General features: G+C 50.9%; 4 protein-coding genes across 7 annotated transcripts; 2 read left to right on the forward strand and 2 right to left on the reverse strand.

The window, feature by feature from the left end:
• Positions 1-3222: 3222 nt before the first annotated feature.
• Positions 3223-8476, reverse strand: Ubxn10 (UBX domain protein 10). Its single transcript, XM_059256219.1, has 2 exons — positions 8389-8476; positions 3223-4204 (listed from the first exon to the last, which is right to left on the reverse strand). Exon 2 carries the CDS (start codon positions 4187-4189, stop codon positions 3347-3349), a length of 843 nt encoding a protein of 280 aa, XP_059112202.1. The 5' UTR covers positions 4190-4204; positions 8389-8476; the 3' UTR covers positions 3223-3346.
• A 410-nt stretch (positions 8477-8886) lies between these two features.
• Pla2g2c (phospholipase A2 group IIC) lies at positions 8887-29187 on the forward strand. 4 transcript variants are annotated; one of them, XR_009377704.1, is made up of 6 exons: positions 8887-9106; positions 12422-12522; positions 14906-15050; positions 16662-16765; positions 27489-27622; positions 27957-29187. XR_009377704.1 is itself a non-coding variant. In XM_059255273.1 (5 exons), exons 2-5 carry the CDS (start codon positions 12483-12485, stop codon positions 20911-20913), a joined length of 342 nt encoding a protein of 113 aa, XP_059111256.1. In that variant the 5' UTR covers positions 8887-9106; positions 12422-12482; the 3' UTR covers positions 20914-21413. The 4 variants fall into 4 exon arrangements, 2 of the variants coding, with proteins under 2 accessions (XP_059111256.1, XP_059111255.1); XR_009377705.1 differs by lacking the exon at positions 27957-29187 and adding an exon at positions 20861-20986 and having other exon boundaries at positions 27252-27606; XM_059255273.1 differs by lacking the exons at positions 27489-27622; positions 27957-29187 and adding an exon at positions 20861-21413.
• Positions 29188-34927: 5740 nt separating this feature from the next.
• On the reverse strand, positions 34928-40295 carry Pla2g2f (phospholipase A2 group IIF). Its single transcript, XM_059256220.1, has 5 exons — positions 40180-40295; positions 39528-39580; positions 36864-37008; positions 35919-36028; positions 34928-35139 (listed from the first exon to the last, which is right to left on the reverse strand). The coding sequence occupies exons 1-5, from the start codon at positions 40293-40295 to the stop codon at positions 34928-34930; spliced, it is 636 nt and encodes a 211-aa protein (XP_059112203.1).
• A 20415-nt stretch (positions 40296-60710) lies between these two features.
• Pla2g2d (phospholipase A2 group IID) lies at positions 60711-65911 on the forward strand. Its single transcript, XM_059256221.1, has 4 exons — positions 60711-60778; positions 63865-64009; positions 64596-64702; positions 65518-65911. The coding sequence occupies exons 1-4, from the start codon at positions 60739-60741 to the stop codon at positions 65661-65663; spliced, it is 438 nt and encodes a 145-aa protein (XP_059112204.1). The 5' UTR covers positions 60711-60738; the 3' UTR covers positions 65664-65911.
• Positions 65912-69393: the final 3482 nt, after the last annotated feature.

The following is a 69393-nucleotide window of genomic DNA, read 5'->3' on the forward strand; positions in this document are numbered from 1 at the left end:
GCTTCCATTGCCTGGGCCTCCGGAATGGGTCTAACCCACTACGGTGTGGCTTGTGGCTTGGCTCTTTCTCATGTAGTGATTAAGTAGGGCTCTAGGCTTAACAGCCACCACACCATTGCCATGGGTGGTCGTGGATGGAGAGAACAGACAGCCCTATTTGATAAAAGACTTCCAAGCTGATGTCGAACCGGAAGCCTGTCCAGGGAGTCCACTTAGAAGACAGAGAAATGGAGCTCACCACATGAAAGGCTCATCCAAATGATACCTCAAACACCAAGAAACTGAGCGCTCTTTCATCCCAGCTTACAGAGGAAAACAAAAGTCAAGAGCAACTTCTTGGGACAAAGTGGTTTTGACATGGAAATCCTTAAGATGGCGGTAAGACATGCAAGTTTAGTTTCCCTGTGTCTGCTTGTGTGAGGCTAGGGTCTGCCCTCCTTCAGGTCACTGGGAAGGGCCCACAGTCCTGTTCCCAGGCTGTCTCTCTGACAGGACCACCCTGGTGTGGCTGTTGGCTGCATCCTAGGTACAGTCAGGCTAAGGGCTGTGTCAGAGCCACCTGGCATCTGTTAATGCAAATTTTTTAGGATTCTGGGTGATGAATCACTTACTTCTGCTGTTCTTGCTGCTGTCGAGACTAATGTACCTCTATTGAGCTTTTCTGGAAAATATGCTGGAATCACTTGCCATGGAGCTCTGTCCTCTGCAAAGTCCATGTCCATGGTAAGACACCTTCCCAGTACCCCTGGAGAGGGGGGAGATGATGTGTTTGGAAGTGGTGGGAGGAAGACGTGGTGGGGCATAGTGTGGCCCCTTCTCCAACACTGGGCCTGCCACAGATACAGCTGAACCACTGACTGACCTCAGTAGGGTTGTGTTTTCTTGTTAACAGTCTCTTGGGGGTTACTCATGCCAACCACTTAACTGTCCCAGGGAAGATCCCTCAGTTGACCGTTGACTGAACAAACGACTAAGGTCTGTGACTGCACGCCAAGTGAGGATGGCCTACCAAGGGCCACCAAGATGAATGTGACGACCAGCAGGGCCCCTTAGACCACAGAATCCCTGATGCCACAGGAGTAGTTAGAAATCAGGAGAGATGGAGGGGACTCTTCCCAAGCTACATGCTAGGTCAGAAGCTGAGGCAGTGTGACGGGGCTTCCATGGTGAGCGTGTGTGTGTGTGTGTGTGTGTGTGTGTGTGTGTGTGTGTGTGTGTGTGTGTGTGTCTGGGGGGGAGGACTGGCTATGACGGCAGGATAGGTGAATTCCCAGGCAGACACCTGACGGTGAGAGTCATGCCACTCTGCAGACTCCTGTCTGGCAGCTCAAGTCTTAGGCTAAAACATAAGATGTGTTTCTCTCCACAGTGTTTCACACAAATCAGCTTTTATTGTTCGTATCATTATCTTTTGTCCAAAAAGAGAAAAAGAGAGTTTATTATGATGGCTCAAATCTAGCTTTAATCACGTCTCCTAAAAGATCCTAAAATATTCCTATGCTTCACGCTCCCCTTTTTCCCCACCACCCCAAAATTCTAAGCCAAATGGCAGCAGCAAAACCCTGCGTCTAGGAGTCTCTCATTCCATCAAGCATGTTACATTTCTCATTGGAACATTCTAAAGCTTGGACTCTCCAAGCTGCAGGTGGGTGGGATTTTATTCTTACCATAGAGTAGGTGTGATTTTTATAGGCTCCTAGATCAGAGGCAGAATTGTGCACTTGGGGGGAAGTGAAACACCTGTACTGGGGGAGCCCAGGAGCAAGCCACCAGTCCCTTCTGCCATGGTCATGGAGTAGACAAGGTGACCAGCTTCATGGGTGCCGGTCCCTGCTGACCTCTCCCATCAAAGGAGCCACTGACCTAGGCAGGATGGGAAATCTTGCACACGTTCAGGAATATCCTAGTCTAGAGCGATCTGTGTGGTGTGGGAGGTGTAGGATGAGCCAGTCTGTTCAGAGTAACCATCGCTGTTACCAAGGGGCAGTGCACTAGAAGGAATGTCTCTAAGCGCTGGTGTTGTCCACGCACATGATGCCCCTGTTCTGAGGTGCCAACTCCAAGATGCTCCAAGAACACCTGAACCCCGTCTCGTCTGTGTACTGAGGGTGTGGGGGGCAGGTATCAGTACCCAGGGCCATGTGCTGACTGTGCTCTAAGGGGGACAAAGTGCCCAGAAGGTCTCTGTGTTCCTGACTCCAACTGGGGATTTGGCCGTAAAGGGATGCAGACGAGCTGTGGGTGTCTGGCTGAACCTGCAATACAAGAGAACTTTGGCAAATAATGTGTTTCCCCACAGGAAAACCAAGACTCTACAGTGCTTGAGACAGCTCTGGCTAAGGGGAACTCCATGCCAGTCAGCTAGCTGCGTAGTGTGGTCTCAACAGGAGCACAGAAAAGAAGTCACCTTCCTTCTCCTGGGGAGGGCCTGACATCACACTCTGGGATGTGCTGATGTTGCGCCAAAGCCCTTTCATGTTTGAAGTGGACGAGACACTGAGACTGGGGGATAAAACAATTTACCTGTGTCGAGGTAGGTCAAGGGGATGTCAGCACAAACATGTACAGACTTGTAGTTGTGTGAGTCTTAAAAACAACAGAGGACTTTGCATTTTACTTCCATTTTGGAAGAAGTCTGTAGACGGGCGCTACCAAGAAGTGCCAACCTCGTCAGTCCATTCAAAAGTAGCCTTGGCTAGCCCATGACTATAGAGGCAATTTATTCGGGCTAGCTCTAGGACATTTGAGAACTGTATGTGTGTTGGGGTCAGCAGAAGAGTTCTTCCCTTCGCTGCTGCCTCACACCCACAGGAATCCCCGGGGATCCCCACTCCTGCAGCTCAGGAGGGAGGCTGCTTCCAAACACCAGATCCACAGCCTGTTTCTTACCATACTGCAAGAAACACAATGTCAGTTCCATGACCCCTAAACCCTGGTTATTTGCTAGACTAGAATCCTCTCTGGGAAGTGGTTAATCTCTTGTCAGAAGCAAAAGGTTGGCGTCAAGAGAGACCCGGAGTTCACTGCCCGGGCAGCAGGTGCTCCAGAAGGAACCGGTTCTGGGAGGAGAAGTCCTGGCCACAGCCATTTCTGGGAACAGCCATAGAACTCCCCTGTGGCTGCAGTGGTGGAATGTGGGGCTAGAAAGGAGTTTCCCAGGGGGCTCAGCCCACGTGCAGATGTGTCCCTGCCTCCACAGATGATGCTATACAGACAAGGCCCTGGGGTCTGAGCTTCACTGGGCTCATGTGGCGCTTGAAACCAGGCTGTGTGGGAGGCTGCAGCCCGCCCAACATTCTCTTTGCTCAAAGACCTGGGGCCCCAGCCTGGTGCTGTGGGCTCAGGGTCACCCCTCCCCCTCCTCCTGGGAGATGCCCAGCACGGACTTATGGAGGATGCCACACTCCTGCAGGGACTTGGTGAGGTCAGAGAAACGTCTCCTGGGCACCTCCATCGTTTCGATGCTGCAGTGTTGGTAGGTGGCTTTGTTTTTCTGCTCAGCCACTGCGAGGACAGTCTGTAGGTTGTCACTGGGCCTGAAGTAGCGCACGAACCTTTGGCCCGAGGGTGACCTGATGGCCAGCAGCAGCCTCGGCTCTTGGTCTGTCGGCTCCTCCATGTTTGAGAACCCAGAGGAACTCTGTCTCTTGGTTCGGATGATGAACTTCTTCTCTAAGGCACAGACCTGGGCTCGGGAATCTTCTTGGCTTGACTTTACAGTGGTGCCGGCCTCCTCCTGGTAAAGGGCCTGCACACTACTCAGCTGCAGAGAACTGGCCTTCCTGGCCACCGTGTCCACGGCCTCATCTTCCAGGCTCCTTCTGTTGATGGAAGGGAGGACTGGGTACTTATTGAGAGATGAGGTGGCGCCGACGAGCACCTGAGGCAGCAGCTCGGGCATCTCATCAGGGGCTCCCGGAGATGGAGAGACAGGTGCACAGGCTCCTGCTTTCTGGCTGCTCGAGGACCCGGAAGAACGTGGTGGAGGCGAAGCGGACAGCGCACTGGGAGAACCATCACCCACGCCTTGGGGTCTGTGCAGATTCGGCCGCTTCCGGCCCTTGGCAGACTTGGGCCTGATGACGTGCATCCTGAGTGGGCTGGGCTGCCAGATGAAGCTGTCAGCTGAGGTACCGACCACGGTGCTGCGTTCAGGTGGTGCTAGGTTCACAGGGGCTTCTGTGGCCATTGCTTCTCAGGACCCCTAAGGAAGCAGGAGGAAACAGAGAAAGCCATGGGTTAAGCTCCTGAGACACTGAGACTCACTCTTCTGCCATTCACTGCCCACTGGGGTGGGGGTGGGGGGGGTAAGCATCAATGGGCCAGAGTATGGGACCATTCTCTGGGTTTCTGACATCTGAAGAGGGGGGCAGCTGTGACTCATTCATTACAGGTTCTTGGAACGGATCAGCAAACCAAAATCCTTGGAATGTAAATTATTAAAGTGAGGAGAGCAACGGGTGAAATCCGCAAGTCTGTAGATATTTTCAAGGAGTGAAAAGAAGACATGGGCAGGAGAGACAGCTCGGTGGTTAAGAGCACCGACTGCTCTTCCAGAGGTCCTGAGTTCAATTCCCAGCAACCACATGGTGGCTCACAACCACTTGTAATGAGATCTGGTGCCCTCTTCTGGCCTGCAGGGACACATGCAGGCAGAACACTCTATACATAGTAAATAAATCTAAAAAAAAAAAAAAAAGAAAAAGAAAGAAAAGAAGACATGACCCAGAATGACTGAGGCAAGGGACTAATTCTCACTCTCATGGAGAAGGGCCAGTGAGCAGAAAGACCACCCTGAGAGAACAAGCCACGTGACAAACCAGAGTCCAGGTCAGATGACTTTTTCTATAGATATGTTTGCAAGGACTGAGTTCTGTCTGCGGTGCGGGCACAAGACCAGCGTGACAGCACACTCAGTGGGGGGCGCTGTGTTCCGGTGAAGTTTGACTGGGCCCCAACGCAGGAAAGTGTCCGGGGGACAAAAGGGCCCTGGTGACTTCCTACAGCAGCCATAGTGAACCAAGCTTCCAAGTCCTGGCTGGCTCTCAGGGCGGGAAGATCTTTTAGGGAGTGGCCAGCACAGACCTCAGATGCAGAGGCTGGAATGTTAGGGGTGGTTGGCTGCCTTTGCTCAGAGAGGGAAGGGGACCCTGTTAGGACACTCAACAGCAGGTCACTTCTCTCTACTGTCTGCCCTGACATTCCCGGTGGACATGACACCCTCTGGAATTCCCAGTCTCCCTCTGCTGCAGGCCTCCCCTCGGCTCTCCCTCCCTCTCAGTCCACAGTTAGCCTTCACTTTGTTTTCTTCCTCACTTGTGCTCCACACAAGTCACGCGGAACATGGCTCCCCAGCTTGGCTGGGTGGCAGGGAGGACAGGGGCTGCCCTGATCACCTGCTAGAACTCACAGGGGACATTTGGACTCTGGACAAGGGGTTGGCTAGCTTCCCCACAAAGGCCTAGTGAGCGTCTGTTTTGACTTTTCAGTCTGGGGCGACCAGGCAGCTGTGCCTCCACAGGACAGTCCTGGGCAGGACCAGACGGACGGGTGTGGCTTTGCTTTGGCCGTAGGCCTGTCTTGTGCTTCTTTCTGTTACTCTAGAGCGAAGCTTTCCCTGTTTCTCTTCAACAGGAATGTTCAACTTTTGACGCTGCAATATGACATTATCAGGCCACATTCATTGGACATGTGGCTTCACATGCCAGCTGTAGAGCGTACCCCGATGATATTATTGGTAATGGCTGTTCTCCTACTCTCCTACTCTGTGCTAACCAGCTGGGAGACCCCAGCCCCCAAACCTACCCTCTCCACTCCTCCTATGCAGTTGCCTCAAAACTAGAAAACATTTCCTGAGTCAATCGTTTCCTCCCAATGGCACACTTTCACTTAGCTCAGACTTATTTCCCCCAAGCTCCTCCCATAACCAGTCCTCAACAGTGCTGTGCCAAGTCCTTGGGCTTAGATGTGACCCTTGCTGCTCTATGCTACTTCTCTAACAGACCACGAGGAACCAAAAACAAGCTACCTCTAAATATCCTGGCAGCCTGCTGTTCAGAATCTCAGGCAAGGTTCCCTTCCTTTTCATATTTTAATTGTCTTTTTCCATTTGCCATATGTGTATGTGTGTGTATGTTGTGTTGCATATTTGTGCACACATGTGTTTGCAAGTACACATGCACACATGGAGGCCCAGGGTTGACGCCAGTGAAAAGCATCCTCCATTGCTCTTACACCTTATTCACTGAGGAGGGATCTCTCAGTCAAACCCAAAGCTCACCCATATGGTCAGTCTTGCTAGATTGCTCTGGGGATCCTGTCTCTGCCTTCCAGGGCTGGGATTGTAAGTGAGCTGCCACACCCATCAGGCATGTACATGGGTTATGGAGATCCAAATTCTGGTCCATGGGGAGGTGCTCTAACCACTGAGCAATCCTCTCAGCCCCCTTGCACAGTTTAAACGGCTCTGTGGTTGTCCCATTCTATTCACAACCCAAACCTTCCTCCATTTCCCTTCTCCATCCTCCATGCCCAATCCGGCAGCAGGCAGTCCAGAGACTTCTGCCTGAGCAAAAAGTTTTGGCATCAGAAATACATCCCCATCTCCTTGTCCGTTTCATTTATTTTCTGATCAACTATGAAGGACATTTTCCCCTATGAGTTTCTTGCTCAGAGTGGCAGGAGGAAGCTGTAGCTGTCCAGCTGAGCCAACGAAGGTAAGCTCCTCACTTGGGCTCAGCTATTAATTTGCCACAGCTTCTACAGAATTATCGCAGGCTTGGCTTCCAACACCCACACATGCCTGGGGAAGGTTTGACTGTCAGGAAGTTTGGTAACTTAGAAACCTCTCCCTAACAACTTTGATGAGGAAAGTCATGTGTTCTCACAGGCGCTCTGCTGGGTTATTTTTAACAGTCAAACTTGAGTGTGTGCATGAAGTTGCTATACCTTTTGGTACTCTATATAATTAGCCATGTTCAGGGGGTGTCATAGTCAAGACACCCTGGCCATAAGATAACATGACTGCAAGCTATCTCAAGAGGAAAAAAAAAAAAAAACCTCAATTATGACTAATTCTCATAAGCCCACTCATGGTTATTTAGAGAGTAACACCTCCTTCAGGTAAAACCGTTCCATCCAACCTGCTTTTATAACCCACTGCCTCCTCCCCAGTGCAGAGACCATCTGTTACATGGAGGGAACACCAGCTCCCACCCCCACCCAGAACAAGGGCAGGATGCTGCGGGGAAACAGGTGTTTGGAGAACTGCATCCATGGAGCCCTTACAGTCAAACCGTGGGTCCCCAACTCTGCCTGTGCCCTCAGTCCAGGCTTCTACGACAGCATAATCCCGGCTTGGCTCATTTCGCCACCTCTAGGTCTGGCAGACACTCAACCACAAAATGATTTGACAAGATCTAGGCGTAGGCATCCATCCATCCATCAGGCTGCCAGCAGGAGAGGCAAGTGGCCTGTTTACTTAAACACAACAGCTAGGAGGCAGAGGTCTGCTAGGAGGCAGGAAACAAAACACTAGGCACCACTTCCAAGACGTTGCCAGGAGGGCAGGTGCCCATTCCTTAGGATTATCACCACACAAACAGGAAGGAAGGGGCACTGGCTAGAAAATAAACCAAGATTCCTGTTGTTTTCCAATGGTGCCCACAAGCCACCAAGGGGTCAGATCACACTACTTCACAGCCCAAATCTAAACCTACAGCCAAAGCAGCAAAATATAACCACCTACAAACCATCTGCTACCATATACCAGGACACATCCATGTGCATTGGTCTTTTAAAATTGTTTATCAGTTACTACCGCCCCCCTGCCGCCACCCCCTAGTCCCCAGCCTGGCTTACAAAATTAAACTATGTAAAGGAACCACCCCGGGGATGGAGAGAGCCAAGATTGACACCATTCCCAGTGCTACTCCAAACCAGAGATTAGGATGCGGGAAACCACAAGCCACCAAGTGAGGGAAGCTTTGCGAAGGGAACTAGGGTCGACTCCAGGATAGAAGGGCGGGTGAGAGGGTGGGGCAGAGGCTTCTATTACTTCCACGGTCCGTCAGGCCTAGAAGCAAAGTTCAAAGTGCAGAAGCGGGGTGTCAGGGAATGGCAGGAAGGGCTGGAGCATGAGGGCAGACTTGGGGAAAGAGCATGGAACTGCGGGAGGCTCCCTCCAGCTCCGGCCTCTGCACATGACCCGGATCCCCTTGTCTCTCTCTGGATCTGTGTCCAGGGACTTGACTGGCTTGTATATGCCCCTCCCAGAGGGCCCCTTGGCTGCTGCAGACTCAGGCTCCGGCCAGGTTGGCTCTGCCTTTGGGGAAGTCCTTTCAAAAGGCCTGGCTCTCAGTTTCTGGGGACCCACAGTGGGTCTCTCACCTCGCAGCTCAGCTCCATCCGCCTCCTGTGCCTGGCTGCGACCAGCTGGTAAACAGCCCCGTCTCCGTGGCAACCGCCGAGGGGTGGGGCGCCACGTGCTTCCGGTGGGATCCGGAACCTGCCTGGCCTGGGCCGGCCTGCATAAATTAAGTTGGACAAGCCAGGGCACGGAGAGCAGAGGGCCTGCAGTCCCTGGTTCAAGGATTCCAGACGCGGGTCCTTGGTGTGGCCCTGCCCCATGGAGGCCACAGGGCCCTGGGCCTGGGCCTCTGACACCTTCTCTCCTCTTCCTGACCTGGCCTGACTCTCTGGGGAGAGTGCGTTCATGGGAAAGGGAACCTTGCCCTGGGGTGGGCGTGGGGTGGGGACCAGGATCAAAGCCCTGTCTATCTCTGGCCTGAACCTGTCAGTGTCCTCATTTTAAAACGGGTGTGGGACTCATTCCTGAACCCCTTAGAGTCCGAGTGTGATTTTTTTTTCTTTTTTTTTTAGGGTATATCGTCATGGGGGAGTAAGGGACTACTCACTCCCACTCTGAGGACACTCTGGGTTTTGTGATCACCACCCCCATCTCCTTTAAGGGTCTAACTACACGGTCAGCAACTCCAGCCACTTTACCTTGTTTTCCAACAGACTTGAGATTCGGAGTCCCGCAGCCTGTCTCCTTCCCCTCCACCCTGCTCAGAAGCTATGGTCCACTACCTCAGCCATTCTGTTGGTAAGAGTCCCCCTTACCCTACTGTCCTTCCTTCCCATCCATGTGATGGAGCCTTAGCTACAATCTTGTCCACCCACACCAAGCACTAAAGATATCATGACAAGTCACCCAAATGGATGTCAGGGCACTTGTGTGGTCTCCAACATCAGTCAGACCCCCAGCCCTCCCTGGCCAGCCTTCTGTCTGCTTTCCTCAGTCTTCTGCCCTCTCCAATGGCTATTCCAAATCTTGCCTTTCCTCCAAACACTCCCCGCTTTCCACCTTCCCTCCTCCCTCTGGGGTGATATTCTCCCGCCCTCTGTCGAGAAAAACAGAAATCATCGATGGAAGCCTTCTTAGCTGTCTGCTGTCAGACCTGCAAGCCCCCTGCCTCTGCATCCTTGCTCTCTTGCGTCTGGCCTGTTGGAGTGGAAAGGGGCTGACTTCTGACTCTGTCCCCTCTTGACTGCCTCTATGGTGCTCCGCTGGTTCCCGACCGTGGCCACACCTACACGCGCCCTCCCTAAGCTCAACACCCTTGCTCTGTTGAACCCTTGGCTTGGAGATTCTTCCCCAGCCTGTCCTGTCCCTTCATTTGCCCAATTCCTCCCTGTCTTTGTTCCAATCTAATGAAGTCTTCCTTCCAAGCTGCCTTTAAAGGGAGTCCCAAGTGGACTGTGCTCCAGACCCTCCCGGTAACTTAGTGCTCAAACTGCTAGAAGTTACCAGTAGACAGTCAAGAACCACAGATTCATTACTTAACAGTATGGCCACATATTTGTTACCTGCTTTGTCCTGCATGTATAGGGGTGGGATTTTGATAGGAGTACAACTCCAAACCCTTGTCAGCACATTCAGAGTTGGGTCAGAAAGACACATTGTTCACTGATAGTTATAAATAGTACTGCTTTCGGTATAGTTTGAGGCAAGGGTAGGAGAGCAGACATGGGCTGGATGGGATTACATATGATGAGATTGGTACCAATGGCACATTTTTTAGGAGCTGGCAGGGAGGGGTTCATTTCAGCGATGGGCTGTTAGCCCATCTCAGAGAGGACGCTGCTGACCTTGGCAGAGCACTTAGCCTAGGATGAGGGCCTGGGCTAGGCTGGCCTCCTTTCTGGGAATTCTGTCTCTGGATATCCAGGAGGCATCATGGCCCCGGAGAGGTACCACTGGCAGTTTTAGAAGCTGGTGGTTTCGCATGGCGGTGTCGCTGGCTTACATCTCGTTAATGATCCTGTCAGAAGTCTCCAGGCGATGCTCTTCAGCCCTTCGGCGCCCACTCAGAAGAGATTAAAGTAGATCCTTCGCCAGCTATTTTAATATCACCTAAGAATTATGCAACCCTTTGGGAGTGGCATCGGTTTCAATCCGTGGTTCCCCCACTGTGTGCGAGCGAGGTGCGTGTGCTCTTGCTGGAGCATGGTGAGATGCTGGTTATGCCTGGGGTTCGTTTCGTGTTCAGCAGCACATGAGTCTTTGTTCTCTGGCATGGTGTGATGCAGCCCTGTGGGAAAGAGACAGCCAGCTAGTCCCTCTCTTTATCTCCTGACCCGCACCAGAGAGCATCTTCAAAGAACATCCCTCTGATGCCTGGGCTGAACATGCACACGCATCCACTAGATTCTCAGGAAAATGGCTGGAGGCCATTCTCCCGTCTGCTAATGAGAGGACCCATCTTCCTTTGTACCATGCCTCCACTCCCCAGCTGTCTCCTGGACTCTAGCCAGCTTGTCCCCCAAATGGGCCCTTGGCGTTTTCATCTCCAGTGTCCTGGTTCGCATCTGTCCTACCTTCTCCCTTTTCAAAATGAATCCAAACTGCTTGATACTTCAAGGCCAGTCTTAAAAGTCACCTGTTCTGTAAAGTCCTTTCCTGACCATGTCGTTTCCCCCCCCCCCCAATGCAGTATTTTAGTTCCTTCTGGTCTGTGATAACATGCCCAATTATAATCTGGCAACAAGGCTAACAGGCTGCATGGCTCTGCATAGCTCCTTAGAAATCAGCTTCCTGAGAGACCTTCAGCAGAGAAGTTTCTGGAGACTAAAATGGAGCTACTGATGTACTGCACTGTTTCGTAGCTTCCTGCATCTCACTGGAACATGTCCAAGTGTGTATTGACACTTCTTGTCTTGTTAGAATATATAGAACTGTCACTCACCTTGGCCCCATGTTGACCAAATGGTTTCACACCAAGAGCATCTAGATCTTGCTGGCGCCGCAGAAGACAAAGGTCATTGACTCCACAGACGGGAAGCTCGGGGTCCTGGGGCTTAGATTCGCTGACAGGAAATATTGGGAGAGCTCCAACTCTCTTTGGCATGGACTCAGAGTTCATGGCTCTCTACTGATACTGCCTCTTGTGGAATGCCAAAGTCAGCAGCTGGGCTGGGCTGCGATACAGTTGATGAAGTCAAGGCCCATGTGGGGCTCTTGGTCTGTGTCTAGTCTCTGTTTACCTGTAGTCAGCTCGGCAGCCTCTTTTGGACCTCCCTTGGATCTTCGCATTAGCTGAGTACACAGTTGGTACTTCAGCTGGATTTCATTACCAGGCACGCACCCTAGGCCCCTTTGTATCTGGAGTCTCACCACCCTGCTGCTTCAAAAGATGTGAGTCCTTTCTTTGTAGCTCCTACCTGGGCCTGGTTTCGTCAGGTTCCCATGGAGACAGAACCTAATTAGAAAAACTTGTACAGCTGTTGAAATGATGATTGGCCAGGACCAGCCTGGTCAGGGTCCAGCCTCTCGGCATCCACCAGTTGTACCAAAGAAAGCCAAGCAGCTAGGACACCAGGTGGGCTCTCACAGGGCTCTTGCGGTAGGACTGACATTTTGAAGTCTTCCTGGGAAAGTTCACCACTGCATGAAAACTTCTCTGAGGCTTTGGACCTGCCAAATTCCCTCCAAGCTCTGCTGAGCTATTGTTTCCTCGCCCAGGCTCCTCACAGTCTGATGTAGCCTGATGGCTGTCTCATGGGGCTGGTGGAGAATACTTGAACTGAAAGAAAGCTGATCGTGGAGCCACTCCATGAAGGGACAGGCACCCACACACATTCCCCCCGACTGCCCTGTGGGCTGCTGACTCCTCCAAAAATAAAAAAAACAACCAGAGTGATAGTGTTGCCAAAGAAAGACAGACACCATTAGTGTTCACCATTTCCAAACGGTTGAGCCGTTCTTACATTTTACATCTGGGTCAAAGTGCCAGGACGGGTGGCATAGTCAGACGTCACTAGGTCTGGCAAAGATCCCTTGGAGCCCTGTGCTGAGGGTATCCGAAGGCCTTGGCTGTATTGGTGGTTTGTACTTTTCCTTTCCTTCCTCCCCCAAAAGGAGCTGAACTGGCAGATGAAGGTGGAACCCCAGCACCCTGGACCTCCTGGTCTCTTTGGGAATGAAGGTCATTGCTGTATTCATTGTCTTTATCTTCTGCTGTAAGTATAAGCCATCTGAGTGAGTGCCGGGAGGCCATCTTTCTGACTGTGTCCTAGGTGGCATTGAGGGAAGATAGGGTACAAGGCCCTCAGGAGAGAACCGGGCTCCCTCCAGATTTCTCCTACCTCTGGTTCTGCTGTCTGATGGGCTGGTCACAGTGTTGGGCCCTCACAGAACATTTTGGAATCCAAGGACATGGACCACATACTGGAAAAATGATGTTTGGCTGTGGGGTCAGCACTCCTGGTCTGGGAGGCTTTCTTCCTTCCCATTCTGGTTACCTTTATTTAAAGCTATGAATACTGCCTTATAAAACGGTGGGCATGATTCCAGTCAGCTGGAGTAATTCTTCTGGTGAAGGCATCCTGATGATGTCTAGTGACTACTTAGTCAAACTGAGTCACTGCTACTGGGGCTTTGGATTGTGTACCTCTGCAAAGTGAAGTGCGCAATCTGAAGGGTTTCCTGGGGCCCGTCAGAGGTCTGTTAAATAAACAAAACAAAACAACAACAAACACCTCAGTCTTTTGCTGATAACCTGTGTTAGCTGTTGGCCCTGCTGTTTTCAGCCGCGCCGCAGTGACTCGGGTTCTGTAAGTCAGTCATATCAACTAGGTCTCCCTCTTTCTCCAAGTTGCTAATGAGCTTTGCAGTTCTCAAAATCATGCCAAATGTGTAATCTCGGTGCTTGGGAAGTGGAGGCAGGAGGATTGAGAAATCAGGTCAAGGCATCTAGCTCAGCACTGAGGTGGGAGGGCGCTTGAGAAAACCTCCCGTCACTCTGACTATTTTCTTTCTTTGAGTTCGTGCTTTTGCTGTGTTTTTTAGCACAAACCACATATATGCTTATAATTTAAAAGATCAAATGCAGGGCTAGGGACGTAGCTCAGTGGGTAGAGCACTTGCCTACTATACACAAAAACCTGTATTCAATCCCCAAAGCTGTATAAAGCCAGGCAGGATGGCACAAGCCTGTAATCAGGCGTGGAGGCAGGAGAGTTGGAAGTTCAAGGTCATCCTTGACTACATATGAGTTTGAGGCCAGATTGGGCCACATAAGTTTTCAGTTGATCACAAAACAAAACCATAAAATATATAGTAACAAAGGTACAGCCTTCTCTGGGACTAGTACTTTTCTGCACCTAGATACAACTGCTCTGCTCTGGAGACTCTAGAGGACATGCCTCTAAGCCCCCCCCAACCCCCCGCATGCACTCAAAATACTGTAAGAAAATAATACATGTGTCTTAATCACTGTTCTATTGCTGTGAAGAGACACCATACCAAGGCAACTCTTGTAAAGGGAAGCATTTAACCAGGGGCTTGTTTACAACTTCAGAGGCTTAGTCCGTTATCATCATGGCAGGGAGCATGGCAGCATGCAGACAGGCAGACACAGTGCTGGAGAAATGGTTGAGAGCTACATCCTGATCTGCAGGCAGAGAAAGAGGGGCCAGGCCTGGTGTGGGCTTTTGAAACCTCAAAGCTCATCCTCAGTGACACACTTCATCCAGCAAGGCTACCTAATCCTTCTCTAACAGTTCCACTCCCTGGTGACCATGCATTCAAACATATGAGCCTATGGGGCCATTCTTAATCAAACCACAGTGTGCTTGTGAAAAAGGTACTTGGAAGTATGCTAAACGAATGTGGCCTGATTCTTTCTCCATCTGCCTCAATCTCACTGTCCGGAGCTGAGCTATTACAAGTGGTACATTCCTAAGACGTACGCTTTGATGGCCATCCTCATGTGGTACATGCTTTCCAGTGCTCTGCTGGTGCAGACCACACGCCAGCAACCACCCTTCTGTATGCATTTCTGTGTGTGTCTGTAAGCGTTTTATAGAAGTAAAAAAGTCTACTGTTGAACTCCTGTAATTCCAGCACCTCAAAGGCAGAGAGGAGAGGATCTCCCTAGGTTCAAGGCCAGCCTGGTCTCTACAGGGACTTCCAGGCCAGCCAGGGTTATGTAGTAAGAGAAGACCCTGTCTATTAAAATTAATAAGAATTTATGGGTCTGTGTGTTTGTGCCATTTTACAGACTGGATCAAAGGTGTTTTTCTGATTTCCTAGCCCCGGGTTTTGCTTCTCCTGGGAGACTGTAAATGCCTGATGCTGCCTAGAGGGAGGGCTGACTTTGAGCTTTCCCAGTTAATGTTGGTCAGACATGGATGGTGGTGGAGCACCATTCACAGCTGGGGAGCCTGGGCCTCCTCCTGGTTATCGAGACACTTTCTGGGTGATGGAGTAACACTGATCCTGTTTTTCTACCCTGTGAAGGAGGTCCACCTTGGGCAAGGGCTCTGCGCTGCCCACTGCAAGCACTCCAGCGAGGCCTGTGGGTCCTCAGGCTGCTCTCCTTTGTTGTTTTCTCCTTGGCAGGGACAACCTCCACCCTCAGCAGCTTCTGGCAATTCCAGAGGATGGTCAAACACATCACAGGGCGCAGCGCCTTCTTCTCCTATTACGGATACGGCTGCTACTGTGGGCTTGGGGGCAGAGGAGTCCCTGTGGATGCCACAGACAGGTGATGTGCAGGTTCTGGCCTAGCCCCTTACTGCATTTGTGTTAAAGTCCAGGCTTCTGGCCGGGAGAGAGGGAGTTAGGAATCCTGAAGAAACGATCCCAAGGCAGCATGAGACTGAAAAGGGGTTGCAGAGTGAGCCTTGAGGAAGCCAGAGCTGAATCACCTTTCCCTGTTGGACCTGAGTAACTGCCCAGGGCCCCGTATGCCTAAGGTCCTGGGTATGGCTTGTGTGCTGACCACCTTGAGACAGGGTCTTAGCTCCTAGCTCATGCTAGCCTCGAACTTACTACATAGTCCAGATTGGACTTGAACTCTGGAGCCTCCTGCCTCTGCCTCCCAAGTGTTCAGATTCTAGGCATGTGCCACCATGTGCTACTGAAACCCAGAACCCCATCCCTGCTGGACAGGATACACCCCGGGCCCATCCTGATATTCTCAATCAAGGGCCCTAACCTTACACAGTACAAGCCGAGATCCGGAAGCCTTTTCCATTCACCTGGCAAAGGTACTCTTTGTTCCCATGCTCCCGTTTTTTGTTTTTTGTTTTTTTTTGGATTATGGACCCAGTAGGACTGCCCTGCCAGCTCCCAGACCTAATTCCATATTTTAGGAGAGAAGCCAAGTGGCCCAGTTCGAAAAAGTTGTCCATCTGGAGGCAGTCACACGGTACGAAGTTGGCTTCCAGGACAGCTCTAAGGATTTGGGGGTGGGTGGTGTGGGCTTCTATAAAAAGTGGACGTTACTGTAATCTGGAGGGGGCACAGTGGGGAGACTGGATAGTGTGTGTCTTTTCCCATTTGAAGGAATAAGAAGGGAAATATCCCTGGGCATGTCCTTACAGCAGGGTCTAATATATGGAACTTGAGCCCCAGGCTTAGCTGTGGAGACATGGAAGGCCACTGGTCCCTGTGAGATGCACAGTATGTGCCCAACACTGAACAGGTCATCTACACATGATCCTCAACCCTCACAGTAAATATCAGAGGAGCATCCCCACTGTAACCCACCTTAGAGCTGAGGTGGATTCACAGAGAGGATCCCAGACTAAGAGTTGCCCAGTCTTAGCTGGGCATTGGTGGCTTCACACCTTCAATCCTAGCACTCAGAAAGAAGACAGGGGCAAATAGATCTCTGTGAGTTCCAGGCCAGCCTGGTCTACAAAGGGAGTTCCAGGACAGCCAAGGCTACACAGAGAAACCCTGTCTCGAAAACCAAAAGAAAAGAAAAAAAAAATAAAAGAGTTGCTCAGCCACCATCACCCCCAGGCAAAGCGGCAGAGCCTGGCCTGGAACACAGATCCCCTCATTTCTGAATCCACCTCCTGTCTCCACCCACCTGTGCTTTGCCTGCTGGAGTCCAAAGTTAGATCCCAAACCGCACACCATTAGCCCAGGGCCACGAAGGGCCAAGAGCCCATGTACACATGGAAACGTCCAGTAAAGGACAAGTGTATCAGTAACTCACCTCCCCAGCTCCAGGTGCCTTCAGGCCCAGGGAAGCCAGGGAAGCTGGAAATCCCTTCCAGCTCGCAGCCTGCGTCCTCTCATTGACTCCCCGGGGACAGCCACACACAGGTGTAGTCCCTCCTCACCTTCCTCTCCCCACCCCCAGGTGCTGCTGGGCTCATGACTGCTGTTACCACAGTCTGAAGGAGGATGGCTGCCAGCCAATCTTGAATGGCTACCAGTTCAGCATTGTCAACGGGACTGTGGCCTGTGAGTAGCCTTCCCTGTAGGGACACGGTGTGACCTGGGCTGAGTCACTTCATTAACCCACTGATCGCTTTAGGGAAGGAGACTTTCCCAAGTGCTTTGAGACCAAGGAAGGGGGCATGTCTGAGAGTCAGAGCTTCTTGGAGAGAGTCTTTGCACAGTTTTGTCTTCTCTTTTCTGCCCGCCCTGAATCTCAGCTCTAACCGGGGAGCCAGAGCCCGCCCTACATTATGGGCCAGTAAAGAGTTGTTGGCTGTGGAGTTCATTGACTTTGCGGTTTCCCTAGGCAACGCTGGCTATTGAGAGCATTCCTTCCTACCACCACACCCACCCCCAGTTTTCAGATGTGTGTGCTATGCATGTATATTTTTGTACGTATGTTGGTGTACTTGGAGGTGGGCACACGCAGGTGGAGGTTTGAGGTTGATGTTAGGGACCGTCCTCTGTCGCTCTTGTACCTTATTCATTGAGGCAGAGTGTCTCAGGAAAACCCTCAGCTGGCTGATGTGGCTATCTTACTGTGGGGATCCTGTCTCTGCCTGCAGGGGCTGGGATCACAGGCAGGCCACCAGACCCACCCAGCATTTGGTTTCTGGATGTCTGAACTCTGGTCCTCCCAAGTGCATTAACCACTGAATTATCACTCCAGCCCCCACCCCCTTTTTGTCACGTGTTAACAAGGCTTTGTGGCTGTCATTCCATTGAACAAATATTTGCTAAGGGCGACTGCATGTTGTGCACTGTGACCACGGTGGATAGGGACAGAAAGGTGACTGGGAGTGGGACACTGTGCAGAAGGGAAGAGGGAGAGATTGGGTGGGGAAGTGCACAGAATGTATGCTCAAAAGGAGTGTGTCCTGGAGCTAAGGGTGTGGGCATGTGGAGCACAAGTCTAGCCTATGGGGCGTGAGGGCTGTGGGCATGAGCCTTTGCCCAGCCGTGTAATTCCAGCCCAGTAGGTGGTTTCTTGCTCCTCACATGCCACAGCCTGAACTCCCACCAAGCCTTAGAGCATCGTGAGCCACTTCCTCCAGGGTATATCACAGCTGTGTTTCTGGACAGCCATCTGCCTCCTCCGAGGTCAGGGAACTGCCCCCGACTCGCCTCCCAGGATGGAGGACTTAGGACTCCACACTGGGAGTCATGTGCCACAGCACTCCACCCAGAGCTGTAGCTCCCAGGATGGAGGACTTAGGACTCCACACTGGGAGTCATGTGCCACAGCACTCCACCCAGAGCTGTAGCTCCCAGGATGGAGGACTTAGGACTCCACACTGGGAGTCATGTGCCACAGCACTCTACCCAGAGCTGTAGCACAAGACACAGGAAACCCCAGAGTCAGGACTGAGTTTTCTCCCTGGCATCCACTGTGAGATTGGAAATGTGGCGGGCTGGGGGCTCAGACCCCCACAATAGAAGATTGCCTTCAGTTCAGTCTGCCTACTCTACAGCCCTGCATGGCTGGCAGAGGGACCTCACACATCAAGAGAACCTTTGCCACTGAGGCCTGGGCCAACCCTCTGCCCTTCCTTCACTCACTGGCTGACCAGAAGAGCGAGGATAGGCCTGGAAACTGTACCTTCCGGCCCAGAACTCCAGGAGATGGGAAGGTATCTTGAGACAGACTAAGGCCACAGAAGATGACATGTCCTCTGCTCGGCACTTGTTAACTCTCGGCAGGAGACAGAGGCAGGACCTGGGAGCTGGTGTCCATGGATGAGCTTCCCCACATGCAGCCATGAGCTCTGGAGGAAGAGGAGACTTCCACAATTACCTGGGGCATCAGTGTCACCCTCCAAGGAGCCCAGAACTGTATGGCCTGGGTTCTGGTGTGGAGCCTGCTGCTGCTGTGGGCCGACACACAGACACATCCACCCATGCACCCTTCATTGGCTGAGCACCCACTGTCACTGTGGTCCCAAAGCCAGACCCGGAGTGAGGCCGGCCCAGTGTCTGCTCTCCAAAGATCAATAGCTTAAGAGATCTCCAGAGCAGAAAACACATTGGAGACTATCCCAGCCAACCCCTCACTGATGCTCTGGGAAGGCTGAGGCCCACAGAGGGGAGGAGCTTGATCCAGGTGAGTGACAGGCAAAACCGGAACTCACATGCAGAACTTCCTGCCTGGCTTGAGCTGTCTGGGCTTCCGTCCTCTCACCCACCACACGAGAGCGGCAGCTACAGTGGTGTCCAGCTGGCTGGCTGCTCTGCACGCCTCACCGTGCCTCGCCAGGGTAGACCTCTGGCCGTAGGCACTTTTCTCCCCATTATTGCTTAGTACATCAAGGCTCAGAGAGGTCAAGTGGAGGTCCAAGGTCACACAGCCAGGGACTAAGGGAAAGGCCTCTACTTGAGGGGAGGTTATTCCCCAAGTGCAAGTCTCATGACCTCTAACAACTGATGAGATGCTCTGCCCTGGCTGGAGGAGCGTAGTGAATGGACCTTGATCTAACCAAATATCCCAGATCTTTTCATTTGTTCCTGGCAAGGGGCCTCAGCTTTCCAGCCCAGCCTCAGTCTCCTCATCCGCGGAAAGGGTGGAATCACTCACACTGCACAAGGTTGCTGGGTGGTGGGCAAGAGTGACCCCTCCTGTGACCCCCCTGGAGGGGCTGGCCCCACTGCAGGTGTTTAGTTAGTGTCCGCCATTTGGATGTGGGAATTTCTGGTTTGGCCCGGCTTGGCTTTTTACTTTGTTGGGGAACACCAGGACTGTGGCTGCATGTATGTCTGTGCACCATATGCATGCAGTGCCAGAAGAGGCCAGAAGAGGGCATCAGGTGCCCTGAAACTGGAGTTAAAGACAGTTGTGAGTACTGGGAATTGAACCCAGGTCCTCTGGAAGAGCAGCAGGTACTCATAACCACCAAGCCATCTCTCCAGCCCAGCCTCCCCTCATCGTTCCTTTGCAGTCTGCCCTGTATAGCCCCCTCTGGGGCTAACGTCATTACTGTGACCCTTATGGAATTAAGCCTCCTCTGTGCCCAGGCCACACTGCAGTTCAAAGAGCTGCGCTGGAAGAGTTAATGCCTCCAGCGGTTCTAAAATCCGGTCCCCAAGCCTGGTCCCAGGTTGCCTAGCAACCAGTATGAACCGGACTTTGGGGAGGGTGTGGTGGGTTAGTGGGGGGTGGGGGTAGGAGGAGGAGCTGGGTGTCCACAGCTTGAAATGCCACCCAGATACCAGTACTCAACAAAGTCTCTGAAGGAGCTCAAGGGACAGTTTTCTGGAAGGGGACAGCTGCCCTGGCATGGTTGACCAGGTGGTTGCCCCTCCTCTGAGGAGGTTTATCTGAGCATTAACAAGGGACTTGAAGATCATCAGCGCAGTGACACCCCCGTCCGCTCTCCCTGTGGGGGAGAGACTGGCTCCAGCCACTGTGCCATGTCACCTGTTGTCACCTGCGGCTGCAGGTCTCTGACTCCTCCCTCCCCCTGGAGATGGGGAGGCAGAAGTGGTAACTTCTGGAAGTTTAGTTTGCAAAGACCTTTCTCGTTACTGGAGCGTTCCTCACACCAGCTTCTGCCTGCTCCACACCCCTTTCCTCTCCCAGCGTTCATCGCACCCTGACATTTCCTGTACCTTCTTTGTCTACTTGTGCGTGGCCCCCACCTCCCAGCTAGAGTGTAAGTTCCCTGAGAGCTGTGAGGGTGTTCACTGCTTTACCGATGGCCTTGACAAAATACCCAATGTCGCCGACTTAAAGGAAGAAAGGTTTAACTGAACTCCCAGGTTCTGGGAGTCCAGCTGTTGTTGGCCACCACGTGCCTCTGAGCAGAAGTGGTGGCGGAGTACTGTGGTGTGTGGCAGAGGAGGTTCTTAACCTCATGACAGACAGCAGGAGACATACAGAGGACAACCCACAGGCCCCCAAAGACTTGCTGACAGTGACCTCTTTCCTTCAACTAGAACACCTCCCCGCCACCGCCAGCTGAAACTTCCATCACTTTCCAAAATGGTACTGTCAGCCAAGGACCCAAACTTTCAATCAGTCCATAGCACTGTGCCTTTGTCCCCAAGCTTCATGGTCATCTTATGTTGCAAAATGCATTTAACTCATATCCAAGATCCCTCAAGCTTGTTTTCTGTATTAATCAGGTTTTTCCATTGGTGTGACCGGAGAGAACAATTTAAAAGTCATCAAGGATTGATTTTTGCTCAGTTTCACAGATCTGAGTCCATTGTCCTTGGTTTTGTGGACCAGTGAAGTGGATCATGATGGTGGTGAGAACATGTAGTAGAGATTACTCATCTCAGGGCAGATAGGATGCCGTGAAGAAAGGCCAGGACCAAATGCAGCCTTCAGAATCACCCTCCAATGACCTACCTCCTCCAGCGAGGCCCCACCTCCTAAAGTTTCCACTATTTCCCCCAAATAATGCCACCTTCTGGGGACCAGTATTTAATGCACGAGTCTGTGGGGGAATACCTCACATTCAAACGTAACAAGGAGTAAGCCTGTCTTGTTACGGGGAACTCATTCTCGGGCCCATATGGAATAGTAGTCTTGGAACAATGCAATCTGGAGGTGTGCTTGCTGATGTCTTTACCCTAGTTTCTAGACAAAGGCAAGTCATGTGCTAGGAGTTTAATATCTGTTTGTTTAAGGAGTGGATGTGTGAAAAATCTCATTAAATAGGCAATTCTGGCATATTGATCTCATTTAAAAGCTGAGGAGATGGGCTTTGGGAGGGGAAGCAGCTTGCCTAAGATAAAGTGTGTTAGTTACAGACTTGGGTCTAGACCTTGGCTTCCAGGGTCCCAGGATGGGCACCTTTCTGTGGTCCACGTGAGTGCAGTTGCTAGAGACTCCAGCAAATGGTGATGGAGCTTTGACCAACGCTAGGGCTGGAGATCAACAGTGAGCAAGACACGGGCTCTGACTCCGAAGGAGCTTACAATCCAGTAAGGGAGAGCCCATGATAGTGACAGATAGAGCCACAAATAGTGACAGATGCAGTCAGGTAGGAATAAGTCCTTTCAGCTGCTCGAACAGGCTAGGGGATGCTGGGGTCCAAGGAGGAAAAGTAACTACTTTAGGCAGTTGTGGAAGGACAGCCTTGCAAAGGAGGTCCAAGACCTCAGGGCCAGCGTGGAAGGAGCGTGGAGCCTGGGCAAGGAGTAGATATTGTCTCCTGCAGTGCAGGAGGCTCGCCTGCTTCAGTAGCACATGACCTGCCCTGGAGCATGGCCAGAGGGACAGAGGACACACTGCTGTTGGAGACGGAGGAGGAAGGAGGCTCGCTCTTAGAATGCTGATTCTGGAGCCCTTGGGGAAATAGCCATCGCTTGAGCCGGGATGGCGGCAGAAGGGATGAGAAGTGTCAGGTGCTGAGTTGGCTTTGGGTGTTCAGGTGCCAGGACCTACAGGTGGATTAGATGAGTTGAAGGAGAGGGAGGCTGAATGGCAGCTCCTGGCCTCAGCAGCCATAGGTCATAGTGCCAAGCACTGAGCTGTGAAAATGGAAGTACAATGGACCATGAAGACACAGAAGCGCGTTGATAGGAATTGTGTGGAGTGTAAGGTGTGCTGTAGCTCAGGTATATTTTAAGTGTGTTCCCAAGGGGATTGTATCTGGGAAGATGGCTTATCCGGGTAGTAATGTTAATAAGTAGGGGACCAGGACTAGGGAGATGGCTCAGCTGATGAATCCCCTGCTGTACAGAGCTGAGTTCTAATCTCCAGCACCCATGTGGAATCTGGAGCGTGGCGCACACACCTATAACCCCAGTACTGGGCACAAGGGAGTAGAGACAAGCAGGCCCCTGAAGCCCAATACAGCCATCCCGGCTCATTGGGCAGTTCTAGGTTCAGTGGGAGATCCAGTCTCAAAAATAAGGTGATGGGTTGGGGAGGTGACTCAGTAGTTAAAAGATCCCATCATGCAAATGTGAGGGCCCACGTTTGGATCCTAAGAACTCACATAAATGCTGGGTGGGCATGGCAGCCTTCCTGTGACTCTAGAACTTGGAAGGCACAGATGGGGGATTCACAGAGCAAGCTGACCAGCAAAACTAAAACTAATCTATATTGCTTTCTTAGTTAGGCTTTCTATTGCTGTGAAGAGACACCATGATCACGGCAACTCTTAGAAAGGAAAAACATTTCGTTGAGGTGGCGGTTTACAATTCAGAGATTTAGTCCATTATCATCGTGGTGAGACATGGTGGCATGCAGGCAGACATGGTGCTGGAGAAGGAGCTGAGAGTCCTACATCTTGACTTGCAGGCAACAGGAAATGGTCTCACTTACTGGGTGTGACTTGAGGATATATGAGACCTCAAAGCACACCTCCACAATGACACACTTCCTTCAACAAGGCCACACCTCCTAATAGTGCCGCTTCATTTTGGGTGCCATTTTCTTTTAAACCACCACAATTGGTGAGCACTAGGTCCAGTGGTGCGCACTGAGTGAGAGACCCTGCCTCCATGAATAAGGTGGAAAATGACTGAGGAAGACTCTCACCATCAATCTTGATTCTCTGCACACATGCACACACATGCACGTGCAGCTATACATGTTCATGTGCTTACTCATATATAAATACATACATGTATGCACACCACATACACATATACACAAACAATAAATTAAAAGAATAAGGTTAAGAGGAATCAAGGAAGATACCCAGTATTGGTCTCTGGCCTCCACATGCATGCACACATACACACATACCTATGAATCAGTATGCATGTACACATACCACCCACGAACACATATAAACACCATACACATGAACACACAAGCCGTAATGGGGCCTTTAAGAGGTGGGGCCTGGAAGTTGTTAGAACACTGCGGGTGCTACTCTCAGAAGAGGTTAATGTAGTTCTCCTGGGACACTGGTTTATTCCCACTGGAGGAACTTGTTCTATAACAGCAAGACTGGCCCTTCCCCAGTCTTTCTGGCTTCCTGTTGTCCCATGTGACCCCTCCCTCTCACGTGCACACTCACCATGATGCTGTATGTCATGCTGTGATGTGCCTAAGGGAGCCCTGCCAGCACCAGCACCATGCTGTCTGGACTTGTAGCTCCCCAAATTGTGAGCGAAATAAGCCACTTTATTTGCAAATTACACAACTCTATGTATTTCAACAGAACATGGACTAATACAAGATATGTAGTGCAAACAGACTGTGTTGCAGTCTAGAGCTCAAGAGAGAGATCTGGGCTGGAGCTGGAAACCCAGGAGTCCTGAGACTGAGCAAGAGCTCTGTGAAGCTGGGTGGTGGTGGTGGTGCACGCCTTTGATCCCAGCACTCAGGAGGCAGAGCCAGGTGGATCTCTGTGAGTTTGAGGCCAGCCTGGTCTACAGAGCAAGATCCAAAAACTACACAGAGAAACCCTGTCTCAGGGGGAGGGGAGAGGGGACGAGCTCTGTGAAGATAATCTAGAATAAAGCTGGAGCCAGACAGAGGCCACATGAGGCCGTGGGTTAGCCACAAGGCAGAAGTCTATTCCTGTCACCTTGTGTCATTTGTGGAGATGACATTCTCAGGATGAGAAAGGACTTTTGGAAGCTGTCATTTCCTCTCCTCGTGCCTCAGTTTCTCTTTTGGAATACTGGAAGATGAAAGATCTGGAGTCCAGTGTTTTGAAATGGTGACTTGCAAAGGTGGCATTTTTTTTGGCTTAGGGCTACATTTTCTTCCAGATCATGGCAAACCCAATCTTAATCTTAGGGCTGCATTTTTCTTCCAGGTCATGGCAAACCCAGCCCATAACTGAGGGATGCTGCCAAAATGACCATCCTTGGTAGAAAATCACTGTCCAAGACCAGTGCTGAAGATCTAGGGACTGGGAGAGCGTGAGAAGTGGATTTACACTTCAGGGAAAGGATTTCATCCACAGTAGAAAGGATTCGAAGAGAGCTGGGGGTGTAGCTCACTTGGTAGAGTCTTGCCTAGCATGCATGAAGCCCTGGGTTCAATCCCATCACTCATAGCATTGTGGTCCATGAGTGTCATCTCAGCACTTGGAAGATGGACCCAGGAGGATTAGGAGTCCAGTGTCATCTTTGAGTGACCTCAGGAGTGATTTAAGGCCAGGCTGGGCTACATGAGTCCATGTCTCAAAAAAGGACACATAAAAGTGTTTGGGGGGGATGGCTCAGTGGTTAAGAACACTTGCTGCTCTGGTAGAGGACCTAAGGTCAGCTCCCCCGCAACCACGTGGCAGCTATAACCATCAGTAACTCTAGTTCCAGGAGATCTGATGTCTTCTTCAAACCACTGTAGACATCAGGCATGCACATGGTGCACATACATATATGTAGACAAAAACACTCATACACGGTCCGAGAAGAAGGAAGAGTCTAGAAAATTGAGCAGTGAGGAAAAAGAGGAGCAAGACATAAAGAGGAGAAGGGAGAAAGAAAGGGGGAGGGGAAGGGGGAGGAGGACAGAGGGGATAATGGGTCAGATTTCCTGGGAGGCGATCCACTGGGGCAGGGCCTGCGTTCAGACAGCCCCACCCACTGTGGCCGCGGCCGAAGCTGCTATTTTGGAGACACAGAGACTTGCTGTGGACAGAGAGGAAGAGGCGCATGCATGGGGATGAGATGGGGAAGAGCCCCAAAGGGGCTGGGACTTGATGGCTCTGGGCAGACCTTCACAGATGGAGAAGGGGGTGTGAGAGGGCCAAAGGGTACAGGCGTGAGGAAGAGTGGGGGTGGCATGAATGCCCTTGGCATCTTCCTGAGGGTGTGTGGTGATGGGCAGCTGAGGCGTGGTGGCGGTGAGGTGGCGGTGTCTGCCCTGAGAAATCGAGTCTCCAGACAGGCATGGGTGGACAGGTCCAGTGGGAATGTGGCCTTCAGAGAGGGAAGGCGGCAGAGAAAGAGCCTGCACTGGTCCAGCACTGGGCAGGCTTCGTTGTGTTTGTAGGGCCAAGGATGCTCCTGCCGGAGCAGTAGAGCCAAGGATGTCCCTGCCGGAGCAGTAGAGCCAAGGATGCCCCTGCCGGAGCAGTAGACCCAAGCACACACTCCATCTGTGACCAGCATCTCAGCAGGGGGCCTTACTGTGCTGCTCATCTTTGACCGTGGTCAGCATCATTTTGTCCAGGGAGACATTCAGATTAACCAGCTGCAGAAAACAAGCCCCGGGGACTGGCAGCCCCCTTCCTCATGCAGAGAGCAGCCCCGGGTGGAGTTCTAGAGAAACTGGCCCAGGATGCATTCATGCATGCTCATGTGTATGCACACACACAAAGCATTAGGCCTGTGACTGCTCAACAAAAGGCCCCAATACTTGCCCTTCAGCTCGAGGGTAGACCCCCCCCCAAGTCCTCTGGGGTTCATTTGCTATTCGGCAGCAGTATCCTGAGGAGTTCCCATAGACTGGCCTCTGCTCTGCAATGGGAGACTATGTGACACACCGGAGTCCCAGCCTCATGGAGCCTCACTCTGTAGGGCAGAGGAGAGCACAGCAAGTCAGTATGCAAATAAAAACAGCAAGGGGACCTGGGAGGGAGTAGCTGGGGAGAGCTTTAGACCAGGGGGCTTGGCCTGTCTGAAGAACTTGGATTCCATCAAGACCCAAATGGCCTATGGGAGCTGACCACTGGAAGAGACCAGAGAACAGCATGTGCAAAGGTCCTGGGACAGGCAGAATGTGATAGCTGTACTCACAGAGGCCCCTGTGTCTGGAGCAGACTGGGGAAGGAGGGCGGCAGTTCCATGAGGAAAGGGAGGCTGGGGTAGTCAAGCTGTGGCAGGGGGCTGGGGACTGCCACAAGGTCACCTCTTCCACAGAGCCTGGGAAACCACAGTGTGGCTTTAAACAGGAGAGGGAGTGTGATCCGGGTGACATTTCGAGACTACCTGTTTGTTTCCTCCCACTAAGGAGGAACGGGAGGTGACACAGTGTGGAGAGGGACAGGGATGTGGGTAGTGGCAGGGACGAAAGAGGGCAGAGCGTGAAGGTTTCAACACGGGGACATCCATGGGACTTACCAGCAGATGGGAAACAGGAAGTGAAAGGAGGGGAGGGCTCCCAGAGAGCTGCTGGGGTCAGATGGTGTCCTCCTAAGGGTGGAGAAGTGACAGGCTCAGTGGCCATGGCACATATGTATGTGTAGGGTAGCTTTGAACACCTGCAGTGGGAGATGTTCCAGACAGCACCTGAGATGTCAAGCCGGTGTCTGGACCGGGAGATGGGCCTGGGCCCCAGGGTTGGGGGAGGGGGATGAGTTCTGCCTGTTGCCTTGGCCCAGGTGCTCCCAGGGTGCAGTAACTCACCCCTCCCCCAACATGCAGGCCATCCTCCACATTCCATTTACCTCCTTCTAGGCATCTGGGTGCTGTGCTGTGGCAGGAAGTGTGAGTGTGACTGGGGAATGGCAGTGAACAGAGAGAAGCATTCCCACTTCTTGCCCTCTGCCCTGGACACCTGCAGCTCCTCCTATACCCCCAGCCCTTCCCCCCACTTCAGAACCCAGCTCTGGAGTGGGCAGTGAGCCCCCAGTGACTCTGCGTGTTTCCGCAGGTGGATGCTCCCTGGGTGGCAGCTGCCTCTGTGGGCAGAAGGCCTGCGAGTGTGACAAGCAGTCTGTGTACTGCTTCAGGGAGAACCTGGGCACCTATGAGAAGGCCTTCAAGCAGATCTTCCTCAGCAGGCCCCAGTGTGGCAGACACAAACTCCGGTGTTAGGGAGGCCGCCATCCCTCTGTCACGTGGTGACCCCTCTGGAAAGCTGTCTCCCACCATGTCTGACAACCCCCAGGCTCCTCAGCTCGGCATTGCTGTCTAGGGAATGTCTTCTCACTCAGCACCGGGGACTGGAAGTAAGAAATGGAGAGTTCCTGCTCTGGAACAGACCATGGGTGTCTGGCAATTCAGAGGCACATTCCAACCCAAGTAAGAGCTAGGAATCAAGAAACAAGGGTACAGGGGTGGGAGGCACCCTCCAATTCCAGCGTTTGGGAGGGGGAGGCAGGAGAGGCAGGAATTCAGGGGCAGCCTCCACTAAGTTTAAGGCTAACCTGGGTTACCTGAGACCCAAACCCTTTTCCCAGGAAGGGGGAAAAACCCAAGATCTAACCTAAACTCTCTTATACCCCCAACCTAAGTCAAGACACGAGTCTAACTGGGGAACCAAGTCCTCCACCCAGATCTGGCTGGGAACAAAGCAGGTCTCTTAGAAAATACAGCCCCAAGAGCCTCACCTGGAATCTGGTCCTTGTTTATCCAGGTCTGCCATCTGTAAACCCTCTGGCAGGACGCAGGCTGGTCTGGTGACTCATAAAACCGGGTGCCATTACAAAGATGCTGTTCATTACTGCCACAAGGATGTCACGGCAAAGATGACATGAAGAAAAGGAGAGAAGATGGGGGACAGTGGATCCAAGGCACCCTAAATCTCCACCCCCACTTAGAAGCCTCTGGTCCTGTAAGTCTTAAATCTAGTAAACAGGGAAGGTCTAATTGAGGTGGAGTCATTTTGTGGTGCCAGATTGGAATAGTGGACCTCAGACACAGCTGTGACCAGGCTCGCCTCCCTGCCATGTGCAGGTGATGAGCAGCAGGGATTTAAAGAAGCACACACAGACTCAAGTCTAAGAATTTTGAATTCTGAGGAGAATGCTGAGAGTTGTAGCAGCTTCTACCAGTGCCAGAAGTTAAAACCTGGATTGAGAACGCAGAGCACATGAGGATAGAAGCTCCGTGGAGAGCCAGGGCCCCTGAGGACTTCCTGGTTCAACCTACAGTCCCCTTTCTTCCCCCAGCCTGCCATGTCAGAAAGCAGACGTGTGTGGGATAGAGGGGCAGGAATCTTTGGCCTAGGAGTTTGGGGATGGGCTCAGACATGATACTAGTGTGGCTAGGCTAAGCCAGTAGCACGCCGCCTTCTGGGAGGTCCTGTCATATCAGAGACTGGTTCTAACCTGGGAAGATGTCTGAATGAAGGCTCAGGTGGAAGAAGGGCCAGGATGGTGTTCAGCATGCCTCCATGACTAGGTTGCTATGTGAGATCCAGGTCTCCTTTGCCTCTGGGGCCAGCTTCTGTACGGAAGTGGATGGGATAAGTTATGGATGGTGCATGAGTCCCAGTCAGTGCCCAGAATCAAAGCAGAGAGTGTTGGATTTGTAAAAGGATGCTGTTGGTGCTTGCAGGAAATACCACTCTCTTGGAGGGCAGTCATTCATCTGCACTGGGGACTGACTTTACCCCAGGCCTGTGATGAGGGTTGAGAAGTAGAAATTCTACTCCAAGGAGCTGTCAGACTGGGGAGGAAGGACACAAGGACCAGATAGCTTGAGAGGTGCTGAGATCGGTGTCCGCTTGGGGAGCAATGACTACTGTCTGGGGAGAAGGCTTCTTCAAGGATCCAGGCTCAGGGTGGGCTGACATCTTGTCCGAGACCCTAAAGAAGAGAGTTGAGATGGCCAAGTGTGGTGTGTGGACCCCACCCTCTAACCAAGTGTGGTGTGTGGACCCCACCCTCTAACCAAGTGTGGTGTGTGGACCCCACCCTCTAACCAAGTGTGGTGTGTGGACTCTGCGCCCCCCCCCCCAGTGTGGTGTGTGGACTCCTCCCCCACCATCAGACAGACTGAGGATAATGTAGGCGTCAGATTCTTCTCAAATCCCACATCCCACCTTCAAGCTGCTGGCATGGCCTTGCCAGCACACCTCGATTCTGTATTTATAAAATAATTTGGTGAAATGATTACATGCAAATAAAATACAAGAGGAAGAATCTAGACACGGCTTCCTGCTTTGTGCAGAAGTGACCGCGCCTGATCCTTGGGGTCATCTTTTCATCTTCTCACATAGCAAGTTGTCAACAGGCCACCCAGGCCACCCTCCCCTCACCCTTCCAGCGGTTCCCCTTCAGCCCCTGTCTGTAACATGCTCCCTATCTCCACTGCTAGTCCCCCTCTGTCGCCCGATGCACCTGCCAACCCTTTTTATAGTCTTTGCCCCCTCTGTTCGAGAGCAACCATCTGGTTTCCCCTGCTGTCACTGAAGTGCACGTGAAATTGGGTGGACGGAAGAGAGCGTGTGGAGAAGCTGGAGAGAGGGTGTGGCGGCTAAGAGCACTTGCTGCATGTTTTTCGTGCATGGTCTTATTGATCATCAGAGAGATCCTTTATTCACCCCCATGACTGGTGAAAATGAAGGATTGTGTCCACAGAGCACTGGGAGGCAAGCCTTGTCTTCTGATTTAAGCCTATACATACTGTGGTTGGGAAGAGGGAGCCTCATTGAGAAATTACCTCCTGTGATGTTTGCTTCTTTATCAACTATCTGGATTTGGAACTACCTAGGAGACACACCTCTGGGTGCTCCTATGAGGCTGTTTCTGGGGGTCATTTAACTGAGGAGATTAAGACCAACCCTAAATATGAGGGACACAGTTTCACAGCTAGGGACCCGGACTGAATAAAAAATGGACACTGGCATTCCTCCCTCTCCCTCCTCCCTCCTCCCTCCTCCCTCCTCCCTCCTCCCTGACTGTGGGCACAGTATAGCCAGCTACCATGGGCTCTGCCTCCCATGCCTTCTCCATCGTGATGGACCATCCCCTTGAACTGAGAGCCAAGCAACCCCTTCCTCCTTAAGTGGCTTTGCCAGGGACTTGGTCACAGCAAAATTAAATAAGACATAGCTCCTCCCCTTTCTAGGAGAGAGATGTTGAACCAGAAACTTTCTGAGGTTGTGGCTCAATGGAGTCAGGAGTCAGCTCTTGGGTGACAATACATAACTTATGGGCTTTGCTTCCTCACTTTATAAAGGAAAGGATGAAGAGTTCCCAGCTTAGGCAGCTGCCAGGCAGGAGAGATCAGGCAGCTGGAGGCACAGTGTGCATACAGTAGGCGCTTAGTTAATCTTGGCTGGCACCCTGGAATTGTAGACCCCTTCTCCAGCAGGCTGTTCTTGCACGGTGACCCTTACAGAGAGATCTGGTTTGGTTTCACTCCAGGATCCTGCCTCCTGATGCTAGGAAGCCTTGGTGTTTCTCTCCAGAACCTTGCTTGTCACAGTTGGTGGCATCAGCTGCTTGTTAGGGAGGCTGGTAGCTGGTGTTGCTTTGCCAGTCCCTGGAGAGGAAGGGCTGTGTTCAGTCAATGGCCGGGCTGAGTGAATGGTATGCGCCAGCCCAGCCCAGCTCAGCCCAGGGGCAGACGTGGCATGGGGAAGGGGCTTGTGGCTGCCTCCCCTCTCCTCCTCCAGCTCCCTCTAACTCCCCCAGCCCCCTTTGTGCAGGGATGGACTGGCTTGTTAAGCCACAGCTTTGGCTCTGCCAGGTTTCTGTCTGCGGGGGGAGGTCACGGGCAATCCACTTCCACCAATTCTTTCCTCTTCCTATTTGCCAGGCTGACTTGGGGGACCATGTGGTCAACACCCTAGCCAGGGCACCCATCTCTAGCTCTGACTCTCCCTGTCCTCCATGCCAGACTGTACTAGGGCATGCGTGTTCTTGACCTCAGTCACTCCCCCACCCCCAGACCTCTGCTGTGCACTCACCAGCCACAGAGTGCAAAGAGGTGCGACTCGGGGTCATGTGACTTGCCCAGGGCCATGTGGCCAGTGGCTGAGTTGTGCAACACTTGCTCCACAGTCTTTGCCTGAAGCCCGGGTGTTTGTGAGAGGTAGCATTGGGGGCCCTGACAAGGCAGTTGAAGAGTTGTGTCCTTTTGCTCCAGGGGGACATTGGCTGCCTGGGGTAAGATCTGTCAATAGGGTCGGGACCCCACAGCAGTTCCATAGCAGAGGAGCCCGGAGATGTGGTGAGCAGCACCGGATGTGAGCCATAGTGTCCACCAGGTGTCACCCAAGTTCTAGAAAACGGTCATTAAAAAAACAAAGGGTCCCAAAGCTGTGACTAGGGGAGGGGGAAGTGACAGGCTCTTCAGAACTCAGAAGGACTGGTCAGTGAGGGAGCAAGGACAGCGCCCTCCTCAGGCCTCAGTGTGGACCTCACAGCTCGGGAAGATGGACCAGGAGACATCTGGGCAGGATGAGTGGGCTGTGGGAACAAAGAACCCCCCTCTTCCTGCTCTTCCTCTCACCCAGCCCTACCCTATGGCCTCTGGGGTACACCTGGGGCTGCCACAGACTTGAAGTAATCTTCATCTGTCCTGGCATGCCACAGGGTACCATGCATGAAGGTCCCACATGCCTTCCTCCCCTCCTAGACCTGGGTGGGCTCTTGGGGAACAGGGCCACCCCTGGGAACACAGGAAACCGTCAATACAGTCTCTGTCTTCTTCCAAGGTCTCATAAAGAGCTGGGTCTGTGATGCAGAAAGGATGCTTCACTAAGGACTGAGGCAGGGGACAGAGCCCATATGTGGCAGCCTCACTTCCCCTGAGAACTTCTTCCCCCATGCCCTCAGGAACACTGGGCGGGTTAGTTTTTGCCCACTTTACACACACTACAGTTGGGAAGACGGGCCTCCACTGAGAAATTGCCTCCATCAGATTGGCACGTGGTCGTATCTGTGGGGCATTTTCTTGATTAATGATTGATGTGGGAGGGTCCAGTCCACTGTGGGTGATGCCATTCCCTAGGCAGAGGTAGGTTGTAAAAGAAAGCAAGCTGAGCAAGCCATGGGGAGCTGTGAGCATCTTTCTTCTGTGCTTCCTGCCTCTGGTCCTGCTTGAGTTCCTGCCCTGACTTCCTTCAGTGATCAACAGTGAAAGGCATGTTTAAGGCAAGTGAACATTTCTTTTCTCCCCATTCTCTGCTTTTGGTTATGGTGTTTATCTCAGCACTAGAAATCAAAGTGGGACAGTCACCCGTGGCTCTGGACACTGGGCACACGAGGAAACAGATACGAATTTGTGGAGGAACCTGAGTGGGAGAAAGGCGGGATGCGGATGGATGGGTTGCTCCATGGCATCTGTAGCTGCTCCACTTTCTCTATCTGAGGCATCTGACCTCAAAGCTAGTAACCAGGAGGACCTAGATCTCCTGCCTGTCTCTCACCCCACCCCCCTTCAGCTCACGAAGACAGCTGCTGTTTCCCTGGCTGTCCTATCAAGTTGTGACCTTCAGGCCAGAGGTTCCATCACAAAAGGGACACCAGAGACACACTGGAAGAGGGTAGTGTTGTCCTCAGCCAGTCCTTCTTGCTGCACACAGTGTGAACACAAAGAGGGGTGGCTGAATGTCCTTCTCAGGATTCAGAGCACAACTGTGGCTTTGGAGACTTTGGGACAGCTGCTGTTCCCTCTCTGGGCCTCAGCTCATCATCACAAAAGGGCAAGCATTCTGAGTTCACACCTGCTGCCATCATTGCGTGGAGGGTCCCTTTGCCCTTGCTCATGGCCCAAGCATTACTCTCCTGTCTTCTCAGCCTGTGCCTTTAGCTGCACAGGGCCACATCTCCCCACAAGTAGGGGGTGAGGGGAAGGATGAGATCATGCCAGCTGTGGAATGTCAAGGAACCTGTCTTCCCCAGAACTACAGACCTAGGAATGTATCCCTGTGCCCACCCTGACCCTAAGAAGGAACCAGCAGTGGCAGCCAAGACTTGGGGGGCTTTTATTAGTCTGAGGAGGGAATGTCGTATTCTATGGAGCCTGGGAAAGAGGGGAGTGGGGGCTGAGGTATAGGGGGCTGGATCCCACAGCAGTAGAGTCTCATTGGCCCAGCCTTCTCTATAGGTGTGTGCCCATGGAGGAGTGTACAAGCCTGGGGTCAAAACTCAGCAGGAAGCTCTCTGGGCACCCTTCCAGCTCTACCCTTGGCTTGGGGTGGGGTGGGGAAAGAGAAGGGAGGCTTGTTGGCTGAGCTCCCAACAGGGCAGATGAAGAAGGTCACAAGGCCGGGCCAAGTTGGATCAGTGCACACAGGTGACCATCATGTCACACCACCAGCAGCATGAGGCAAGCTTCAGGAGGGTCCCCCTTGCACACAGTGACCCCTCAGTCCCAACGCTGCCATTTCAGACACTGCCGTCTGCATAAGCATCTTCTCCTGTCTCCACTGCCACCTGCTTGGCTCTCTCTCCCCAGTGACAATGTCCCACGTGGCCACACAAGCTGAGCTTCCTGGTGAATGTTCTCAGTGTCCAGATGGGGCTGGCATCCTTGGGTCCTCAGGGTTAACATCGGATGAAGGCAGAAGACAGGTATGAGGCGGGGCTAGACACTGCCGACCCTGAGATGGAAGGTGAGGCAGGGGACAGGGGTAGACACCTGAAGAAACACAAGGCTGGGGACAGTGGAGAAGGTGACCTGCCAGCAGGAGCCTTCAAGATTCCCCAGACCCATGGGGCCACACCGTCAGCTTCACTAGCCTGCCCCCATCCCTTCTCTTGCTATGCCCATCTGCATGTCTGGCAGCCGGCCTGGCCCTCGTTACATCTTGCTCCCACCTCCCCACCACCCCTTCTTCACCAGCCCACCCCCTCTCAACCCGCGTTTTCCTCCTGTCTCCTGCGTTGACCATCCCTTCCACCTTTCAGCCTACACCTCAGTGTCTTCCCCAGAGACAGTCTGGATCGGCCTCTCCCTGTGTATGGAGCAAGAGCTCCAGGTTCCCCTAGCTTGCCACCCGGGATTTGGATGGGGCATAGTGGGATACACACCACTTCTGTGCAGGAGTCAGAGGGGCAGGAAGAACTGTGGATATGTGACCACCCTGCCAGTCCCTGTAAATGCAGCTGTTGTCTACATGGGGTCCCTGTGCCCTTGGAGCCCACCCAAAGGCACTCTGAGTAAGAGAGGTCAGGCTTTGGGCCTAGACACATCCTGTTGGCTGAGGGCCAAGTGGGCCCACCCACTCTGTGAGGGGGACTCTAGAGAGTCACAAGTCTTCCTCAAAGAAGAGATGACTCCTTAAGTCATCTTGTGGGACTCCAGGGGCCCTCAGAACCCAGGCCTCAACCTAGTGCTCTGCCTGCCTGAGTGTAGTTCCAGGCCTGTGCTGGACTCTAAGGCCCTGGGAGTTGAGCTGGGGCCACATCCATTCCTTCCGTATTCAGGAGAGACCCAAGCGAGCATGTGTTTCCTGCTAAGACCTGACCCAAGTGCTGAGTGTGAGGCTAGCAGTGATGGCCACAGACACGCTCTGGCCTTTCTGGTAGTGAGCTCACTGCGCGACTGGGAGGGAGCCACAAGACAGCTCTGGGCCTTATCTGACCCCACACATCAGATGTAGACCCCAGCCTGACTGTCCACCCTCTTTTCTCTCAGACCTCAGGCGGGCTAGGTTGAGACAGGAGTTGCTGGGAAGCCATGTCCACAGGTGACTTCCTCCGGGTACGGGTCGTAGATGCTGCAGTTGGGTGTGGGACCCTGGCAGTAGACATTGAGGTAGCCTCGGTACTTGTCTCTGTACGGCTGGTCCTTGAGGCACAAAGTCAAGTTCTTGTCACACTCGCATGTCTGCTTGTCACACTCTGTCTCGTTGAGTTCACCTGTCGTGGAAAGGACAAGAGAGGAAGGGACTCTGAGACACAGTGGCCTCTGGGACGTGACTTGGAGTCAGTAGGTCTTGTGCCTCCTTGGCCTTTAGGGTACCCTGCTCTGGGCTGGTACCCCATAGCACAGGGTAAAACTGGGGAACCTCTGAACAGTTGGGACAACTGAGGCTAAGAAAGAGGGATGGGGGAGCTGGAGAGATGGCTCAGCAGTTAAGAGCGGAGGACCCAGGTTCGGTTCTCAGCGCACACATCAGGTGGCTCACAACGCCTGTGACTTTAGTTCCAGGGAACCTGACACCCTCTTCTGACCTCTACGGGCACATGCGTACACATGGGACACATATAGACAAGCAGGCACACACACATACACATAAGCAAAAATCAACAAAATTAAGAAGGAAATAGAGGCGGCTTTACCCACCCCTACTGGCTGTGCCCTGTTTTCCAGACTCCTCCCTTAGTGGAAGAGCCAGGCAAACCCCCACTTTCCTAGGGAGTGATTGGTAAGGGCCAAGTAATGAAAGGTAGTTCTTACTCAAGTTCATGCCAAATTCAAGGTCATTCTAATTCTTCATTTTATGTTAATACTAATTTGAAACCAACAGTTAACTTTTAGTGCCAATGTGTCTCATTTGGGATATCCTTATCCCCAAAATGGTTTTCATTGCTTGCCTAAAATCCAAATTTAGTGGGGTATCCTGGGTTTGTCTTTGGGTCCCCATCCTCACCCCCAAGGTCCCATTCCTAGCCAGGGAGTCAGGGGAGGGACTCACTGCAGACAATCACAGTATCATTCTCTATCCTGTGGTCATAGTGGTCCACATAAGGGCGGCAGCCCTGGTCGAAGACCTTCTGATAGCAGCAGTCATGGGCGTGACAGCACCTGGGGGGGGGGGCAGAGATGAGGAGACAGGTGAAGGCAGCCAACGCCCCCACCCCGCAGCACCTCCACCCCACCCCCAGCCCAGCAGAGACCTCTGATCATCTGTTTCAGTCCCTCATGGCCAGCCCTTCAGACTGCAGTCCAGAGAGGGATAGTTACATGCCCAACGTCACACAGTAAAGCAGAACTGGCGCCTGGCACCCTGTATTCTTGTCCTGGATCCTACCTCTTTGTCAGGGCTCCCAGCTCCCTCCCTGCCATGGAGCCTAGAGTGGAGCTGCAAGGGGAGTCAGGTGTCCCCACAGCCCAGTCAGGGAGGGAGCATCGGAAGGAAGCCATGGCTTTAAAACCAACATGAAGTAACTTAGACTCTAGGCAGAGGCCCCGCCTCATTGGGCTGGATGGCCAGGGAGGAGACAGGGTCTAGGGTGAGTCTTCGGGCATTGGGGGGTGTGCAGGATGGGGAACAAATGGAGAGTAGTCATCCCCTCCTCTTCTAAAAGAGTGAAGCCAACTGCCAGCTCCTCGTGGGGCCAGAATTGGTGCTGGCTGCTGCCAGGAAAGTGAGAGCAGAAGCCATCCATGGCTTCCCGGATCTCTTAGTCTGAGGGAGGAAGCTCGGACTAATGGGGTGGGTGTCCATCATGTCCCTTGCCATTGTGGAGTATCAGCCACGAGACTGGCACCTCCTTGTCTGTGGGAAGGCAGGAAATGCTACTCTAATATGAACACCAGAAAGCATTTATGAAGTTAAAGATGGGGATCCTGGCCCTTCCTCCTCAGTCTGTCCATTAGCTGCCCCCATGTCTTCCCACAAGAGGCCTCCAGAACCTACCAGTCTACCTCATCCATGGGCTTGCCGCGCCCCCCCAGCCCGCAGTAGCAGCCGTAGCCCACAAAGTACAGGATGGCGTTCTTGTGTGTGATGGCTTCCACCATGAACTTGAGGTTCAGCAGGCTGCTGTGCGCAGTGGATACAACTGCAAGAGAGCTGGGCATGTAAGTCTGGGCTGGTGACTCCTCAGAGCCGGGACCCAGGGAGCGAGCCGGGAAAGGGGGGAGGAGGGAGAGGGGAGTGGAGGGAGGAAGGAGAGGGGACTGGGGGTGGGGCATACAAATCCTGAAGGCTGAAGTGTTTCCCACTCCCAGCCTTGAGCCTTACAGCCTGGAGGACAGAATATGGTTCATATTTAGCTGCAGGCTCCACGCAGCTCCTAAACCCTTACATTTGTTAACTCACTGGGTATTCACTGCAACTCCTGACGTTGTTATCACATTTTTACAGATAAGCAAATTGAGGCTGGAACCCTGAGTAACTTGCCTAGGGTCACACTGTCACATGATGCTGGAGAACCCAGAGCCAAGCAGGGAGGGGACCTCAGCCACACCCTCTGCCTCAGGTGCTTGGCTTCTGATGGAGCCACATCCTGATAAACTCATACTATAGTAAAAACACTAAAAGTCAGCGTTACATTTCAGCCACATTTGGTGGTACACATTCCACCTACTCAGGAAATAGTCTGAGGCAGGAGGATTGAACATGCAAGGCCAGCCTGGGCAACTTAAGGAGATCAGAGAGCACTCCCCAAAGAGGTCATCCTGAGTGTCTGGTTCACTAGAGAGTGCTTCACAAATGCCACATACTGTCCTGAGTTACAGGAATTTGATTCTGGGTCTTTGTACTCCTTTCCTGACCTCTGTCTGGTGTCTCTGCAACTGAAGGGGAGCCGGGGTCCCCGCCAGCGTCCTGGAGTCTGTGTCTCAGTACACACGCAGAACAAGCAATAATGCAAACGCACTTCTGTCCCAGCAAAAATCAGCTTCCTGGCCAAGGCCAGGCCCTCCAGCCGTTCATCCTTCTTCCTCTCTCAACTGCTTCCTTCTCTTGTCTCCTGCAGGGTGTGGGGCTCTCTGAGCCATCTGTGCTGAGTCAGTGCCAGGAGCCTGGGGCCTGCAGTCCCTACCAGGGTGAAGCCACTCATTCACCAGCAGGAGGGAGGTTTTTATCCCCATTTGCAGGGTGAGAAGACAAAGGCTCAGAAGGTGAAAGGCTTGCCCGGGTAGCCCAGGTTAGGAATGGCAGAGTTCAGGCAGGAGCCTTGTCTGTTCCTTAGCTGGACGCTAAGCCACATGCAACATGGAGCCTGTGTAGATATAACCTCCACTCTGGCCTGCTCCAGCTGCACCTGGAGTTAGGCATCCCCTCCCCCATTCTCCAACTTCCCCCCTCCATGGACAAGGAAATGTTCTGAGAGACAGGAAGCCCAAGATTGGAAAGCTGGAGGCTGGATGCACCCTAAAGGGCCTGGAGGTATCCAGCTGCCACTGTGAGGCCCTGGCTACCTCCTCCCCTGACAGGGAAACTCCATCTCCTCCTCTAGCTGCAGGCACTTTACCATGGGGGCAGGGTATATGCAGTACCCTGGGGGTAGGGTATATGCAGCACCCTGGGGGTAGGGTATATGCAGTACCCTGAGGGTAGGGTATATGCAGCACCAGGCTCCCAGCTGCCAACTGTCAGCTCTCACAGGGTGAAAGTAAGAAACATACATGACTATGCTTGAGATAGACACACACACACACACACACACACACACACACACACACACTTGCTTTACCTCACAAAACTATCACACGTGGCACTCAAAGAATCAGTAGCCAGAGCTAAGGCCACATCCACAGGCAGAAATAGCTCATATTCAGTCTCCTCGGACCAGTGGTTTGGGAGAGACATGAGGGGTTGTTTTCTAAATGACAGGCCATTTTGTCTGAATGCATCAGCCCTTTTGCGTGTCTGGCCAAATGAACTCTGTCTTTGGGGGTGCAAGGTAGGGTCAAGCTTGTGTCAGGAGGCCCACTCAACCATGAGAGTAACTGCTCATATCCATGAAGCCCTGGGTATCAGCCCTAGGAAAGAAGTTTACAGGCAAACATACATTTATTCTCCCTTTCCCTCTCTCTTCCTGCCTCCCTCCCTCCCTCTCTCTGTCAGCAGAGCTATACATTCTCTGATCACACACACACACACACACACACACACACACACACATCACAATGAACACAAATATACACCCAGGTGCCAGCCAGGAGCCGTATTTTACTGAAGTGTGGGGCACACAGACATGGTGTATGCTCAGACACACCTACACTCATGCACAGACACGCATCTAGCTACACACAAACTCATTAACTCCTGCCAGCACGGAAAGTCACTAATACATATGCTCAGGTCCACAATGATGGCAAACACTACCATGTTTACGAGGCTTGCTCAGCTCCCTGCACCTGCTCAGCGTAGCTCATAAAAGAAGGCCCCTGGCTTGTTTACAGGTGTCCAGAACTAAACAGCCCCAGAGGAGAGGTTGAAGCCTGACAGGGAAGTGGAGGCCTAGAGAGAGGAAGGAACAGCCTGCCAGTAGAATAACACAGAGCCCACATTTCTAGGGAAAGGCTGGGGGTGAGAGGGGGGTCAGAAAGGTCTCCTGGGAGCCATGCTCACCACTGCCGGCCAGGACTGCGATGGCAAAGAATTTCTTCATACTCAGGCTGGACCTGAAGAGAGATCAAAGCCAGCCTGAATCCCTCCTCTCCAGCTAACCGTAGCTGGGTCTCATTCAAGACACCACCCATGCTTTCTCTTGCCTTAATTGCTGTCACCCAGCCCTGTGACCAACTCCTCCCCACCTGGCCTGCATCTCCTGGGAGGAACACACCCCAGGGTGGCAGAGCCACCAGAACCAATTTCCCCCGACTCTCAGCTCCAAGACAGGAAGCCATTGTTCCACACCAGATTCAGCTCTCAGGACCATACTCCAAGGAATGCTAGGACCGGAGTCATGGGACCTCAGCTGGCACCTGGATCATAAAACCTAAAACCAAGAGACTCCAGTCACTGGATTCTAGATTCAGCTCTGCAGATGCTGAGGGTCCACAGGCAGATCTCTTAGCCTCTCTGGGCTTCAAGAACAGAATTAGATTGACTAAATGTCCCAGAAATCCTTCTAGCACCAGAATGCAGTTGGCACACCTCTGCTCAACATGCAGACACTCAGAGCGCTCCTTCCTGAAAAACTGACTCTAGTAGTTTATCCCCTTCCCGTCTCCCTGCCCTTCTCCCTGGAATGTTCTAGTCCAGGGCAGCAAGCACCTACCTGGAGGTTCTGGAAGGAGAAGAGGCCCCAAGGCCTGGACTCTTCCATCTAGCAGGGTGTTTAGCCAGCACCTTCTTCCTGAACCCTTTGGGGTTGGCCTGCGCCCCATCTGCCATGTCTTGGATTTGGGGAGGCCAGCGACATAGGGCTTGAAAGGTCCTTAATATGCCCAGAAGTCTCTGAGGAGCAGGCCCCAGCTTCACGCTGCCTCGAACACTAGCAGGGTAGTGATGGGGCAATGCCCCTGGGCAGAAGGCAGGTGACAGATGTCCTAGAAAAGACTGGCTCCACCTCTTCCCTCCCACTGCCACAGCCCTTCCCACACCAGGCTGGTAAAATCCCCACCCCGCATCAGCCTGCCCACCCCTGGGCTTGGGAGTGGGGTGCAACCACCAAGAATCAGCCCCACCCCCTGTACCTGAAGCAAGGTTGAAGTTCTCTCCATCCCCACCTGGAAGATGCCAAGGAACATGTTACCCAACAACATTTGTTGAAGAAAAGCAAGCTGCCCTTTCTTCAAGGGACCTTCCTGTAGGGACCACTCTGCTGGGGCCTTGCAGTGAGCAAGTGGTAGCACATGCCTGGAATCCTGGCTCTTGGGAGATGGAGGCAGGAGGAAGGAGCAGGAGTTCAAGTCCACCCTCAGCTACATAGCAAGTTTTAGGCTAGCCTGGGCAACATAAAACCCTGTCTGAGAGAGAGAGACAGAGACAGAGACAGAAGACAGAAGAGGAGGGGGAGGGGAGAGAGAGAAAGGACCAGAGAGTTACCTCAGTAGTTAAGAGCACTTGATGCTCTTGCAGAGGACCTGGGTTCCATTCCCAGCACTTACCTCACAGCTCACAACTGCCCATAACTCCAGTTTCATGGGGTCTGGTACCTTATTCTGCGTCTTCAGGTACCAGGCATGAGAGTGGTACAGGCACATACATGCAGGCAAAGCATTCATACACATAAAATAAAAATAAACTGAGGCTAGAGAGATGGCACTTACCGCCCTTGCAGAGGACCCAGGTTCAATTCCCGGCATCCACATGGTGGCTCACAACCATGTGTAACTCCAAGTCCTGGGGATCCAGTGCCTCTTCTGACCTTTGCATGTAGTAGACATACATGCACTCAGGTACATACATACAAAATAAAAGAAAGTAAGACATTTTAAAAATTAAAAAAATAATATTTTCAAAGAAAAAAGAAGTGCGTAAAACAAGGCAAAGGCAAGTGTGAGTGAATACCAAATCATCAAGAGGACCCAGCGGGGCACAGGCTCCAGCTAAACAGACTGGACAACTTTTCCCAAAACTGTGGGGTGATCTGGCATTACCCCAGGGAGATGTCCGAGAGGGACGACAGAGATCCCAGCTGAACCACTGTAACAAGACTGTAGCTAAAAGTGGACTCTGCAGAGACCCACAAAGAATCCTAAACATCAAAGCCCACTAGAGGAGAGAGTTGTGAGGAGCCAGCCCAGGGAAGGAGGCTCTTGCTGGTGAGGGGGCTTTGTGTGGACACATACCTGTCCACTGTCCAGATGAACAGAATCCCCCTCACACTGAAGGGGTTCCAGTCATCCATAAGCATGTTGGTGGCCACCTCCCTCAGCCTGAGACCCAGGGTGTGGGGAGGGGCTCAAGCACATGCATCTGGCAGATACACCCCCACACACACCTGAGGTGTCAAGACCAAGGCGTCTTGGGGTTCTTTTTAACCTGTCCTTGTGGGTAGAGACCACACTCAGTGCAGCCATCTAATATATCTCAGGGCTTCAAACAGCACCCCAGGCCTCAGCAACAGCTCTCTTACCTCACTCCTAAATAGTTACATCCCCCCAAAAAATGTCTTTGAAAATCACCATTGGTGCCCCGAGCGGTACCAGGGTGGTGGGGAGTCTGGGTGTTGGCATCAGTTGCCTGGTTTTAGGAAGTGGGGTGTGCGTGGCTGGCCCTGTCGTTACTGTCCACTGTGTGGGGTCAGGAAGGAAGGGAGGGTCTGAGCTCTGGGAGCTGCCTGAGCAGACTGGCTGAGACCTTGGCAGCGGGCTTCCTTCCCTGTTCTGTGCCCCCTCAGCTGTGGAGTCAAGGCCTCCTTCCAGGAATAAGGACTGTGACTGCCAGTGTCAACTGCTTGTGCTACGAGGCACACACGGGGCCCAGTTTCAAAGATTGGACCGTGACAAGGGCCTAGGGTGAATCCGGATGGCGTGTGGGGGTTGGGGTGATGGGAAAAGAGTCCTGTTGGACTCTGGTACTTCCAATTATTCCCTCATCCGTATATCTCCTCCTCCAGTGTTTCCAATCCTGTTGACAAGGGTCTGAAAGGGGTGCCCCCCCCCCGCCCCTCCCAATCCTCTTTCTGTCCCCGCCCCCCCCCCCAAGCTTCTCTTCCCCCTCTTCTGGCTGTCCCCAGCCAATGGGCCTATCTCATGTGTCATTCATTGTCCCTCATCCATTTCCTCCCCCCACTGCTGCCCAGTTTCCTGTCTGGGTGCCCAGGAAGTTCCTCACAGCCTCCAGTCACAGGCCCCCACACAAAGGAAGGCTCTAATTTGCACTTGGATGTGCATTCCCTTGTGGGTACGTGTATGTTTTGACTGGTGGATCTTGACACAGACTGGGGACCCTGGAGATCAGGGGCCCTCATTTTCTCCACGAGCTCCAGGGTGTGACAAGAGCTTGCTCTACCGTCTCAGACCAGCCCTGGCAAGGCTGCTGTTGCTCTGGATGTCTGCAGGGAGCTGGGTTCTAGTTCTCACTACACATTTGCATCCACCCCTCAGGAAGATCACTGAACTACAAAGAAAAGATACAGCCTCCAGGCTGCAGGAGTTGGGGAGCACCTGCATTTAGGCTGAAGCCAAGACCTGGGACCCCAGGAAGCTACTTTGTCCCCTAAAATTCTAGTGGAGGTGCAAGTTAGGCAGGTGTTCAAACAGGCCGGGTCCTCCCCGGGGAGGGGCGGGCTCCTCCACTCCCACCTTCTTCTTCCAAGTTCCAAGTGCTCAATAGTGAATAATAAACTGGTCCACCCAGAAATTCCACTTGCAGGAGAGCAACCCCAGATACAAACCTAAGCTATTCCCAAAGATGGATGCAAAGAGACACTGTGGAGGGGGGGTGAATTTATGACGTTTATGTTTATGGACAGTCAAGTGCGTTCGGGGCCACTCACTCTAATTTAATCACCTTTAAAAGTACTCTTTGCAAATACAGATGCATTCTGACACACTGGGCTAAAGTGCTCCAGAGGCTTTGCCATGTGAGTTTTGAGGGAACACCATTCTGGCCAGAAGGAGGATGTACAGGAGTTCCTACATGACATTATGTGAGGAAATGCTGAATTTGTCCTCTGGAGTTATATCCATTCTGATACTAAAGCTGATAACAGCACTACAAAGGAAGAGTACAGACCAGTCACCTCCTGAACACAGACGGAGTCTCTAATAATATACCAACAAAAAAGTAATCCATAGACAAGCGGGCTTCATCCAAGGAACGAAGGGTTGGTTTTTACACCAAGAGTACACCCCACGTGTATTATACCACATTAACAAATTTCAAAAGAAAAAGTCTAAGATATCTCAGATGCAATCAAGCCATCCAGGAGTCACCATGGGACAAAATTCAGCATTCATTCTTGGCAACAAAAATTTTAAAAGTCAGAAAACTGAGAACTAAGTTCAACTTGACCAATAAACCACAGCCAAAGTCACACCTGAGGCTGAAAAAAACTGAATGCCCCCTGCTGGGAAGGAAGCAAGGATGTCCACCCACTGGGTCTGTTCAGCATTGCACTGGGGTTTGGGGAGGAGGGGCAGCAGTGGGGACATTTAGTACAGTCAGGTAAAGAGGGCAAGGGAGGGAGAGGCAAACAAAGAAATCAAGCACACTAAAGCTGCAAAGGATGCATCCGTCCCTGATGACACGTGTGCCTGATCCCAGCACTCAGGAGGCAGAAGAGGCAGATCCCCGAGAGTGTGAGGTCAGCCTGCGCTACAAGGAGAGACACTGCCTCGAAGAATAAACAGATAACCACCAATAACAACAACGAAAGAGTGCTTCTGTTAGCATCAGTGGAATTAGTCCACCTGAGGATTCCTGCCTGACCATTGCCACCACCAGTTATGTGCTGACGGTCCTGCCCTGTCACAGTAGTGCCTTCACTTGGCTGAAGTTGACATCTGATGACAGGAAGGAGCAGGTTTGTAAACTGGCTAAGAAGGGCCCCGACTCCCTCACCAATCACTGTGACCTTGAAGGACTCACAAGACATAGCACCGTATGCATTGTGGTAAAGTCAGAGAGACCTGGGCCCAGCCAGGCATGACAAGTGGTGTCTGCCTGTAGACCCAACACTCAGGAGGCAAAGACAGGAAGATCAAAAGTTCAAGGGCAGCCAGAGCTACGGAGTGAGACTGGGTCTCAAAAACAAAAGAAAAATGCATGCCTGGGTGGGAAGAACTCCTACCATTAGGATGAGAGCATGAAGTTCAGAATAGTCCTGAATGATAAAGAGATGAACCCATCCATCCACCTAGTACCACTTGAGTCCTCCCCCATCCCAGGGAAGATGAATCACCTACAGCTTTGCCTCAGCTGTACAAACTCTTCTCTGTGCTCAAGCAATGCAATCACTGTTTAACATTTTAAAAGAAGAGGTGGCTTACACTGTGATCTCAGCGCTTAGGAGGGGGAAGCAGGAGGAAGGTTGAGTGTTCAGGGCCAGCCTGACCGGTGGTGAGTTCCCAAACAGAGAACACTCAACCAGGGAATGTAAGACCCGGTCACAAAACAAACATACAGGAAAACCCTGAAGAATCTACACATGTTAAATTCATACACTGAGTTTAGCCAGTTCGCAGAATAGAACATGGAAATTCAAAAATAACAAGTTGTTACGTCTACATGCTGGAAATGAATGTTTAGAAACTGACAACCTAAAAATATTTATAAAAATACCAAAATTATCAAATATCTATGGATGAAACTGATAAAGAAATGGAAAATGTGCACACTGAAAACTAAAATAATGTCCAGCAGGCTCAAAGAAGACCAAAATAAACCCAAAATAAGCCATGGGCTAGTCCACAGCGATGAGTCAGGAGTCTCGGTGTCTCTGAGAAGCCACTCCCTCCTGGGCTCCATGCAATCAATGTAAGTGTACTCGCAACCAAAAGCAGACTTTTCATACAGGGTTCAGCAAGCTCCTCCTAAAATTCATACAGAAATTGCCAGGGCTGCGGATATTCCTGTCAACTATAAAAAGGAAAATAAAGGAAAGAAAGAGTAAAAATAGAAGAAGAATTTTAAACCTTACGGCTCACCGTATACCAAATTTAAACAGATTTTAAGTAGGGGGTTGGGGTATGTAATTCAGTTGCTAGAGCACTTGCTGAGTAGGCACGAAGGCCTGGGTTTCATTCTCAGCACCACATAAACCTGGTATAGCGGTATATACCCAGAATCCCAGCACTGTGGAGGTGTAAGATCAGAAGTTCAAGGTCATCCTCAGCTACATCCTGAATTTCAGGCAAGCTTGGGCTATATGAGACCCTGTCTCAAAAAAGAAAATAAAAATAAACAGAATGGATCATACTTCAACCAGGGTGCTAATACAATATGTAGAGAAAAAGCACTCTTTTTAACAAGTCTAGAGGAGCGAGCTGGATAGCTACCATCAAAAGAATGAGGCCCAGCCTCTTCCTCATGCCACCCACAAAACTTAGCTCCCAATGGGGGCTGGAGAGATGGCTCAGCAGTAAAGAGCGCCTGAGGCTCTTGTGAAGGAACCTAAGTTTGATTCCCAGCACCTGAGTCTACTAAGTTAGTTAACTGGGGCTGAGGGGAGGGAGTTTGTGGCAGAGTCAAGCAGGGAGTGACTGCTATTGGTAGCGTTTCATTTAGGGATGTCCAAAATTAAATCATGGTCCTGATTACATAAATGTGAATTTTAAGAAATTGAAACTGGGCTTGGTAGCAGGCACCTAACATCCCAAACACTTAGGAAGTAGAGGTAGGAAGATCTAGGGTTTGAAGCCCTGGCTACATGAGGCCCTGCTTAAAAAAAAAAAAAAAAGAAAAAGAAAAAGAAAGAAAGAAAAAAAGAGAAAAAGAAAACTGAGTTAAGGGCTGGAGACATAGTTCAGCTGGTAGAATGTTTGCCTAGTATGCATGAAACCCTGAGTTCAGTTCACCACACCAACTGAGGATGATGGCAGGCATCTGCAATCTTGATACTTGGGAGCTTGTAGTATAACTCCAGTGTAACTCCAGGGCATCCAACGCCCTCTTCTGGCCTCTGAGGGCACTGCACTCATGTGTACATACCCACACATTCACGTAATGAAAAATTAAAATAAATCTTTTTTTTAAAAGGTTAACTCAAAACCAGAAACCTAAATGTAAAGTATAAAACCTTAGGAGACAGCCAGGTATAGTGGTGTGTGGTTGTGATCTCCGCACTGGGGAACCAAAGACAGGAGGCCAGCCAGTGAGTGGAGGCTAGCCTGGGCTGCATAGCAAGACCCTGCCTCACACAAGCAAACAAAATCAGCAAAATCTCGTAGTGTGGGGATAAATCTCTGTGGTATTGGAATAGGCAACAGTTTCCTAAATATTGTTGCAAGAACACAGGAGACATAAAAACAAAAAACAAAAAATTGAATCTCATCCGCATTTGAAACGCTCTGCTGCAAACTACGCCGATAAGAAAGTGAAAAGTGGGGGAACATCGTGTGAGGACTCTCACACGCCAGCAGTGACAAGAAAGCGAAAGGGTACCCCACAGAGTGGGAGAACATCGTGTGAAGACTCTCACACGCCAGCAGTGAAGCGATAACAACCCAGTTTCCAAATGACAAAACTCAAACAGTTCTCCAGGTAAGATAAACCGATGACCAATAAGCATATGGAAAGGTACTTAACATCATTAGTCACCAGAGAAATACAAATTGAGGCCACCCAGAGGAAACACCTCACACCCACTAAGCCAACTGTGATGAATAAGAGAGGTGAGAAGACTGTTTCACCCGGGAGCCCTGCATGGCTTTGGAAATAGTCTGACCTTTCCTCAAAGCCTTAGGTGTGGAGTTTTCCATATAAATGAAGCGGAAGCTCCGTTCCGGGCGTCTACACCCAAAAGAAACAAAAACAGGTGTCCACGGGAGCTGTGTACACTGTTCACAGTCACAGTGTGCAGGATAACCAAGAGTGAGGGAGAAATGCCCATCCATGGACCAGTGGCTGTATGAAATGTGGACTAGCTACTCTGGGACATATTACCCAATCACTGAGAGCACTACAGAGGCTGTAGTCCACAGCTTGGCCAGTAGATGCTTTCCACACAAGCATGAAGACCCGAGTCAGATCCAGACACTCACAGAAAAGCCGGGCACAGCGGTGTGTGCCTGTAACTCCAGCACTGAGCAGTAGCCTATGACAGGAAGGCCCGTGGGTCTTACCGGTCAGTGAGTGTAGCTAAGCTCTGGGTTCACTGAGAGACCTTCTTTTGAGAAATTAAGTGGAAAGGGAGTGAGGAGGACACAATGCTGACCTCTAACACACACACACACACACACACACACACACACACACACACCTATATACATACACACAAATGTATATACGTACATACAAGCACACATACATGGACACACCAAACAAAAGAAGGAATCCAGTGTCAGTAAATGCCACAGTACGGGTGAAACGAATGTCAGGTAGGAGAAGCAGCCACTGAAGGCAATATGATTCATTCACATCCAGATCTGAAGCAGGCAACAGAGATAGAAACTAGGGCTGAGGGGAGGGAGTGTGTGACAGAGCAGAGCAGGGAGTGACTGCTGTTGGTGGAGTTTCATTTGGGGGTGTCTAAAATTAGATCATGTCATGGTTACATAAATATGATTATTAAAAAAATTGAAGCTGGCCAGCATGCATCTCCAACCCCAAACACTTGGGAAATAGAAGTAGGAAGATCAAGGGTTTGAGGCCAGCCTGGGCTACATGAGACGCTGCTCAGAAAACAAAAAGAAAATTGAATTAAGGACTGGAGATGTAGCTCAGTTGGTAGAGTGCCTAGCATCCATGAAGCCCCGAGTTCAGTTCCCATAAACCAAGGATGGTGATGGCCTGCATCTTCAATATTGAGAAGTTCAAGGCCATCCTCTCCTACATCTTGAGTTTGGGGCCAGTCTGGGCCATGTGAGAGCTTATCTCAAAAACAAAATTAATAAGTTATATACATGAAAGAACATTATATATACTCAACAAGCTGCCTCTGAAGATGGATCGTTTTGTTTGGCCTCAAGGAAGGAAATCTCAACACATCTCACAATGTGAAAGAACCATAAGGATTAATCTCATAATGAAATACTTGAGCTGTCAATCATAGAGACAAACACTGTGGAGTCTTGCTTCCGGAAGTGTTCAAATTCACAGAAGCCGATGAGGAGAGCGGTGCTTTCCAGGGGCCGGGAGGGGAGTGCGAACTCTCGCTGCTTACTGGGAGCAGAGTTTCAGTTTTGCAAGATGGAATTTCTGTGGGCGGATGGCGGGGACAGTTGAGCAACACCGTGAGTGTACTGATGGCCAGGATACCGCACAGTTGAAATGGTTGTGATAGGAGATTTGATGATGTATGCATTTTATGTATGTTAAAGAAATAAATGCTTTCGGAAATTTTGTTGTCGGCCAACATGTAAGATTTAGCTTAGGGAATTTCTAAAGGCAAATGGGCTGGGCATGGTGAAGTCCTCCTGTATTCTCACTACTTGGGAGTTGGAGGCTTAAAGAACAAGAACTCAAGGCCAGCCTGGGCTACATGATACCCTGTCTCAGAAAAAACAAAAACATAGACTAACAAAAGTAAAAACCAGGGGATGGAGAGATGGGTCAGTGATTAAAAAGCACTTTTTGTTCTTTGCAGAGGACCCGGGTTCAATCCCCAGCACCCACATGGCAGCTCACAACTTCTGTAACTCCAGTCCCAGGGCATCCAGTGCCCTCACATGGCCACATGGGCACTATGCACACATGCTACACACACATGTGGACAAACACCACACACATAAAATAAGTGAAAAATGGAAAAAAAAAGAACCACAGTTCATACAGAGACCCTGGGCTTGGGTCCCCAAACCCACATCAGATGACTCACAAACACCTGTAGCTCCAATTCCAGGGGATTTGATGACATGCATGCGCACACACAGACACACAATTGAAAATAAGAGAAATACTTTGTTTTTCGAGACAGGGCTTCTCTGTGCAGCCTTGGTTATCCTGGAACTCGTTCTGTAGACCAGACTGGCCTCGAATTTACAGAGATCAGACCTTTAAGACAAATGCACACAGCAGAGGAAATCATCGTGATCTGGTGTTTGGTAGAACCCTTGATATAACATGGAAAGCACAACACATCAGAAAAAATATCCAGCACATTGGGCTTCACGGGCCCTTGACTTCTCATCCTTTCCAAGATCCTCTCAAGAAAATGGGAGAACTTGGGGTGTAGCTGGATAGTAGAGCATTCTCACACTCTTGACACCCCAACTGAATCTGCAGCATGGAGAAAAAGAGGGGAAGAAGAGAGAGGGGGACAGGAGCTGGGGGAGAGAGGAGACCATTAAAAATGACCAAAAATTTGATTTCACCAAAAAAGATGTATCAATAGTAAATTAGCATGTGGGGAAGGTGCTGAGAATTGTTTGATACTCTCTCCTCCTCCTCCTCTTCACCCTCTCCCTCCTCCTCCTCCTCTCCCTCCTCCTCTTTTCCCTCTCTGTTCTGAGAGAGATTGCATACAGGCCACACACAACAAGGCACTTCTAAGTAACATCCTCCCTCGTGCAGATATTTTCTTGAAATGATAATAACCCAGTCATTCCGTTCCTAGATGCTTTCCCAAGAGACATGAAAACATTTGTCCAAACAACCAAAAGTCTAGAGACTGGTAACTATTATCTAGTCATCTAGGAATTCCATATATCTGCACCAGGAAATATTACTCAGCACTGAAAAGCAGCATGCAGTAGCCAAAATGAGTCTCTGGATAATTATGCAGAGTAAAACGAGACAAGACATGTAAATACTGTGTTATTCCGTTTCTGTGCAATTTCCCAGAAAATGGGAAATCATCTGTACTGATAAGCAGATGAGTGGTTGCCTGGAAGCCAAGTGGGGTAGTGAGGAGACTTTCGGGGGTGATGGGTATGATGTTCACCGCCTTCATTGTGACGGTCATTTCACAGATGCATGCAGGCATCACTTGGCAAACTGCACATTCTAAAAAAGATTTTCTTTCTAACTATGTGTGTATGTGTGGGGTTTGTGTGTGTGAGTGCAGTGCTCACAGAGGCCATAAAAGAATCCCCCCGAGGTGGAGTTACAGGCTGTGCTTGCTGGGAACCCAACTCAGATCCTCTACAAGAGCCACAAGTACTGTAACCACTGAGCAATCTCTCCAGCCCTAAATTGAATGCTTTAAACCTAGCCAGACCTTGCTACCCTTGGTGGGGGTGGAGATCGGGTCAGGACCCGTTGCCAATACCAAAACCTGTAGATACTCAATTCCACTTTACTTTCATAAAATGGCTTAGCTTGCATATAATCTGCACAGCTCTGCCCATCTCCTTTAGATCACTTTAAATCAGCTCCAGAAGCCGGTCATGGGGGTACACATCTATAATCCTTGTCCTCAGGAGGCAGAGGCAGGAGAATCACAGCCAGTCCTAGTCCAGCCTTGGCTACATAGTGAGGCTCTGCCTCAAAAATCCAAAAATAAACAAATCCCTTAATAAATAACCTTTAGATCATGTATAATGTAAAGAGCTTTGTGTCTGTGTGTCTGTATATGTGTGTGTCTGTCTGTCTTATATACATGTCTGAGGTTTAAGAACCCTGGTGCATTCTGCTGAGGACATCGGACCACTGGAACACACACTCCAGAGGGAATGAAAATCGAGCAGTCTTTGAAGACGGTGTGGCAGTTTCCTATAAAGGAAACACATACTCACAGTACTGCGCGGTCATTCTGCTCCCTGGCGTTTACAGAGAGCAGAGCATGTGCGTGTGTTTAGTCCAGAGCCTTCCTCACAAGTGTTTCCCAAAGCCTCGCTCACCTTGTGACAACCAAACGAGAAGCCGTCTAAACACCTGTCACTTGAAGAAAGGACAAAAGGTACATCTGTTTGACAAACCCACAAGATGCTACTCAGAGACACAGTTCACAACCCACCCATACATGCAACCTCACGGCTGTACTTCAAAAACATTATATGATCCCAAGGGAAGGTGGGCAGAGACAAGGTCCCCAAACCGGATGATTCCATCTGCCTGAAACTCCAGAGACTCATCTAAGCAGGGGCAGGTGACACAAGCCTATAGTCCTCACTACTTGAGAGGTTGAGGCAAGAGGATCACAGATTCAAAATCTGCCTGAGTGACAGCCAGTTCAAACCTGGCCCGGGCAACAGAGTAGGACTGGAGGACTGAGGGCTACAGAGGCAGTAGAGTGCTCTGGCTTTAATCCCCTGTGACACACACACACACACACACACACACACACACACACACACACACCCCTTGTGCTGGGGTTACAGGCACACTGAGAATTTTACAGCGCAACCCATCTATAAAGATGGGAGATGGGTTAGTGGTTGTCTTGGATTTGAGGAGGGAGCGGAATTGACTTCTCAGGGACTGGAGGGAGATTTTGGCAGGGGTGTGTTGAGGGTGGGGGTGGAGATGGGTTGGGGCAGAGAATAGGGGGAGCAAGGAAGAATGGATTTGGGGGAAGGTTAATGAAAATGGCAATGATTAAGAAGTTCTCCAGGTGTGTGTCTTCATCTCAATTAGCCGAACTACTAGTGGATACATTTTATGTTATACAAATTATACTTCAATAAAGGGCTGGGTGGGTGTAGCTCAGTAAATCAAGTGTGTATCATGCAAAAAGCTCTGAATTCAATGCCCAGCACTACATGACATCCATCCTGATGGGCATTCCTGTAATCCTAGCACTTGGGAGGTGGAGTCAGGAGGATGAGAAATTCAAGTCATCCTCAGTTGCTTAACAAGTTTGAGGTCAACAAGGATAAATAAAAGCCTGTCTCAGAAAAAATTTAAAAAGAATGAATGAAAGAAATTATACCTAAATTTTAAACTTATTTTTCAAAAAACATTTGTATTTCTATAACTGACCAAATGACTCTGGAGGAAGACAGTCTCAAAGGTCATCATCCCCATTTTGTGGGGTAGAAACTGAGGCAGGGAGCTAGCTATGTGTGCATCTCAGCCCTGCACAGGCAGCTCCCTAAGGGCCTGGCTGCCCCAGACCTGCTGCTCTGTGGGGACCGTGTTGTGCCTTGTGATGGGGACAGATAAAAAAGACAATAATCTACCAGCACCAAACTCCTCCGGGAGGACCCCCTTACATTTACACTGTTTTCTTGGGGTTCCCCAATGCCTATATGGGTTTTCTAGGGTTACCATTACAATGTACCATGGGACTACACAGAGTGAGAAAGGGCACATACATGCATGTGTGTGCATGCAGAGGCCAGAGGTTGCTCTCTCCTTAGTCTTTGAGATAGGGTCTCTCGCTGAGCCCCAGAACTCACCAATTCCACTACCTGGTCTAGCCAGCGAGCCCCTGGGATCCTCTCTGCCATCCCCCGCCCTGTGCTGGGATTACATGTGTGCCACCATGACTGGCTTTTTCTGTGGGTGCTGGGATTCAAACACAGGCTTTCTCTAGGCCTTGTGAGGCAAACATTTTACTGAGCAGATCATCTCCCCAAGCCTAGAAATTTATTTTTTCGCAGCTGTGGAAGCTGGAAGTCTGAGCTAAAAGGAAGGTAGGGATTGGTCCTTCTGAGGCCTCTCTCCAGGTCGTGCCTCTTTCCTGGGCCCTCATGTGATCATTCTCCTCTGTCCTTTTAGGTGTTTTATTTCGAGGAAGGGTCCAGCTGCTGGCTTGGGACTTGCTAGGTAGACCAGGCTAGCCTGGAACTTGTGATCCTCCTACCTCATCCTCTCAGGTGCTGGGATCACAGCCTCACACCATCATACCCATCTCCTAGTAATCTCTCTTCTAGAAGGACACAGCCAGCAGGCAAACTGTCCTGTGAGAAGTGAATGATGCTGGCACTGACAGAACCCCAGGAAAGTAATAAAAATACAGACGGGCTTCCTGGAGGAAGGGGAAGTTTGTGCATGCCAGAGGGCTGTCATTTCCCATAGACTTAATAGCATGTCCCTCTGTATTAATCTTGCCTCTGGGTCATGGGTCACTGCGGGATTTGATTAATGATTTCAAACTATTGCCCTTGCCTTCTTGTCCTACTTGCGTAAATTGGCATCCTCTGTGCATCCTTGAATAAACAAACAAAGCCTTGTTGCCATTACTTCCCTAAGGAGCCACCAGCTGTCTGCACAGGTCCTAGCTTGACAGCGTTGGTCACTCTGGGGACACTGTAAGACCCTAGAAGACAAGGACTTTTCCTGCTCTTCCCTCTCTACCCGCTGCACACAGTGGGTGCTCAGGAAGTGTCTGCTGACCACATTCGTTTTCTTGGCTCCTGGGAAATTTCAAAGTATCCCCTTTGCTTCCCACCAGCCAACCCTGACAGACACATTAGCAGCTCCGGTTCTCAGGCACTTGCTATGTGCCGGGCACATTGTCCACTGTTCTCAGCCCACGGCACAGAATCCTCAGGATGGCTTCCCCAACTGACTGCTATCATTTCCCTTTGCCCTGCTTCAAAAAATGAGCAAGAAGGGAGTCACCCCAGGGCCTCCTGCTGATGATGGTCAGGCCCTGAGGAAGGCAGCAGGGCCTGGGCAGGGGCTGCAAACGAGCAAGAACCCCCCAGCTATGCCCACCTTCCAGCTTCCGGCTATGGGGAGTGCTAGGGACTTTGAAAGAGCTTGGGTTTTGTTGTTGTTGTTGTTGTTGTTGTTGTTATTTATTTGTGTGTGGGATGAGCGTGCACGTACCACATCTCCATGCGTGTGGAGATCTAAGGATAGCTTTCAGGAGTCAGTCCTCACCTCTACCTTGCAGGACTCTCTTCTTGCTCCTTCTGTTGCCCGGTGTACCCACGCCCCTGGCTTGCAAGCTTCTGACCGATTCCCCTGTCTTCATCTCCCATCTCTCTGTAAGAGCGCTAGGATCACAGATGAGTACTGCAGAATCTGACTTTATTATGTTGTTTTTGGGAATCAAACTCAGGCTACTAGGTTTGCAAGGCTAGAGATTTTACCCACTAAGCCATCCCCCCGGCCTCCCCCAACCCCCCCCAACCCCCCACCCCCGCAAAGAGCATCTTGGGTCACCCTGGATGAACCGAGAAGTCGAAGTGGAAATCCCCTTGCATATGACCAACTCTCATCTAGAAATGAGGATCTCTGGGCCTGGGTGTCACAGCCCTTTCCATGGGTCAGTTCCAAGCTTCATTCCTGGAAGGGGGTCACCAAGTGTCACCCAGTAATTTACCAACTATTGCATGCCAATCATTCCACCTGTAGCCTTCCCTACAGAGTTCCCCTGGACCCCACTGTTCACACGGGAAATTTGAGGCTCTGAGAAATGTAGCAGCATCATTAAGATGGCTGTGTAAAGCTGTCTGATGGTGGAGTAGCAACTGTTCATAAGTCAGGACATCTGGCCATCTAAAAGGTTCCCTGAAGTCCTTTCGCTGTTGACCCCATTGCTTCTCCCCCCTCCCCCCTCTCCCCTTCTCCCCCCACCTCTGTGTGTGTGTGCACACGTACATGCATGTGGAGGCTCACCCATTAGGCTAGGCTGGCTGTCCAGTGAGTCCCGGGGATCTGCCTGTCTCCACCTTCCCACCGCTGGGATTACAAACGCGGCCACCACACTTGGTTTTTATGCCGGTGCTGGGAATCCAAACTCAGGCCCTCATGCTCGCATAAGAACTCTGCCGACTGATCCCTCTCCCCAGAAACCACCCCCCATTTGTTTTTCAGTCGTTGTTACTATTCAGATGTACAGGAAACACATGTGCGAGAAAGAACAAAAACTGTAATTGTTCTGAGTTTTGGCAGTGTGAACACGCACATAACCAAGCAGTAAAGACACACACCCACAACACCTCCAAGCACCTCTGGTAACCCCTTGAGAAGTCACCACACATACCTGTGGGTCACTGTCATCCTGGTTTGTGCAAGTACAGATTACCCGGACAGTTCTGGAATACCATAGAGTTGGAGTCTCCCCGGAGTTACCCTCTTTCCTGTCCTTACGTTGGGAGGCTCATCGGGTCCCCGTGTGTCATGGTTCACTGACCTGGTATCTTAGCGAGTGACTGGGCTGACACACACCCGTGCATTCTGCAGCGACAGCCATGAGGGTGACTCCTGTGTCTAACCCACTTCCTGGGGTTCTGCTTGGTATGGATGGATGAGGCCATCACACTCCCACCAAAGACAAGCTCAGCCTCCCTCATCTGATCTCTGCCCCACCCCGGGGAGCCCAGCTGCAGTGTCCTCTATGCTGTGTCTCTGAGTGGCACTTCTGACACTGTACCAGAGGCTTTTTTGTTGGGGACAGACCTAGTCAGTGGGACTGTCTGGCAGATGGAGCTATGCTGGGAGTTCCTGGAGGGAAAGACTCTAATCCTAGCTGGAGGACATGACTTGACCCCATGGAAGGGTCTTAGGAGATGATCCTTTTATGCTGCTGCAGTGGATGGAGGTAGCAACATCCAGGCTCTGCTGGCTCTTCCTGTTTCCATTCCAGTGCATTCTGGGAGGCTCAGGAGGCTCCTCCATGTCACGACACATGCCTATTTGCATCACACTCCTATGAGACATGTTGAACCATGCTCTACACCTACAGTAAGGGGGCCCTAGCAGACTTGTGTGCTAACTCCAACTCTGCCGTGTACTTTTTGGGTGACTGTGCATAGTTCTTAACCTCTCTGAGTCTCAGTTTTCCCTGTCTATGAAATGGGAATAATAGTCACTCTTTCCTGGTGTGGTTATGAGAGTTAAATTAGGTAACAACACAGTGCTTGGTGAAAAGGAAGGCCTGGACAACGGTAACTTTTTCTATTCTTTTCTTTTTCATTTTGTATGTGCATGTGTGTTACAAGTTCATGTATACGAGCACATGCCTGTGCATATGTGTGGAAGCCAGAGTTTGACATCAGGTAGCTTCCTTGATCACTCTCTATCTCTTCTTTTGAGATAGCATCTCTCACTGAACCTGGAGCTCTTCATTTTGAACGAGACTGGCCAGCCAACAAGCCCAGGGCTCCTTCTGCCCCCACCCCCCCAGAGCTGGCATTACAGGCATGCACCACGATGTCTGGCTTTTTCACATGGGCGTTTGGGGGTTGAACTCAAATTCCCACGCTTGCATGGCAAACCCTTTAATGATTAAGCCATCTCACAGTTCCCATGGTAACTACTGTAGTAGAGTCTTGTCTCTGACATCCAAGGTCCTTCCTCTTCCCTTCCATGCACCAGCTGCAGAGTGTGCTGGCCAACAGTCTAACAGTCTTAGTAAGAATCTTCCCAGCTGTGACCAGGGAAGCAAGCTATGGACTTCCTGACAGTGTCCAGAAACACCCAAGGGCACTTCATCTGGAGCAGGAGCGGTGGGAAGAGTTGCTAAAATCACACAGATTTTCACTGAAACCTTCATACCTTCTGATTCTCCTGACTCACTTCTCAAACTGTACTCTAGAGAAACCATCAAACAACAGAAAAAGCCAATGAAATGACCCAGCTGGTAGGACTGAGGTTTATAACTAAACCCTGTCTGCTTCTAAAGATAAAAGAAAGCTTAAACAGAGTGAAAAACAGAAGGTGTAAAAAAAAAAAATAGACCCAGATCAATTTATACATAGAGAAAAATACATTGAACTAAGACAGACATCAGATAAGATTAACAGTAGATTAGACAGCACAGAGGGGGGCTTAGCTGTTTATTCTGGGTACCTTAAGCAGTGAGAATAAGGATGAAGATGATGCTGATGAGGAGGATAAATTCAGATAACATTTATTTGCCTCTAGCTGTGGATCAAAGCCTGTTCATGTCCCAGAGTAGTTTATTTGTTGTGACTGTAACGAAAGACCCGAGGCTGGGCCCTTTATAAAGAAAAGAGGTGAGTGTAGCTCCCACTTCGGAAGACTGAAAGTCAAAGACTAGGTGGCTCTGTGGATTCTTTTGTGGTGACAGCCTTCTTGGTCACACCTCAGTCGTTGGTGCTGTGAAGGAGTGTGGAGGAGTTCCTGTGAGAGGGAGAGCTAACTCAGCAAGATGGGCAACCAGAGACAGGGAGGGGTGATAATGGCCTTCCACGAGGCTTCGCCTCTTTTTTGTTTTTGTTTTTCAAATAGGTCTTGCTATACAGCCCATGCTAGCCCAGATCTTGTTATATAGACTAGACTGGCCTCAAACTTACATTAACCTCCTGCCTCTGCCTCTCTAGTACTGAGATTACAGGTGTGCACCACGATGGCCAGCCCCACCTTTTAAAGGCCCCCTGGATTCTCAATATCTCCATAAGAGGGCCAAGCATGAGCTGACGGGGATGCTTTCTAGACCACACACACACATCGACTGCGTACCTTACAACATTCCTATCCATGGGTACCATCCTCAAGCTGTCTCACACAGGAGTAATAGAAGGAGCAGAGTGAACGGACTGCTCCAGGTTGACCTGCTGGGACAACGGGAAGGCCAGGCTCTTTCACCAATTCTGCATTGAATCAGTCCCATCTCCTGAGCCTGGGCAAGGCTCGCTGTCAGGCATCCTTCACTGGTGGCTGCATGTGGTGTGCTTTGATCAACTTACCACAGCAGGAGGAACCCTTGGTCCTGGTTTGCAAATGAGGACACCAAACCTCCTGGTGGCAAAATCTGTTCCCAGTGCCCCAGAGCTGGCGAAAGAAAGAGGCAGAACCCGAGCGCGGCCTCTATGCCAGGTGTGCCCCGACTCTGCTAAGTGTATCAGGGGCAACAGTGAGGCAGGGGTTTTGAATGTCTGTTTGTGGCCTTCTGGGACCAACAGAGAGCTTCTGGACCCAGCTTCTGTGCCTCCTGCCCAAGACAGGTCAGATTGGGAGGTGGCCACAGGCCCTATCCAGAACCTGATCTAGAAGGTCGCTTTCGGTTAAAGAGACACGTGGGCAGGAACTCGGGCCTAGTATTGAGCAGGTGGAGACCTGCCAAGAGCCAGCCAGTCACAGGAAATGCTGGAGGCCCTGGGCATGTCTGCAGCCTCCACGGGGGTGACAGTTTCACAGGAGCACTCATCCCCACACCCATCAAGTTTCTTATAATTTACTGAATGCCAATCACCCCTCCACTGAGTGACGTATACAATAAGAATATGCCAGAAGCCTCTAGTTTGTCTGCTGTTGAGTATTTTTCTCCTTTTTAAAAATTATTGTTGGGTGAGGGCATTTTGTTTTATTTTGTTGTTCTGCTTTCGAGATAATTTTTGGTGGCCCAGTACTTGTGAGCTCTCTCTGCAATCCAGACTGGCTTTGAACTTGCAGCCACTCTCCTGCCTCAGCAACCCAAGTGCAAGGATGAACTGTATAAGCCACCATGCCCATCTAATTACTTTGAATGTACATGGCTTTCTCACAAATGAATATTAGTTGGTTGATTGAGTCTAGAAACAAAGGGGCCGGGCGGTGGTGGCGCACGCCTTTAATCCCAGCACTCGGGACGCAGAGCCAGGCAGATCTCTGTGAGTTCAAGGCCAGCCTGGTCTACAGAGCGAGATCCAGGACAGGCTCCAAAGCTACACAGAGAAGTTCTGTCTCGAAAAAGCCAAAAAAAAAAAAAAGAAAGAAAGAAAGAAAGAAAAGAAAAGAAACCAAGAGGCAGCCAGTAGAATGGTTTGTAATCCTAGCATTCATGAGGGTGAGGCAGAGGGGCCACAACTTTGAAACCAGACTGGGCCACAGAGTAAGACTCTGTCTAAAACAAGGGAAGGAAGAAAGAAGCAGGTGGTGGTGGTGGTGGTGGTAGTGGGGAGAGGGGGGAACGGAATCTGCTGTCACAATTTTTTTTTTGAATGAATTGATTGGCCAGGAGAGAGGTCAGTCTGGGCATTATGTCCCCAGCAGTCACCCACGAGCATGGACGAACCCATCTCTGCTGTTGATGGACAAGGTCCTGGGTGTGTACTTCAGGCAACAGCTCCGCCCTCGTTGGCTAGGTCCCAGCCATTTGTCACATTAAGACTCTCTCGAGTAAACTGGGGCAGATCATCTGCAGGCTAAGTTGTCAACACAGGTCAATGGCCGTCTAATTGTGGGTGTCCTTTGAGTCAGCAAGCCCACATGAGGCAACAGTTGGGCATCAGCTGGGATGTCGGGACATCTCTTTCGCTGAACTTGAATGGTAAAAAATGGTCAGCAACCCGTGTGTCCATCTGTAAGAGACTCATCATACAGACTGTGGTAAAGTAGGTAAAGTGGGAAATCGTGAGGCTGCTTCCCCAAACCACTGCTAAAGAACTCTTAACAACGAGAGATGTGTTCAGCTAATGTCAATAAGTGGAAGAAAAGACTGAGGTGGGGCTGGGCTCAGTTGGCAGAGTGCTGGCCTCGGATGCAAGAGGCCCTGGGTCCCCAGCCTGGCACCACACAGACTGGACATGATGGTACACAGCTGCAATTCTAGAACTTGGGAGGTGGGGAGGACCGGAAATTCAAGGTCATCTTTGACTAAATGAAGAGTTTGTAGCCAGCCTGGGTTACATGAGGCTTTTGTGTGTGTGTGGGTGGGTGGGGGGGTGAGGTTGAGAACTAACTACAAAGTACCACGTATAACATTTTCCTAGTTTGGTAAAGTGAAAGTACAGAGGCAGAAAAATAAAAGTCTATATGTAATAGACAGATGGTAGGTAAGTAGATAGAATGATAGATGTTAGAATGATAGATGATAGATTAGAAAGATGATAAATGTTAGATTGATTGGCAATAGATAGATGATAGATTACATACATAGCAGATGATAAATTATTGGTATTTATGACATGATTTTTGTATTAGGTGGATATTATTTATGATATTAGATGGACAATAGATTATTGATGACTGATAGATGATAGATAGATAGATACATAGATACGTAAATACATAGATAAAACACAGTACCACAAGGACATAAACCAAAATGCTAATCATGTTTCCTGTTTTCCCAGATGATCCTACATTTCAGGTTGTGTGTTTTCAAATCTTGGGCTGTGGGGCTGGGGTTGTGGCTCAGGGATAGAGTGCTTCCCTAGCTTGTCAGAGACCTTGGGTTCCATCCCCTAGACCTTGAAGGTGCTTGCCGAATCCCCCATTCTAGGTACATGTTTCCTTTTTTATCAAAAATCTGGTGGGGATCCCAATACATTAAATAAAAAAGTACAGCCCCAGAGTCGTAGAAAAGAGGAAGCGGGAGGCACGCGGGTCAATTCCCCAGGAGCTGAGAAAGGCTGGGTAGGATGGGTTGGGGGACCTAATATAAGGGACTGCCTACGTAGTGGGGGACTTCTAACGACTGCCTGACTCACTCTGTGCTGGAACCATGAGACTTGCCCTGCTGTGTGGGCTGCTGCTGCTGGCTGGTGAGTAGGGACAGGTGTGAGGCTGGGGAGGAAGCAGGATTGAAAGTAGATCCCGGGTGTCTCATTCTAGCTAGACTGGACTACTCTGATCCTCAGGACACTAGCACTCCAGTCCCCAACACTTCCACCATCAGCAAGGAGTCATCAAAAGCTGCCAGACACCTAGGACCATGCCTTCTGGTCTGAGCCAGAGAACTAGGGGAGATTGAACTGTGTGGCATTCTGGGAAGAGGATCCCTCTCCCATTGGCAGGAAAGGGATCCGGGGACAGTTTCTACTCACTCTTTTGAAGATCAGATGTAAAAGCATGGCTGCTTGCACATTGGCTTCCATTTTCTTAATTCATCTCCAAATACATGATTTTATAAGAGGTCTTTCATTTTTTAAAAAAAGTGATTTTATAGCCGGGAGGTATGGCACACGCCTCCAATCACAGCACTAGGGAGGCAGAAGCAGGCAGATCTCTGACTTTGAGACCAGCCTTGTCTATAGAGAGAGTTCTAGGACAGCCAGGGCTACACAGAGAAACCTTGTCTCAAAAAAACAAAAAGGAAAAGAAAAAAAAAGTGAGTTTATGTTGTCTTGGGACACACGGACACACACACACACACACACACACACACACACACACACACACCGCACCCTTGAGAGGGACACTTGCTCAGGGTGACAGTGAAGCCCATTCACAAGCATGCCATGGAGCTTCCCAAATTTATCGTTCAGCACAGAGACAATGTAATGCAGATCTTCAACTGGTGCCCAAGGTAGATTCTGTTTTTGCAGTTAGTTGCTTTGGGGTCCTTCATCGTGGAATCTGAGACTTTCTCTAATTCCAGATGGCAATTCTACATGATTCCTGGGGACCTAGGGTCATTTATCAGTGAAGTCAAGGATTAGCTAAGCCTCCCTCTAACACCCCTTAGCCAGGAGCTCTGTGCCACACACAGAATCACACACAGACTCACACACAGAGAGGACACCACCACCCACACAACAACCAGTCATTCCTAATCACAACCCAGGGCCACCTGCTTAGGACCTCCTCTTTGTCCACTGCACGAATGCCTTCCAATGCTCCATTTCTCACACCAGGATCCTCCAGCATGGGCCTTGGCTCTCCTTAATATTTACGCTGGGCCTGAAGAAACTCAGTGCGATGCCAGGCCAGGACCGGACTGCTTGGTCCCGTCTCCCCTAAGCCTCATGGCTGCACCTGACCTGCATTCCCTGCATTCCTGACACATACTTCTTCACCTTGTCTGTTTCTCCCAGGTTTTCCCTGAATTCATCGATTCCATATATTTTACCTCTCCTAATTTAACATAATGTGTTCCTCTCTCCCAATAAAGCAGATTTCCCTTAAGATCAATTCTAGCCAGCAGCTACGAGGCCTGAAATGAACAGCATTGATTTCTAAATCACACAGCCTCCCCCAGAGACCTACTGGGCTGCTGTAAAGTGAAGATTTCTCCAGAGAGGAAGGGCTGGCTGTGGGAGGGAGGGTGAGTCAGGGCCCCTTTTCTCATTCCAAGTGGGAAATCAATACCCAGAGATAGAGAAGCCAGACAACATCGGTTTTGATTCTGGCTTGATTGTCTTCCTTCTGTGACCTGGAGTAAGTCAGGGAGCCTCCATTTGCTCGTTTGTAAAATGAGGGTTACAAATGGAATTCCTGGGCTTGGGGGACAGCCCAGTTGGTAGAGAACTTGCCTTGAAAACATACAAACCTGAGTTTGACCCTCAGAACCCGAGTGGGAAATGCCAGATGTGGTGGCATGTGCCTGTAATCCCAGGACTGGACGGGCAGAGACAGGAGGATTGCTGGCCTCATCGGCTTGCCAGTCTAGCCTAATTGGTGAGCTTCGGGCTAATGATAGACCTCATCTCAAAGGCAAGTGGACAACGTTCCCAAAGATAATATATTATGCTGACCTCTGTTCTCTCTACTCAGATATGCATGTGCCCAGATACTCGTAAACACACACAGACACACACACACACATAAAAAAAAAAAATGGAATTCTGGCCAGGTACACTTTTAATCCCAGCAAGAGAGGCAGAGGCAGGCAGATCTCAGAGAGTTCAAGGCCAGCCTGATCTACATAATGAATTCTAGGTCAGCCAGAGCTATATAGTGAGACTTTGTCTCAACAACAACAACAACAACAAAATGGAATTTCCAGCTGGGCATGGTGGCACAGATTGTAATCCAAGCACTTAGGGGGTAGAGGCAAGACGGTCAGGAATTCAAGGTCAGCCTCAGCTACTCAGCAAGTTCTGGATCAGTCTGTGCTGAGACCTTGTCTCTACCCTCCTTGCCAAAATAAAGGATTCCCAGCACACACTCACACACCCATGTACCAACTTTGATTTTCACAGCAGCTCCACAATTATGTAAGATGATAACATTAGAAGAAATCGAGTGAGGAGGAACTGAGAGCCCTCTGGACCACCACTGCCGCTTTTCTGTACATCTAAAACTTTATTTAAAAAGGGATGGAGGGGCTAGAAAGATGGCTCAGGGTTAAGAGCACGTGCTACTCTTGTAGAGGGCCCAAGCTTGATTCACAGCACCCACATTATGCTGCTCACAAGCACCTGTAACTACAGATCCAGGTGATTCTATGCTGTCTTCTGGTCTCTGAAGGCACCTGCACTTATGTGCCCACGCATACACACATACACACACACACATACACACATACACACATACACACATACAGAGAGAGAGAGAGAGAGAGAGAGAAATAATAATAACAAACCTTTAAAAAGGGATGGAACCGGGAAATGAATACCTGAAAGACCTGTTACTAAGGACTGGGTTCCAGTCGCTGTATTTTTTTCTTTTACCTCCTCAGTTCTGGGCACAGAATTCAGGGCTCACACCAGTTAAGCTTGCACTCAATCTCCAGGCTACACTACCCTAGCCAACACTTTTTAAATACCAGGAGCAGTGGCCACTAGTTGCTAACACTGTCATCTCAAGTCCCTTGCTGGGCCCAGCACTGTTGAGCCCCCCACACCGCTCGGGGACCCTGGCACCCCATGACCTTCACCCCTTTCCTTCTTGTTTGGATGTTTGGCAGGTGTGACTCCAACCCAGGGAGGGCTCCTGAACCTGAGCAAGATGGTCAGACACACGACTGGGAAGATAGCCTTCTTCAACTACTGGCCCTATGGCTGTCACTGTGGACTTGGTGGCAAAGGAGAACCCAAAGATGCCACAGACTGGTAAACTCCCCTCCCTGGCCTACTTCCCGCTCTCCTTCCTTCTGTGTTCACTGACTCATTTAGAAAACTCATTTTGATGAGCGTGTACTATGTGCTAGAAACTCGGCTAAGTGCTGGTATAGTCCCAGTCCTCTTGGAACTGGCCTTCTAGCAGGTCCCCAGAATGCCTTGAAGTCCTGACATCTCCCTAACCTGGGTCTAATATCCCACACTCCTTGTTACCATTACACACGGTGTTCTGAAGCCCAAACTCTTTGCCTTTTCTCATTTGATTTTCACAACCTTTTTGAGGGTCAGCCAGAGGAGTCATGTGACCTTTGCCAAGTGTCTCAAGCCCCAGAATTATGTTTCTTCATCTGTGAAATGGGAACGATACCAGTACCTCTGTCATGGGATAGTCATGGGATTACGGGAGAGTATGTGACTGGAACAGGCGTCTGGTGTGTGGGAGCCCTTGACTAGCAGCAGCTCTCATGACCTCAAGGGGACTCAGATGTCTTCGATCGTCCCTGGTGGGCATGTGGGGGGAGCAGGCAGTGACCAGAGTTGACTAGTGACTCCTACAAGTGTATGCCTCTCTCCGTAGGTGCTGTCAAAGACATGATTGCTGCTATGCTCACCTCAAGACTGATGGATGCAGGATCTTTACAGACACTTACAAATACAGCATTTCCCAGGGCAGTATCCAGTGCTGTGAGTAACAGGGTTTGAGGGCCAAGGCTGCAGCTGGGAAGTCCTAGCCCTCCCCGCCTCCAAAGACCCAGTGGTATTACGTAAAACACTCAACACCTGATGCTGTTCCTCTCTCATGGGCAATAGGGGACAGGCAGGAACAGGGTGGGGGTATGGAAAGGACCAGGGGACACCTCACCCTTTTGGTATCCAGAAAGCAGGCCCTCATTGACCAGCTGTGTGCTTAACACTGTTTAACCTCTCTGGAATTCAATGTCCTCCTTGGAAATCTGTCAAACCGAGCCAACAGGAAGAACTTCAGAGGATGCTAGCCACCCCCATTCTCATGGGGGAACACATAGTTATCCCCAATATGGCCTTCCCTTTTACCACTGTTGGACCCCATAACAGCTCACCTTAAGGTTAATGGAACTGTGGACGCTAACACAGATGTTCACCTTGTGGGGACACCCGTTTGCTACCTCGGCTTTGGGAAGGAGCAGTGATCTGAGCTGGGATGACCCCTTGACACAGCCTGGTCCTCTTGCAGGCCTGCGTCTCCCATGCTTCTGCTTGGTGCTGTTTCTTTGGCCGTTCTGTGGCCCTCCACCACCTGCCTTCCCACCTGTCCATTTGGTTTGGCTTTCCCCCTCCAGGACCAGCCTCTCAGTAGCTGCTCAATGACCGTGTAGTGAATGGCTGTGATGATAGGTAAAGGGGGTGTGTCACCACAGATGAGCAGGAACTCTGTGTTGCTTTCAGGACCCCCTCTACACCCCGCAGGCAGTCTCAGGAAGGGACAGATACTGAGCCATCCCTGTTTCTCTTACCCACAGCTGACAAAGGGAGCTGGTGTGAGAAGGAGTTGTGTGCTTGTGACAAGGAGGTGGCCTTGTGCCTGAAGCAAAATCTGAACAGCTACAACAAGCGCCTGCGTTACTACTGGCGGCCCCGCTGTAAGGGCAAGATTCCTACATGCTAGGAGAGCCCACTGTCCGTCTCCTGGATTCCATCCTGTTCCAGGGCATCTGGAGGACTGAAGTCCCGCAGGATTGCTGCCCGACGCCCCAGAGTCTAGTCTCCTGGACCAGCTGGCTTTAAAGCCCTCCTTGCAAAAGGGCCTGGCCTTGAGGACTGGGGAAGCTACGATCTTGTTGCTCCACGTGCTGGGGCCTGGCCTGTTGTTTCTTGTCTATTTGCACTGTCTCTGGGACCTCCTGCTGCAATGTAGGCTGGAGGGCTCCTCCTCTGGAAACCTCTCTGGGTTGGCCCTTCTCTCCAGTTCTAAGGGCTTCTTTGTGCTGGATGTCTGGTGGCATAACGCCCCACGTGTCACCTGAGGCCAGAGTGGTGAGATGTCCCAGGGGCTCATCTCTTCCCAGGACCGGTGTCCTCCCCTGGTTCCCTGCAAAGTTTCTCCAAAGAGCCCTCTCAATAAACCATTGACACAAGAACCCCTGACTCCTATCCCACCTCTAGGGAGACAAGTGGCAGGCAGGTAACAGGAAAGTCCACTGTCTTCATGTTCTTCCTGCCTCCCAGAACCATGGACCTAATTACAAAATGCAGAGCCGATGCCATAGCCAAGGAAAATGTGTGTTCATCGGTGGCAGAATCAGGAGGAGGCATCTGTGGAAGATCAGCCTCCCATCTGAACAAGGATGAGGGTCCTTTTAAAAGGGAGAGAGCAGCTAGGTTTGAGGGGTGCCTCTACTGGGTAGGTAGCCTTTTTGGCTCAAACCGATTCAGCCTACCTCTGTCCCTGCTGCTACTGAGATTGCAGAACTTGGCAAAAGGGATCATCTGGCGGGGTCTGAGCTGGTATTTGCCTGGTAACAGCGGTTTCAGAGAACATCTGTCATGCTTGTGTGATTAGCTGTGTTTCCAGCCACGGGGCTCACCCACACCCTCCAGCTTGTGACACACCGCAACACACGACAGAGCAGTCTTCCCAAAACCCCAGTGAGGCAGAGTACAAAGAATTCCCAGCTACGGCTCTGGGTTCAAGTTCCCACTGTCAAAATACCCACTCTAATGGAGGACCGTGAGAGTAGGAAGCTGTGTGTGCTGGGGACAGGGCCTGCAGTGCACTAAAAACTGCCACTTTATTTATTTTTAAAGTCTAGTAAAAAAAAAAATTCAGGCTTTACATGATAGTATCAAAGGCTGAGTCAAGAAGGTGGCTTGGGAAGCCACGGCAGTACCGTGGTGGAGTTCTCCGGGCCCCAGCCTCTACTAGGCCTGAGTTTCTGTTTAGGTCTCAGTTTCTGATTAGGCAGGTGAGGGAGAGGTTGCACACCAGGCATGATTCAGCACTTACAGCCTCAGCCGATCAGAAATGTATTAGTGTGGCTGCTGCTCGCTTGGCCAATCATGTTTCAGATGACCTAATCCCTCCTGGTTGTCCATAAAAGGAGCCTTCGAGCTTCTCTGGGGGCAGTCATCGGCATGTTGTTGTGTGGCTGAGCCCTGCATGCAGGAATTCTTCTCTCAAAAGATAAACACTCTGGCTTTTGCATACGTCAATGGTGGTCTTTTGTGGGGTCATCTGCCGACCCTAACGGGCTAGTTCAAAGCCAGTGACTAAACACACTATGGAGGGACTCCCTGGTTCCTTGTGTGCAAGGTAGAAAGGACAACAGGAAGGAGATGCCATCAATGTGAGCTCAGCAATGTTGGTGTCCACACAACTCTAAGCACAGTGCCTGAGGGCGTGCAGGGAGCCCTGGGTTCTGTTCCCAGCAGTGCATAAGAGAGATGGTGCCTGCTGTAACCCCAGCACTCAGTGGGCAGAGGCAGAAAGGTCAGAAGCCCGGGCTCATCCTTAGCTACATCGAGCCAGCCTGGGCTACATGAGAGCCTATCTCAGAAAAAAGAAAAAGAGACAGAGAGAGAGTGGGGGGTGGGACCGGAAATGGGGGGTGCAGTGGATGTGGGAGTATCGAGAGCTTGCCTCCCAGATTGGCTCTTGGGTGCCTGGGTGTCTTCAGAGCCTGCTTTTTTTCCTGCCCCTTGGCGGACTGCCCTCTTTCGGTTTTCCTCCTGGGCAGGCTCCCCATGGTTCCATTGCAGTCCTGGTCCTCCAGACCTCTAGAGAGTACAGTGATATTGTCTCTTCCACCTTGAAGCCAACTTTCCCTAGGGACTAGCCACCCCAAGCTTGAGCTGGTACCCTGGTTGGTCCGGACTACCATGAATTTAGTTGTCCCTGAGAAGAAGTGCAGATTCTGCTTAGCACTCCATGGTCTGCGGACATCAGCTTTGAGGCTGCGCCTTGTGTGGAGTACTCCGTGTTGTTACAAAGTAGCAGCTCCCTCTATTTTGAGCAAATGCTGAGGCCGGATGGCAGAATCTTTCTGTGCACACAGACACTGACTGCCACCTGTTCAGCAAGACCCACAAGGCACAGAATGTTAAGCATCTTGTTCGTGCACATAAGGGAGTCTTGCATATGAACTTGTCAAGGTAAATTGGAAAGGAGTGAGCACATTAACATATCAACATCAGTGGGGCTGGGGACATAGCTCAGACAGCAGAGTACTTGCTTAGCATGTGTGAAGCCCTGGGTTCAACCCTCACCAACAAATAAAGTGGAGTGTGGCCCTGAACACCGGTAATCCTAGCATTCTAGAGGTAGAGGCAGGAGGATTAGAAATTCAAGGTCACTGGGAGGTGTTGGCGCATGCCTTTAATCCCAGCACTCAGGAGGCAGAGGCAGGGGAATCTGAGGTCTAGGCCAGCATGGTCTACAGAGTGAGTTCCAAGATAGCCAGGGCAACCCAGAGAAACCTTGTAGGGGGGAGCAGGCAGAGGGGGGTAGTTCAAGGTCATCCTCAACTACCTATTGAGTTAAAGCTAACTTGGGCTAGAGGCTCAAAGGAAAAACAAATAAATGAAATAAAACAGAAAAGAAAAATCAGGCCCAATGAGCTTATAGAACACATCAGACTTGGAAAGGATGTAACTGCATCACCCTTTCCTGGACCTCACAGAAGGAGGGCCAATTGACTGCACTGCCCTTCTCTGGCCATCCTGGTGGGTGGCTCAAGAGAACTTGAATTGCTGCCAGGTCTTTGTCTTGCCCCCGCCTCAGTTTACCTTGGCCCAGCTCTGTGGCTCAGCTGGCCTCCAGCACTTGCCTCCCCTCCTCCCAACAGCTTCTGAATATCTTAGCTGGCCACCTGCGGTGTCTCTGCCTCTGTACCAGCTCTCTGCCTCCAGTAAGGTCTTTGAGCTCCATAGCCTCTTTAACTCCAGCCATTCTGTGCCCTCTTTGAAGTGTGGAGAGCTAATATCAGTACTTAAGATGGGAATAAAATGACCCGTTGTAAGCATTCTGAAACGCCCCTTGGGGCTGCCCAGTGTCCTGACATCGTTTTACGCAGAAGCCTCCTTTAAGGAAAAACCTCTCCCTTCTTCTTCCTCTTTTCCTTCCTCCTTTTCTCGCCATGAGGTGTGCACACCTCTGCTTTCCCTCTTCCCTCCCTTTCTCTTTCTCTCTCTCTTCCTCTCTCTCTCCATCCCTCTATTACCTCTACCCTCATCCCAAAATAAACTTTCCACATGGATGCCATGTCTGCATGGTGTGAGTAAACTTTCCACCGCTCTACCTGCCGCTGCGTCTTCATGGCATGTCTCCCTCACCCACCAGGGCACCTTGGCCCAACCCTCCAAGACCTCCTGCGCCCTGTATCATAACACCCAGGATGGCC

Source organism: Peromyscus eremicus, chromosome 2, assembly GCF_949786415.1.
Source record: "Peromyscus eremicus chromosome 2, PerEre_H2_v1, whole genome shotgun sequence".
In the NCBI taxonomy this organism is placed as follows: domain Eukaryota; kingdom Metazoa; phylum Chordata; class Mammalia; order Rodentia; family Cricetidae; genus Peromyscus; species Peromyscus eremicus.

What these genes read in the sequence shown, in the direction of transcription:
- Ubxn10 (XM_059256219.1), bottom strand. Translation starts at nt 4,189, where the DNA reads ATGGCCACAGAAGCCCCTGTGAACCTAGCACCACCTGAACGCAGCACC.
- Pla2g2c (XM_059255272.1), top strand. Translation starts at nt 12,483, where the DNA reads ATGAAGGTCATTGCTGTATTCATTGTCTTTATCTTCTGCT. An exon ending in CATTGTCTTTATCTTCTGCT is followed by an intron (nt 12,523 to 14,905) that starts GTAAGTATAAGC and finishes TCTCCTTGGCAG; the next exon opens with GGACAACCTCCACCCTCAGC. An exon ending in CCTGTGGATGCCACAGACAG is followed by an intron (nt 15,051 to 16,661) that starts GTGATGTGCAGG and finishes CCCCACCCCCAG; the next exon opens with GTGCTGCTGGGCTCATGACT.
- Pla2g2f (XM_059256220.1), bottom strand. Translation starts at nt 40,295, where the DNA reads ATGGCAGATGGGGCGCAGGCCAACCCCAAAGGGTTCAGGAAGAAGGTG. An exon ending in TCTCCTTCCAGAACCTCCAG is followed by an intron (nt 39,581 to 40,179) that starts GTAGGTGCTTGC and finishes ATCTCTCTTCAG; the next exon opens with GTCCAGCCTGAGTATGAAGA. An exon ending in CGCAGTCCTGGCCGGCAGTG is followed by an intron (nt 37,009 to 39,527) that starts GTGAGCATGGCT and finishes GCTCTCTTGCAG; the next exon opens with TTGTATCCACTGCGCACAGC.
- Pla2g2d (XM_059256221.1), top strand. Translation starts at nt 60,739, where the DNA reads ATGAGACTTGCCCTGCTGTGTGGGCTGCTGCTGCTGGCTG. An exon ending in CCCAAAGATGCCACAGACTG is followed by an intron (nt 64,010 to 64,595) that starts GTAAACTCCCCT and finishes CTCTCTCCGTAG; the next exon opens with GTGCTGTCAAAGACATGATT. An exon ending in CCAGGGCAGTATCCAGTGCT is followed by an intron (nt 64,703 to 65,517) that starts GTGAGTAACAGG and finishes TCTTACCCACAG; the next exon opens with CTGACAAAGGGAGCTGGTGT.